Source organism: Procambarus clarkii, chromosome 26, assembly GCF_040958095.1.
Source record: "Procambarus clarkii isolate CNS0578487 chromosome 26, FALCON_Pclarkii_2.0, whole genome shotgun sequence".
Taxonomy (NCBI): domain Eukaryota; kingdom Metazoa; phylum Arthropoda; class Malacostraca; order Decapoda; family Cambaridae; genus Procambarus; species Procambarus clarkii.
The window spans coordinates 10,836,139-10,908,227 of NC_091175.1; the positions used below are offsets into that span (position 1 = coordinate 10,836,139).

The 72,089-nt window shown below is 38.4% G+C and overlaps 2 protein-coding genes across 4 annotated transcripts in view; both read right to left on the bottom strand.

The window, feature by feature from the left end:
* Positions 1-15,043, bottom strand: part of LOC138349553 (putative uncharacterized protein ENSP00000383309) — a 15,487-nt gene extending 444 nt beyond the window's left edge. The window contains exons 1-2 of the mRNA XM_069331870.1: positions 14,553-15,043; positions 1-3,993 (exon numbers count right to left, since the gene is read on the bottom strand). The exon at positions 1-3,993 is cut by the window's left edge and continues 444 nt beyond it. Coding sequence (XP_069187971.1) covers positions 2,350-3,993; positions 14,553-14,825 — 1,917 coding nt within the window. The 5' untranslated portion in view covers positions 14,826-15,043 and the 3' untranslated portion in view covers positions 1-2,349. The remainder of the gene's footprint in view (positions 3,994-14,552) is intronic.
* A 5,242-nt stretch (positions 15,044-20,285) lies between these two features.
* On the bottom strand, positions 20,286-50,792 carry LOC138369022 (protein scribble homolog). 3 transcript variants are annotated; one of them, XM_069331871.1, is made up of 9 exons: positions 50,240-50,773; positions 45,691-45,793; positions 44,168-44,227; positions 42,992-43,178; positions 40,195-40,363; positions 39,162-39,222; positions 33,430-33,494; positions 26,912-27,094; positions 20,286-21,878 (listed from the first exon to the last, which is right to left on the bottom strand). In XM_069331871.1, exons 2-9 carry the CDS (start codon positions 45,740-45,742, stop codon positions 21,513-21,515), a joined length of 1,143 nt encoding a protein of 380 aa, XP_069187972.1. In that variant the 5' UTR covers positions 45,743-45,793; positions 50,240-50,773; the 3' UTR covers positions 20,286-21,512. The 3 variants fall into 3 exon arrangements, with proteins under 3 accessions (XP_069187972.1, XP_069187973.1, XP_069187974.1); XM_069331872.1 differs by lacking the exon at positions 44,168-44,227 and having other exon boundaries at positions 50,240-50,792; XM_069331873.1 differs by lacking the exon at positions 26,912-27,094 and having other exon boundaries at positions 50,240-50,760.
* Positions 50,793-72,089: the final 21,297 nt, after the last annotated feature.

Here is a 72,089-nt window from a genome sequence, read left to right on the forward strand (position 1 = left end):
CTGATATAATATCTTCAGACTGTATGTGACAAGTGACTTGGGCCTACATCATTGGCGGAACAAAAATACTAAATTTAAATTATTAGACATACTTTCATACACACATCCGAATGTACACAAAATAGAATATCTGTAAAATATTTAAAAAGTAATAACAATGATTTACATTGATTAATAATGTGTATATAAACAAAAAAAGAATATATAAACCTCATTATACTGCTGAATCTGATATTTACAATTATACATTTGATTTAATTTTTGGCTGTGGTGTACCTACGGCCGGTTTCAAGTTATTATATATGTAAAGGCTGTCCTGGCTACGTGGTCACCACAACCCAGCTGATCCTGCACACTCTACTAACCGGAAGACTTTACTCTTTGTTCCTGCAATATTTATTGCTTGCAGACTGGTGAGTAGTGGTGGGTCTCTGATAAGTATGTGTGTTCACCTCGCTGAGTCCAGTGTACTCTTCTTACCGTATCACTGGCTCCAATTTTTTTATTATTTTATTGTACAGATTAGAAACCTGACGACCTTAGTATCAGTCATGTGTATACTGTCGATATATTTCTTTGTCTCCATTGCAGAGAGGACATTCTGAGTGTTTAAGAGAATTTAGGTATTTTACTGAATCTGTGCACACAGTATAGGATATTTGTATACGTTGTGTATAAGAATTATCCTGTTTTAAACTGGAAGGCGATTACAGATATTCAATACGAGTTTACACCAGTTGTTTGAAAGTAAGCTCACTGGGGTGACATCCCTTGTTTTGAAGGTGGTAATATCCACGCTGTCATCTTTATTTACTAGATGTTAGATCGTCAGACATCATTATACCTAATTTTTTGCGTGTTCTTTCCGTTCTGGTTGACAAGCTGCGTCTTGTATCCTGAACTCGGTTTGAGTTCTAACATTTTCCTTTCCAATGTAGCGGGAATTTATCACTGTTGAACAGATTGTTTTGCGTTGGCCATTAGAAGTCCTTGATATTTGTGGTTTTTCTTTTCTTTTACAGAAGCATTTTTTATGATTGGTTTTAGTATGACACGAAGCTGTGGTTTGTGTTTTTGTTTAAGTTTGATACGATGGTAAGAATAAGTAGCAGTGTGAAAACAGTGTCTTGAGGTATTAAGTTAATTTTTTTGTTTTTTACCGTGCTCGGACTAGATTTTGTTTGATTTGCTGTAGCTCACTGTGACCTGTTCGTCAGGTAATTTATTATCCAACTCCCCTTTTTCCCTTCTATTCACTGGGAACCTTATTTTATGGGTTATCACTCCATGGTCACATTTATGAAATGCCATTGTAAAGTTCATGTACACGGCTAAAGAACAGGGGACTACATTGTAACGTTTCCACTACTACTGGCAGGGGTTCCCCAGAGTCCTAATTTCGTGGTTACATCTTCACATTATATATACCCAACAGTGTGCATGATTACCTCGTGTATGGTTTCATTACACACACGATAGTGATCGTGTCATGGGATACGGTTACAAAAGCTTCGATTGTTGCTTCGTAAATGAAACAAAATTAACCATCTCTGAAGTCTATGACCTTCCTCCAGGCAAATGATGACAGTAATGGCTACAGACATAAAAGTATTGTGTGTGAGATAATGGTGACTTTGCGATCTCTCAGTTGGTTCTCCTTTTATAGCCACCTCTTCATAATGCCTGGTTAAACTACGGCATAAAGTTATTCATTTCTATAGATGTGTGTAGTATGACAATTGAGCCGCTCTGTTCGTCACGAGTACCAGAGCGCAAGGTCAAAGGGCTCACACACTAGTATTATAATAGTCGTGGCATATGGACTCTTATGACGGCGTCTTATGACTGGAAGCATAAGACCATCACTAGAAGGCTGTGCGGAAGACGCCAGCTAGGTGCCCGGCCTGAGCGAGCTGTCCCGCCTTCCGTCTGGCTGTGACGTCGCGTAGCAACGCCCGGCGAACGTTCGCCAGCATTTGTTTACTTCTACTTCTGTTCCTGCGGTAGCGACCAGTGTGTTGCCAGCGTGCGACATTGCTATGGTGTTCGTCATGTTGGTGTCAGATTAGTGTTCACTCTATAGCGGAACACTCCACACGATTCTCGAATCAAGCGTTTGGTGTAAATTTATTGCCTGTAATATAAACTTATTTAGTAGCAGTATCTACACAGTATAGATATCTGAATGTCACAAACTCTAGCAATAATTTCAGCCCAATCTGTTTTAATTAAGCACATCATGTTAACAAAGTTATATCATTGTTTTGAGAAAACATGAAATTCGTCGTATAGCGCAACCGCCGCACTTGGGCTTCTTCATTTTGCTTCTGTACCAATGTTGATTAGTAGTTAGAATTGCATGTTGTACCAAAACACGTGTGGTTCCATGAAGTTGCCGGTCATGTTTGTAGGTGTGGAGTCACTGCGGCCTTGAGGCAAGCTGAGACCCGCCGGGTTGAGCACAACACCTGTGTTCTGCTCCCTTGTTCGCCCCTCCCTTTCAGAGCCTTCGCCGCGATGGGCTCTCTGGCGAAGCGCTCTGCTGTCATTACTGACGGCCGAGGAGCTGCTGGACGATCTGCTCATAGGGGGTCTACCAGACGACGTGCTGATACAGGGGCTACCAGGCGACCTGTTGATACAGGGGCTATCAGGCAAATTACTAACAGGGGGATTACTTAGCGACCTGTTAAAGGATCTAGGTGATGCTCTACTGACACAAGAGCTGACAGGAGACTTACTGGCACAGGGATTGCTAAGCACTCTGCTGACAGTGGGTCTGCCTGGCGATCTGCTGATGTGCGGACTGCCAGGCGATCTGCTCAATGAGGGACTGTAAGAGGAGCTACTAACAGATAGATTACTATGAGTCCTTTTGACAAAGGATTTTGAAGGCGACCTAGTGACACAGGGCCTGACCGGAGAGCTGCTGGGAGAGAGGTTGTTGTGCGACTTTATGACAGGTCTGCCAGGCGATCTGCTGAAATATGGGCTGCCAAGTGACGCCATAGTGAAGACAGGACCAGAAGAACTGTTGGAGGAGGGGCTTCCCGGAGGCCTGTTGGAGGGATTGCCCGGTGACCTGCTGATCAAGGGGCTGTCAGATGGCATGCTAACAGCTGAGCTGCTAATCGACCTACCGAAGACGGGTCTTCCGTGTGGCGCAAAGACCATTGTTCTACCAGGAGACCTGCTGACAGAAGGACTGCTGGGTGACATGTTGACAGAAGAGCTGTCAGATGCCTTTTGAACATGTGGGTAGCCAAAGGACACGTTGACAGTTGGGTTTGTAGGTGATTTGGCCAACAGCTTACTAAGTGCCGGAGTGCTCGGAGATTTCCTGAGGTACAAGGTAGTAGGCATCTTGTAGACACACTGGCCACTGGTCCCCGGTGAATTGTCGAGTAACTTGTTAAGTGCTGGGTTACTTGGCGACCTGGTGGAGAGGCCACTCGCATGTACCGTCAGGGAAGAGCCAGTAAATAATTTATTGAGTGCGGGGCTGCTAGGAGACTTGGAGAGAGAGGGACCACCAGCACATACATTCAGTGCGGGACTGCTTGGCGACCTGTTGATTGACGAATTCACTAGTGGGCTGACGGTGATGCGGCCACCCATCGACCTCACAACAGCGGGGCTGTCAAACGACCTGATTAAAACAGGGTTACCGGAGGATCTAATGACGATGGGGCTACCGGTGGACCTAATTATCATGGGGCTACCGGCGCCAGGTCTGACGAGGGCGGGACTAGCGGATGCCCCGACGAGCCACCTACTGATTCGTGGGGTATCACTGGAAGATGGGAAGCCTGCAGCCTTGCGCTTGGAGAGCGGAGTTTCTGGTAAGTAGAAGCCGGCGCCGATGGGGGTGAAGGAGGTGGAGGGATTGTACAAGTCGTCGGTGACAACCATGTAGTAGGATGGAGGAGGTATCTCCATCTTGATGGCGTCCGCGTAGGCTGGAGGGTCGTCGCTCGCTTCCACCTCTGTCTCCTAAAGGCAAGAAAAAATGTAATTCACCAAGAGAACGTGGACGTTTATAGAGAAAATAAGGAAGGTGCAATATGCTAAAACTAGAAAGGGAAAGCTGTTTTATTATACCATTTCAATACTGAGACCCCTAAACCGGTGCTGGAACTGGCAAGATCAATTCATTGCTACATCAAAGTTGATTGAATGTGTAGGTGTTGTAATTACAACTGTCGTAAAATGGTTATATTTTTTACAAATTACACTTAGTTGTCAGTGTCTACTTTGTTGCTTAATAAATCTTTTGAGGAGATATCCTGGAAGCCCAGTTTCCTTCTCATCGGTGTGTCACAAGCAATATGTTCAACCCGTCCTAATAAACGTTGCATTTTGACGTATGTTACCAAAGACTCAAAATTGTGGTAGCGGCTAGCGAAATTGACATACTGGCCCGTTTTCTGTTTGGGTCCTCTGGTAGGTTAGAATAAAGGCACTTTAGTAAGACAATTTCTTGACGTTGGGACACCTTAGGAGGACGGGCTGATATGTTAATTGTTGTGTGGTCCAAGTTACTGACCCGCTCTTGTGCCAGGTAAGTCCATTACGGGCTCACCATAGCCCGTGCTACTTGGAACTTTGTTCCGCGTAGCCGAATCTAAAACAATAAAGGTGGTGGTGGTGTCGGAGGTGCAGCGCGCTTCACACATTTTGAGAACGATAAACGTATGCTGCACGAAATGGCAAATAATTTGCCACTTCGCAAAAAATGATAAAATACCCTAAATTTTACCACTGCATTTTGCTTCTTGTAGACAAAGGAAATATGTTTATACATGTTGAAAGTATGAACCGGGTAGACTAAAATAATAAACAACTCTGTTATCCTGTAATATTTAAATACTGAACACTGTTTCTTACTAGCCGTCACATTGTCCATAAAGAGAGGAGATAATGTTAATGGTAATGTGAAATATTTGTTGAGGTCTGATTCAGACATTTCGTGCCTTCTGTAATCCTTTTGGTTTACCAGTCCCAGGATGAGTATGGGGTGAACAAGCATCGGAAAGCAATATCGGTAATTTGAGGAGAGCGTTGTTGAACGGGGTTAACTGTCACGGCCAAATGTGTACAGTGATCACCCGCGTGAGTATAGCAGTCCTGCAGGTAATTTACTGAAGGAAGTGCTCAGAGAACGTACTCAAATGGCGTGCACCATTTGTTTCGATACAGAATTTTATATTTTAATATATACAAAAATAGAACAGACCCTGTCATATTAAACTCTCTTAAGACAAAGCAAGTTGGCTTCAAAAGTTATGCAAGGTGATATGGGCCGATGTTATACCCGAGTTTACCAGAGAGCCACCATCTCTACTGACCTTGACTGGGACACGAAGCTGGTGGCTTGTAACCTTCCCTTATGATTCCTGGAGATTTTTTTCCATCGGAATTCTAAACAGGAATAATGTCTTGTAATTTACGACTAAGCCAGGTAGGCGATGCCATGGTTTATTACCCGTATGGATGAGAAAGCTTCTGTTTTTCTCTCTCCAACTTTGTGGTTTGTTGAGCTTGAAGCTGTTGGTTCTTGTAAGCGTTGAATTTTCAAAGAAGTGTTCTGAGTTAAAGGGTTAGAGATAAGCAAAGAAGGCTAGTAGCTTTACGTGTGATAGTCAACCAGATGCGCACCACAAGGCAGTTCAGGAAAGAAATTCATCATAACGCACGCATTATCATACTACCACGCAGTAGTAGTACGATAATGCAATGCGTCCAACTTGAAACTTGAAGCAGGTCTGGCTGAGCACCAATTAGCCAATTACCTGAGCACTGGGAGGGTCTGCATAATAATCAAGTCACTGAGGGTTGCATAAGCAGTGGGGAGATGGTAACAGCTGGTGGTACACATACTCTACAAGGTCACGCCGCGCTCTTCTGCTTCCTCCTCCTCCTCCTCTTCCTCTCACTCTTACATAACAAAATTCTCCCACTGATAGCCACATCACGAAATTATCTCACTGATAGCTACATATAGAAATTCTCATCAGCCCATTCTGTCGAATTCCCCTTTGTAAACAATAGAAATTAGCCTAACTAAACGCCTCAAAACCTAGGCCATCCACCGAGCCAACCGTAGCCGGTACTCAATAGCCTCTAAAAGCGTCAATACCAACAAAATTTTCATTTCCCTAAGCCACAACAGTTTTTACGCCGGGGTCGATTGCGTAAAAAATGTAGTGCTTTCAGTAAGAGTGACGGGCTGTTCACTGACAGCTGCAGCAGGAAATTGTCTCGCTGACAATTTATAATTTGTTTATTAACAAAAGACTTGCCTTCATTGTATAGTAATAATCTTGATGGGGTACCTGATAGTGCCCGGGTTGACCCCTGTGCTCAGGTCTTCCCCACACACCCTTACATGTTCCCTTAATACACATACACACATCCTCCCCGTCTCCCCGAAATGCACCATTCGAGTCTCGACCACAATTACCCTCCCAATCTGCTCCTTTCTTCCTCTCACTCTTACATAACAAAATTCTCCCACCCTCCCAATCTGTTTCTCTCTCCTTTCTCCCTCTCTCCCGTTCTCTCTCAACATTCCTTATACGCACACAGCAAACACAAAACGTAAACAGTGGCAATGTTGTGTGTACTCGCTTAGTTGTACTCACCTAGTTGTGCTTGCAGGGTTGAGCTTTGGCTCTTTGGTCCCGCCTCTCAACCGTTACTCTACTAGTGTACAGATTCATGAAATTCTCGAGCTCTATCATGTCTACATTTGAAACTGTATGGAGTCAGCCTCCACCACATCACTTACTAGTGCATTCCATTTACTACTCTGACACTGAAAAAAGTTATTTGTGTGTATGTGTATTATGAACAGCTGAAATATTTGTTGAAAATACATTATGGGCAATCAAATCCACCTTTCAGACTTCATAGGAATAGTTGGTTGTCGCAATAGGCCTACTTTCATTGCTCGCAAAAATTGACTTGATGTCCTGTTTTCAATTTGTAGGTTCTCGATTAGGCTGGGTACAGTACATCAGTTTAGTGACTTGATGAACGCTCGAGAGGAAAGGCTGCGTCCTTATCCAGCGGATGGGCTGTGTCCCCGATCCAGTGGGCGATGGTGGAAATACTAAGAGACAGTCTCCTGGTATCATGGACTAGCTGTGAGATCATACACTCCGTCACAGAGTCAACGCTCCACAAATGGCAAACATCGTGTCATGCGATTTTCGTAATACTTGAGGAGTAGAATAAATATTAAATATACAAAAACAAATATTCTTTCAAATTCAAAGCGAATTTTTCTTGAATGTTTAGAAGTATTGTTGTAATACTAACTTAGTTAAATGTACAGCAGGATTGTGTTTCTGGACCAGTTATGTTAACATAACCACCCACAGTAGTGGTCGTGCCTTATCGGTTTGGGCAACAAATAAGGCACCCGGCCGTTAGGTTCCTTGTTATATTGTTTAGCAGTAATTTGTTTTTGTCTCATCAATTTTATTTTATTTTATTTAAATATTCTTGTAAAGCCAACAGCACACACAGCGTTTCGGGCAGATCCTTAATCATAAATTTCCTCTGGAGTACGACTTGCCAAATCATTTAACAACCTGGGTGAACACCGATTAAGGATTGCCACCTAGTCAACCTTCCTCGGCATGAACATCAATATCGAAATTACTTGCTGTTTCTTTCAGGCCTACACCTTGCTGATATATATATATATATAGGTCAGGCAGGCAGAATGTTAAGTAATAAATATAACTGAAAAATTAAGAGATGTGAACGAAGGGTCGATGGGGTCGTGGAGCAGTCACTGAGTACGCTACAACCTTCCATCCAAAATAATTTATTAATGCAGGTAACAGCGTTCTTACATGATTATCACATACGTGATTATAATCATGAAACCTCTACCTCTTCCAGTGGAAGAGACGAAGACTTAGACAAGCATAAATACAATAACTGGTCTCCGGGTAGCCTCACCCTCCACTAGAGAAGCCTCGACGAGCTTAACCATAAAATAAGAGGCTTTACTCGTAATAAGTTTTACAAATCGTTAAAATTTTGGCTACACTGAACAGGTGTGCAAGAGTGTAAATAACATTTACATTTGTAGACATAAATTTCAAAACATTACATTTGGAATGGTCACACATATTGGTAGAACACTGCGTAGATGTAATGACAACAAAGTTAGGCTTAACGACAATAGTTGTAGTTAACAGTAGCAGTAGTAAAAGCAACAGTAGTTGTAATTACAGCAGTAGTCCCAATATTAAATAGTAGAAATAAATATATAAACCTAATTCATTAATGTGTAAGTATTTATAATTATGCAAATTGAAGGAAAAGGTTGTGCATTTATAATTTGAGTGGTTTACACAAAATTCAGATTCACAGTTGACGACCGAAACGTCGTCGTCTCTTCAATTTCTAGTGTGTGTGGTTTGGTAAAAAAATTCAGATTCGTTTCTCATAAATAAAAATTACATCATTCAATCTTTTCTGCATCTTTGTCTCATTCTATTACCGCTCATATTTTAGTGTAGTTATCATAATTTTGTTTTTGTTTTGTCATCTAAATTATTTATGAACATGGTGAACAGTAAAGGTTCCACGCCACTTAAGCATGTTCACCCATTCTGAACATGCTTTATTTACTGAACACACAGGAGACTTGTGTCCTGTGTGATAAACATTCCTTCACCTAGCAGCACCTCGCTCTACCTAGCCTCCCCAGTACAACAGCATCAAAAGCCTTACCAAAGTCCAATCTCTAGATTCAGTGATCCTAAAACCTTTTCATCATAACGAATGTTCCGCAGACACCCTTGTTGAGCAACAGTGGTTGAAATACACAACATCGTAATTTGTACTTTTGTAAATACGATGAAATTCAATGTGATTTAAGGAGCGTCACGTTGCCAGGCATTTATCAATCTTATATTTTTCATACCGAGCACGGATGGCATTTCTGGTTATTGCTCGAAGTCCTTTTTCCTCACGACGGTAAACTGCCACCATCTTCTCACCAACACCTCTACCTCACTATCTCACCAACACCCCTTCCTCACTCACCACCCTCACTACTACCACCTTCACTACCACCACCCTCACTACCACTATCCTCACCACCACCATCCTCACCACAAATGCCAACCTCTCATTATCACCACCCCCGCCAATCCTCCCACCTCCTGTCGCTCTGGTGGCGACAGGTGCAGCCATCACGACCAGTTTCTAGAAGTCATTATATCAGTGGCTGCTGGTCACGCCTGAGGCTTCGCTACTCCCTCTGGAAATAGATTCCCCATTAAAAGTGACAATTACACAACTGCCATCAGTTATCTTCCTACTTGTGCATGGCGTCTTCGTGCGCATTTAAGGTTTTGGGTCTTTCTTTGGGACGAATGGCCCGTAATGGGTACGGCTGTGTGTGACAAGGTTAAATAAGTTAGGTTAATTAAGTCTGGCATTGTTTGGCTATATCGATTAGCTTAGGGTTGCCATACGTCCGCATTTTCCAAGTCATGTCTTGAATTCAGGTGTCAAAATTTGTGTCCGGGAAGCATTTTAAAAATTCTCCCAAACACTGGAATTTCAGCTTCCATCACTTTATATATAATATACGATAGTACTTAAGGAAATTTCTGTTTCAATTCTTCCTTCGTGGTCTGTCACTGTCATATATATATATATATATATATATATATATATATATATATATATATATATATATATATATATATATATATATATATATATTATATATATGTCGTACCTAGTAGCCAGAACGTACTTCTCTGCCTACTTTGCAAGGCCCGATTTGCCTAATAAGCCAAGTTTTCATGAATTAATATATTTTCTCTAATTTTTTTCTTATGAAATGATAAAGCTACCCATTTCATTATATATGAGGTCAATTCTTTTTATTGGAGTTAAAATTAACGTAGATATATGACCGAACCTAACCAACCCTACCTAACCTAACCTATCTTTATAGGTTAGGTTAGGTAGCAGAAAAAGTTAGGTTAGGTTAGGTAGGTTAGGTAGTCGAAAAACAGTTAATTCATGAAAACTTTGCTTATTAGGCAAATCGGGCCTTGCATAGTAGGCTGAGAAGTGCGTTCTGGCTACTAGGTACGACATATATATATATATATATATATATATATATATATATATATATATATATATATATATATATATATATATATATATATATATATATATATATATATATATACAGTGACTTCTTCACCTTTTTAAAGTCTAATAAGGCATTGCTGAAACAACTCAGATCTACAGAAAAAATATGCACGGGCACAGCAAGTCATAGACAGAGTGGGGGAAGATTGTGACTATAGGAGCTCAAGATGATCAGCCTGATGTAAAGGTAATTTAGTTGCATTTTTTTTTGTCTTTTTTCGAAATAATTCTGTAATATGCTTGTTTTCCATTATAATGGTAATTATATTAAAAAAACAAAACTTGTGATCCAGTGCAACAAATATATATATATATATATATTTGTTGGTAGATTTAGATTTTTTGTTTGCGGATTTGGATTTTTTTTTGGGGTAGATTATGATTTTTTTGGCGAGGGGGGGGGGTGGAATGTTTTGTTAGCGGATTCTGTTTTTTTTGGCGGATTTGGAATTTCTTTGTTGGCGGATTTGGATATGTTTTCCTAATCCATTACTTGCGTAAACAAACGATGTTTTAAGTTACAGGCACAGGAGAGGGCGAGGTTGTCCCATTGACTTTAGTAGTAACGCGGTGTGGCTGAAAGTGTGGTGGGTTGTTCTAGGCAGCAATGTTAGCAAGAGCCTGGTAGCTTGGTGGTGGTAGTTAGGATGAGTTCTGGTAGTTCTTAGCGATTGTTCGTGGCAGTAATTATGCTAAGGTTGTTTGTACTGCTGTTAAGCAGTAAAAGTGCGTTGTTAATAGTCAGTGGGGAGGGGGGGGGACTGTTAGAAATATGGGGAACTGTTTGTAATATGGATGACTGTTAATAGTAGAGAAGGGGGAAACAGCAAACAACCTGCAACACCTTCAGGTGTTTCAGGTGTTGTGAAGGGCTCAGTATTTTTGGAGCAACATTTCCTGTAATGTATTCACCGACCCGGTGAAGTAGTGACGTCACAGACTGGTTCCTGCTCGAGTGAGCCGAGAATATAGCACAACACATGATTTTCTCCGAATGACGTCATCTGTTGTTGTTGTTTAAGATTCAGCTACTGAGAACAAAAAGTTCTAAGTAGCACGGGCTATGGAGAGCCCGTAGTGGACTCACCTGGCACAGGAGCGGGGCTGATGTGTGTGTGGACGTCATCTGATTGGGCGGTAAACATGTATGGGCGGAACGTGTTGGCTTCTGTTAAAAATTGCCCGATATCGTGCAGCAATTACGATTTTTTTAGTTATTAAAATATATAATAATGTTTTTCCTGTATCTTCTACGATAATATAAGCAGTTATTTTAATTGATTATATTATCAATGGAACTTTCGTTCTTAGTGGGTAGTTCTGATCACTGACTCAAAAAAAAAAAAAAGAGGCAGAATATTCGAAGAAATTGCAGGGGTTTGTCGTAACATTTAATAACAAGTATATGGAAGAAGAAGTTGGCAAGTGCTTATAGTGTCACCTTTCTGCTACCAAATTAAAAAAAATGTCAGAAACGTTTTATTTGCCGAGTGGGTCTCTCTAGTGTAGTTGGTTTCGTTCTCGGCTTTCACTCGAGAATTCAGTTTTCGGTTCCCGGGCAGGACAGAAATGATTGGTCATGTTTCCTTTCACCTAATAACTCTGTTCATCTAGGAATAAATAGGAACCCGGGAGTTCGTCAACTGTTCTGTGGTTGCATCTTTGGGAAGGTAGGACACACACACGCTGTTGTGGGGGCTGGTGGCTGAGCGGACAGCACGCTGGACGCGTGATCCTGTGGTCCCGGGTTCGATTCCGGGCGCGGGCGAGAAACAATGGGCAGAGTTTCTTTCACCCTAATGCTCCTGTTACCCAGCAGTAAAAATAGGTACCTGGGAGTTAGTCAGCTGTCACGGGCTGCTTCCTGGGGTGTGTGGTATGGGGGGAAAAAAGTAGATAGTAACAGTTGATTGACAGTTGACAGGCGGGCCGAAAGAGCAGAGCTCAACCCCCACAAGCACAACTAGGTGAATACACACACACACACACACGCGCGCGCGCGCACACACGCACACACCCAAACACTTTACGCCTGTATCGAGGTCCGATCAAGGATGCAACCCCCCTCAAGAGTTTCCTAACACTCGAGTACCTATATTTACTACAAAGTGAACAGATCCATTAGGTGAAAAGAAACATGCCTAACCATTGCCGTCACACCCGGGAATCTGACCCGGGTGTGAAGTCGAAGACGAAACCAACTATACCACTAGTACCTACAAGTCCCAAGCAAACTACTCGCAGTGTAGGTAACTTTTGTTAAGACACCGGAGCGTCGTTACTCAGCCAGTCAGCATTCCGAGAAATTGTTGGCGTGTTAATTATTCCAGACTGAAGGCCCAGCATGTATGTATTATTATTACGTATTTCTGTCCAGTGCCGAGGTCCTTTTCTTGTATTTTTTTGTATATTTGTATTTGTATCTTGTAGTGCTTGAATGTACTCAAGCTTAAATGTAAAGTCGGGGGGGGGGGGTAGAAATAGCTTAAGCTACTCTATCCCTTTGAGATGTATTTTATGTCTCAATAAACGTACTTGAATTTGAATGTAAAGTCATTTTGACTTACAGGATTGTTTCTATTATAGTTGGATGCTTAAGTTCTTCCCTCATTTTGATGATTCGTGTGCATCGTCCCAGTGGGCAGAAAGCCAAGAGTAACGTTAATTCAACCTTGATTGAACGTTGTACATTCTACAATAATATAGATTCAACATTGAATTTACGTTAGTCTTTGATACAGGCCACTGGGTCAGGCACCCAGAATCACCACCACCACCACCTCTTGCTTTCATTTTACACTACTTTCAGTTTTCTTCAGTGCTTGAGAGGGGTGGGGGGAGGGAAGGGAACTATCAAGAGAAAGCGACAAGCCATTACGACTATTATAGCACTGGGAAGGGGTCAGGATAAGGATTTGGGATGGGACGGGGGGGTTAGGAATGGTGCCCAACCACTTGGACGGTCGGGGATTGAACGCCGACCTGCATGAAGGGAGACCGTCGCTCTACCGTCCAGCCCAAGTGGTTGGGCTGGAGGTTAATTAAGTGCAAAGTGTGATAAATATAACGTTGATAAAAATATTTCTATCAATGAGTGTTTTGGGGGGTTACAATAATTGTTTGAGCCTATTATGTAGGTGGCTTACAATGTTACTGTTGATAACTACTCGCAGGTATTTGTGGGACCCGAGGCTTTGGCTCCCATAACTGTACGAGTGGTGGTACTCCCTTCTACACGTGTGTATTATTGATTACAGTAATATTATTATAAATTATTATTATAGCGCGTCATTATGCATATATATTATATGTATTTAATTGTGTATATATATGTATATAATTGTATATATGTATATAATTGTGAATATATATGTATGTAATTGTGCATATATATATTATAGGATATTAAAGGTAAATTAGGATGGAATTTTTTTATTTAGACATCGTAAAGGGGATGAACATATGGTTAAAGGGATGAAGGGAAAGTGGTGAAGAGTAAAGATAGTGAAAGATAGAACAGTTGATGAATGGTAGGGAGCTTGGTGAATAGTAGGGAAGATGGTGACGGGAGGGAAAGAAAGAGATGAGAGGGAATGTTTGGTAGAGATGGGATTGTGGAAGGTGAGAGGGGGGGGGAGACCCCGGGCACTGCCTGGTATAACCTCATAGTGATGCAGTATTGCTGTAATGAAACAAGAACTTAAGTTTGTCCACTGAAGACAAACTTCTGAAGACATAGTTGACGAACATAGTTTGTCCACTATGTTCGTCAGAAAACATAATGGTATGCCATATATTGTCGGGAGGGGGGAGGGGGGGGAGGAAGCCACCCCTTCCCACCAGACCGAGGGTGAGGCGGTCACCTGTCTGGTATCTTGTGAGACCCATCAGTGCTTAACCAGACTTCTAGAGTGACGCTCACAGAATCCAGAAGATACTATCATCTTGCAAAAAAAATGTATTGGCTAAATATACTATATAGGCCTACACGTTAATGGTAACGTTGTCCATTGCATTTTTTGCAAATAAACCATAATTATTAATATATAGTTTAACCTCGTTTGCTTAGTTATATACCTTAATTAAAAGTAAGATTACATGATTAAATTACATACACGGAGGTGAAAGGTGTACCCTACTGGCTGCTTGATGGTGTTTACAGTGAAAGTTTACATCAGTTCTGGACTGTGTTCAGAACTAGGAGTACTATATACTTGCTGGTTGGACAGTGTTAAGGTACTGTGGTGGCCTTAATAACCCTCCAGAGGTTGATAGGCCAAGAGCCCAACAACACACCAAAGACTATACATTTTATGCTGACGGTACGCGAAATAAATGAATGCAAAAATTACCTGTCTTAAACAGGAAGCGTTTAATGGTTTGAAGTAGCAGAGGAGGACAAGGGCTGCAGCAGTGACGGCGACGACCGTCAGTATGAGAATACGGTTGGCTTGTGTGGTGTAGATGCCCACTATAATCACTGCACCAATCACCATCATCACACTTAGAGCTCCAATCAACCCCCCTATCACAAGCCGCAACACATCTGTTCTTGATAGCAGTGTCTGCTGCGGGTCTGCTTCTGTCGGCATATTGTTAGCAATGGGAATTCTCACGGAAAACATGTATTGTGATCTTAAGAGTGGCACTTGAGCAGAGGTACTGGGGGTCACCTGCTTGGATCCTGCATCACCACTGTCAAAGCAAGTTGTGAGGCTCGCGAAGGAGCGCAGGCCACGGGACCTTCCCGAACTGACTTCTTAATGCTCAACACGTACTCTTGCTGCAGAATATCTTATTTTCTCTCTCTCTCTTACAGTGAGAATCTCTCTCTCTCTCTTCCTCCCCCTCCCCCCCCCCCTTGTGATCCCACCAACTCTTGCAGCACTGCATGAGTAAGCTACTATTACAGCTTTTATAAAGTCATCCGGCACATTAATTCCCCGCGTTCCAAGAATGAATATATTTTCTGCAATTATTCTAGACTAAAGGCAGCTGTTTTACTTCCCGTTATCTGCAATTAACAATATGTACCACATACCCATCTTGTGAGTGGTAGGTTATAGTGCACTCCATTCCCCATTCTATGAGTGGAAGTTTATTGTACGTCTCATACCCATCTTTTGAGCAGCAGTTTAGTGTGCACTCTTTTTACCAGTATTAAATTTAAAATTGCACCATTTTCAAATGAAATATTTTAACTACAGCATTATATTGATCTGATTGACTACCGTCAATATAACTGCAGCTTGTTCAGTGTGCACCTAGTATTCATTCTGAGCCGTAGTACAGTACCCCCATACTAATTCTGTATACTTGTAGTATACCTGTAGTCGATTTCAAGATTTCAACTGTCAGAGCCAGGCTTCTCTGATGACTGGATTAGAGCGGATGTTGCTTGCAACGGCCAGCAAGCCCTCATTTCCAGTATACGACACTTCCTGCAGAAACTTGCCCAGTTGCCTCCTAACTTACATTCTTTCGAACTGCCAATGTTTATTTGATGGAAGGAGGTTGAAGAGCTTTAAGTGGGCCTCTTATGTTCATTCATTGTTGTCCGATTGTCTCTGACATCTCTACTCGTAGCTGCATCTTCATTCATAACTGGATCTACACACACACACAGCTGGGTCTACTCACATAATGGGTCTTCACTCATAACTAGGTCTACTCATAATGGGTCTTCACTCATGATGGGTCTCCACTCATGATGGGTCTCCACTCATAACTGGGTCTGCACTCATAACTGGGTCTATACTTATAACTGGGTTTTCACTCATAAATGGGTCTACTCATAATGAGTCTGCACTCATAACTGGGTCTACACTGATAACTGGGTTGAATCTGCATTTCCTACTATATTTTATTGTGCATATTTGGGACCAAAATGTTCTAATATCTTCCATGAATATATTATTTGCTTTATCTCTCACGAGTTTTCCCACCCCCTCCCCTCAAGAGTACCAGCACATTCTGAGTGTTTTTGACCGGTCTTAATACTACACAGTCTTCCCAGCTTGGGTGCCTTCTTTTGATAAGTACTTTAAACGGGCTCGGTGACTTGTGTGTTTTACGATTCTTTACGGTGTTTTATCTAGCCAAGTCTAAGATGCACCAGGCATCTGAGACCCACTCAGCAAGCTTAAGAAATACTGCTGGAACAAGTGGATGTTTTAGTATTTTTTTTAATGTTCCTGCAAGAAGCGCTAGACCAACTGGGTTGTAATGGATATGAGGGCCTCCAGGCCACTCCAAGCATAAAGTCTGTTGGACCATGTTATTGCAAATCAAGCCTGGCCTGGAGGTAGAACTACCACCAGAACCCATTCCAGGTATGCTGTCGAGATCACCCAGGGGTCCCAATCAGTCTGCCTTCTCCCTCACTCACCTGGTCTCACCCTCAGGACACTGTACCTCTAACGAAGTTCATCTTCAGATTAATGCTTAAGTAGAGTGGTATTGGTTATTCTTGGACCATTAGTGGTATTGCATGTCCTGGCTTAATTATTTTGCTGCAACAATGGGACAGGGTTCTTGTCTAGTAGTTGGCTTATGTTATCCCTGACCCACAAAAGATGATCTGCTCCAAAGGATTTGGGTTCTTCCACTATGAGCAGTCTTCACACTGCTAAGTAGCAGGCAGGACTTGATCTCTATTGCAAGGCCTGTCATGAGTGTAGTAATCAGCTATTTTAACGTAATGCTATCATACCTAGTCTTGCCTTTGGAGAATGTTGGGACTTTGCACTTTTGCCGAGGGTGCATTTGGGTTCTGTGATTCTTGTTCATGGCTGCCTAAACCATTATGCACCAGGTACTTATGGCTGGAATATGGGGGTTTATCCAGTAAAGTAAGTAATTATGAAAGGAAGGCATCAAACTGGGAAGGCTATGTAGCACCACCAAATGTGCAGAGTAATCATTGGGCACTAAATATCACCAAGGATGCCAATACGAGAACAGAAACGCATGAGGCGAAATATATCAAAAGTATCCGATTCACCAAGAATTCTATCGAGGAACAATTGAGCGCAAGGGATGGTCGGAAAGCAAGACACACGCTCGTCCTGGAAGTCAGGACATTCAACAAGAATGTGCACGACCGTAAGAGGAACAATGCAATTTGGACAAAAAGGACCAGGGCGGTGCTCCATTAAGTGACCGTGAGTTAAGCGTGTATGGCCAACATGTAACCTAGCCAGAGACGTTTCCCACCGCCGGTTACGGTAGTAGGAGGAAGGCCACAGGAACACACGACTCTTAATAGTACGCAGTTTGCTACCAGTAACAGAAGACCAACAACCCTGCCAATGGGCAAGGATGGAGGAATGAATAAATGGGTAAAAGTCAGAATAAGGAATACCTTTACGGGAGATGGGACAAGTGTGGATAGCTTCCTTAGCGGCAACATCCGCACACTCATTTAAAGACACCAACATGGCTGGGAACCCAGCAAAACTCTGCCGACTGAAATTTACTGGAGATAAGAAACAGCCAATGTTGAATCTCGATGACCACCGGGTGGATCAGATTAAAGGACCCCAAAGCCATGAGGGCACTAAGAGTCAACTACCACCACAAAGGAGGATTGACAACGAGAAAGCAGGAGATAAAGAGCATAGAGAATAACATAAAGTTCTGCTATGAAGATGCTAACCTCCGGAAGAAGGCGACACACATAAGTGTGGTCAGGAAAAACAACAGAGTAGCCCACACCATCAGCAGACTTAGACCCATCGGTGAAGATGGAAACAGAGTGGGAGTGTGAAGAAAAATGCTCAAGGAAAAGGCGTTTCAGAACTGTAGGAGGGGTAAAAGCTTTAGTGGTGCGGGTCAGGGAAATACAAAATTTGGGAAGGGGGACCCTCCACGGGGGGCAAGGACAGAACAATACGAGGAGAAACATTAGTAATACAAACCGAAAAAGAATCTTGTGAGACAAACGTACAGAAAGAGGAAGGTGGTGAAGGGGAACAGGAACTACAGGAGGGGTTATCTTGAGGTTATCTTGAGATGATTTCGGGGCTTTTTAGTGTCCCCGCGGCCCGGTCCTCAACCAGGCCTCCACCCCCAGGAAGCAGCCTGTGACAGCTGACTAACACCCAGGTACCTAACTTACTGCTAGGTAACACGGGCATAGGGTGAAAGAAACTCTGCCCATTGTTTCTCGCCGGCGCCTGGGATCGAACCCAGGACCACAGGATCACAAGTCCCGCGTGCTGTCCGCTCGGCTGACCGGCTCCAAAAGTAACCGGGTAAAAGTCAAAGTGCGACAGAGGCGAGAGTGAGGATGCTGTAAGAACCATGCAAGATAGGGAAGACAGTAGTGATCACGACGGTCCTGGAGAGATAGGAAGCCAGTGTCAGCATACAAGACGAGGGTAGGAGTTGAACGAAAGGCACCGGAGCCGAGGCGCAACCCATTATGGTGCAAAGGATCGAGACAGCGAAAAGTAGAAGAAGCAGAAGAGTATGCAGGGCAACCATAATCGAGTTTAGACAGGACCAGAGAGGAGTGCAAATAGAGAAGCGTGTGCTTATCCGCTCCCCAAGAAGTGTGGGACAAAATCTTAAGTAGGTTAAGGGCCTTAGAGCATTCAACTCGGAGGCAAGAGATATGCGGCGACTAAGACAAACGAGTGTCTATGATTAACCCCAAAAACTCCACGGAATCTTTGTACACAAGGGATGACCATAAAGTGACAAAGAAGGAAGAAGGACGACGTGCTTTAAAGTAAAAGTCATAACACAAGTCTTAGTTGCAGAGAACTTGAAGCCATGATTGGTGGCCCAAGACGACACAGCATCAATCGCAGGTTGAAGCTGCCATTGAAGGAGAGGCGAATCATCACCTCGACAGCAAAGAGTAAGATCGCCGACATAAAGAGAGGAGAAGATGCCAGAAGGAAAGGAGGAAAGAAGACCATTGAGGGCAACCAGAAAAATAGTAGTGCTCAGAACACTATCTTGGGGTACACCTTTGTATTGCCGAAAAGAGGCAGACAGAGAGTGGTACCAAGCCTAACTCGAAAGGAACAACGAGAGAGGAAGCTTTGGAGGAAGAGAGAGAGATTACCACAAAGGCCAAAAAAACGAAGTTGGGACAGAATATGGTATCTCCGGGTTGTCATAAGCCTTTTCCAGGTCAAAAAGGACAGCAACAACGGAGGTCTTCACAGCAAAAGCAGTACGAATATAGACCTCCAAGTTCAACAGGACATCAGTTGTGCTGCGGCACTTGCAAAAACCAAATTGAGAAAGGGAGAGATGGTGATGGTGTTCCAAGAACCACATCAGATGAACATTTACCATATGCTCAAAAAGTTTGCAGACACATCTTGTTAGGGCAATAGGGCAGAAGTCCTTGGGGGATGTCCCGAGAGACCCCGGTTTCCGAATGGGAAGTACAACGGCATCGAGCCAGTCCTCAAGGACTGACGACGACTCCCAGACCTGGTTATACAGACTTGGTAAATACCGAAACGTGCAAGGAGGAAGATGGCGAAGCATCTCATAATGAATGTCATCCGAGCCCGCTGCCGTAGAACTGCAGAAGGCCAGGGCAAACTGAAGTTCAGAGAGAGAGAAGGGATCATTATAGGGAAGGTGGAGATGAGTGAGGAAATCTAAGGGATGAGATTCAAGAACGGGCTTACGAAGAAGGAAGGATTGAGGAAGATGAGAACCAGAGCTAACCAAAGAAAAGTGGAAACCCAGTTCAGTCGCGACCTGCACTGGGTCTGCTACAAGATTACCATGGAGGTGAAGAACCGGCGAGATATCTGGAGGTCAAGCAAGGTTTTTTTTTTTTTTTTTTTTTTTAAAGACCTGGTGCATTTCCTCCTAAAACTTGACTGAATCAGTGCTTAGCTTGGGAAGCTACTGTGGAAGCCTTCCCAGAAAGAATGCAAGTATCGAGTAGCTGAGATGATAAGCCACTACAATAGGCAACTTGCATCAGTAATTCTGCCCTTTCCAAAAGTTAAAGGCCTATTTAATGTCATATGATATTTTCCCTGATTTGAACTATTTTGTACTTCAGCCTCAGTTATAATGTTACCACCATGGATTAAGGATGAAGTGTGTAAAAGTATGCATAACACTTTATTTACAAAAAAGGTTATGATCATTTGTATGAACATGGCCCATTCACAGTTCCAGGTAAGCTGCACAGGTGGGAACTTTTGATAAATCACAGAGAAGAACACTGTCAACTCTGAAATTAGTCAATGGTTCAAATCTTGACAAACTAGGTTCTGTTATCTAATTAACCTAAAGCACTGATACTGTGACGTCCAAAAATTAAAAAAAATCTACATTTCAGTAAACACTTTCTTCACAGGACAGTGACATAAAAAACTCTTTACTTAAAATTATAAAATAACTACAGTCATTAAACTGATAAAAATTTACTCATTCATAATTTCACATACAAACTACACAACTTTGGATGTTCACATGATAATGATCAATATAAAATCCTTACAAAACATATTTAAGAGGTCCCTAACACTATATTATAACTATATCTCATGAAATATTTACATCTCTATATGTATGTATGTACGAATTTGGACAGTTAAATATAAACTATAGATTGTATATCCACAATATGGGAACACACTTTGTAGCTTGCATTTACATTCACAGAACAATAAAATGTGCTTGACAATGCTTTAGAGCTACAGGCTAAAGCTTTGCAAACTTTTATTCACTATTTAAAAATAGATGGTATTAACAATATGCCTGCTCAATCATTACCAATTATAAATGCATCTACAGTCCATCTGCCGAAATGCTGTAAAACGACATTTTCAAAGCAGGATTATAGGTAACTGATTTAAGGCCTGTATGTTTAAATTAAACAAGGAAATTTGCAATAACAAGATAAATGCTTGGTCATTATAGTTAAAGCTAAAGTTAGAACTTCACTTATGCCACACAACAATTTAAAAGATAACAATAGTAATAATAAATACTTCATAATGTACTCTTGACTCTCAGATTAGACTGGTAAATTTCATTTACAATGCAATTCCATCAGTAAATACTGACAATCGAGATCTGCATCTATGATACTTGGTATGATACTCTTTAAGTAATATGCTTTGATATGTATTTTACCACAACTTTGATTTTGCTTTCCAAATTCCATTTACATCTATGATAACTCCACACATACAACAGCTGAAAGCTATATAGTATAAATCTCTGAAGCTTAGATTGTGACAACTGGCAGAATCATTTACATTATTTACTCAAGGGTATAAAGTAAAAAAACAAAAACAAAAATGATAAATACATCTGTGAATTTAACACCTATTGGCATTTTCATCTGAAGAGGCTGCTGTTTGAGGTAGAGAGGTGCAAACTGGTCGATTAGAGTCGGCTGTAGACAGATTAATGCTTTCGCCCATTATTTGGTCATCTGTTGAGTTTGTAGTAATGTCTACAGTATAATCAGCTGGTGCATACTCTTTAACACTCCCTCTGCTGTCATCCACTTTATCCCCACTAGTAAACTGTTCATCAATAATAACGCCAGTTTCTTGTTCATCTGCCTCAGTCTCTATACTAATTCCAGTGGTCATACCGGTGATTGTTTTGTCTGGATTTAAATTAGCATTCTCTGCATCAGTCAGAGAGAGTGTCATTAAAGTCTCTCGACAAGTCTCCACCTGCGAGGAAAACAAAGTGGTTATAATAACCTGTTATTTAGAAGTGAGACAATTTTAAGTGCAGTTTTTTTTTTTTTTTTAAATTTAGAGGTTACTGTATTTTGAAAATTTTACTTTGATAACAAATTTTAGTATTGGCTAGTTATGATGTGCCACCGAAAATAAAATGCCAAGACTGAACTGCACTGAAAATTTCATATCTATATATTTATTCTGATGCATCATTGAAAAATAGGGTTCATATCAATACATGTGAGATTTTGGAAAGATGTTAGACATTGCAAGCTCTATAAATATGGAAATAAATTTTATATACAAAAAACAAGGTGCAAGATCAGACCTATTATACTAATTTACAGCCTTCACCAAAGCCATCTTATACCTCTTCCAAAAATGCAAATTTGTTTCTAAACTTAAAACTAGATAAAATATAGGCTTTGATAAACTTGCAAGAGACTACAGTACACAACTACAAGCATTAAAGGCTTTATACGTATTTTCACTTCATATATATTCGGAAATTTATGTATACCATTTAAAAAATCTTAGAACATAGCATAGACATGCACTATATAAATTATGATAATATATAGTGTTTAATAATACTGTATATATATAATCATTAATTTATCAATGACAGCTGGTGATAAAATTAATTTCTACTGAATACATATGATCAGCTGTGCACTATAGCACAAGAAAATTGTGCACAACATAGTCATAAGTAGTTCATATTTGATTGACAATTACGTTTTTGGTGTGGTGAACACATCAGAAGTAACACCAACTGAATACAGAAAGGTAACAGAATTGTAACCAAAAACATTGGCACAAGACCCTGATTACAGAATACAGTACTAGATATACAGAACCTTGCAACTGCCCTGCTGCAAAATACATGTTGTGTTAAATGTGCTTTAAAATGTGTTTGCCTCTGTAAATGCAAATGTTTATAGTAAATTCTGAAATATTAAAATACAGCATTTTAAATGTTAATGGAAAAAATCACAAATTTGTTGTACTGTTATTCATCAGACATAAATGAGCGATCACAAAACACTGATCATATGTATGTGGAAAATCCACAGACAAATAGGAAAGGAAGATGAACGTTTCGGCTGTTTAAAGCCGTTGTGAACACCAGACTGACGTTCTGGTGTTGACAACAGCTTTAAACAGCTGAAACGTTCATCTTCCTTTCCTATTTCTTTCTGGATTTTCCGCTTACAAATGATCAGCGTTTCGTGATCGTGTATTGAATTATTTATATATTATATATATAATATTGTTTACCTGTCAATTTCAACATTTATAATGATTATTAATTATTCTTTTTTATTGAGGATGGGAGAGGGGGGACATGTAGCCAGTATATATACATGTTATTTTTATATATCTCCCCCCCATCCCCAGGTTGAATTATTGACCCTCCTCAGGATGCAACCCCACAAGAAGCTAACTCCTGGGTACCGATTTACTGCTAGTAAGTGGGAAAGGGGCACTAGGTGATAGGAAACGTGCTCAACCATTGGTGTCCTGTTTGGGATTTGAACCCAAAATTCCCAATTAGGTCAAGAATGAACCCGACTGTATTACTGGGATGCTTTATATTTATATAAATTTATTTTATTACGGTATATTACAAAAATACTGTACTCTATTTGGAACTAAATACTGTTTACCATACAGTATTCCCTTCCCATAAAATAGTGGAGTAACAACATATACTGTACATTATCTGTTAATTTTTGTTAAATACAGTAAGTTTAGATATATGTGCAAAACTTTAGGCTTAAGGTAAATGTTACAAATTTGTTCTGTTTAATAACAACTGTTCTATCTGCATATATTCTATTTGTATCTCCTGTATAAGAAAATGAGGCAAACGAAGTGTCATGCATTGCTTTCACATTCAAATTGTACTGACACAATAAATTTAGTAACAAAAAAAGAATTCTGCACTTTGGGCATATTTATTACAGCATCCACAATGTACACTTATCTAATTCATCAACTGGACATTTTTTTTTATTTTTTTGTTTTTTTTTTGTTTTTACAGTTTGTGAAAAAAAAGACATCATGGGTATGTCAGGGTTATCAACACAGGTATCAATTGATGAAAATCAACTGGTGGGTATATCAAAGGGCAGGAACAAGGCAAAAGGATTTTAAAAGGAGGAAGAAAAGTACAGTAAGAGTGATGAGTGAGAGGTTACTACAGGAGAACAGTGGGCAAGAATAAGGATGCAGGTGACCATGTCAGATCAGGTGCAAGCATGGCAAAAGTGGAACTTAGATTATATACTAATTTATTTACTTTTGTCACTTCAGTATCTAAACAAAATTTGTTATGGAGCATAATATGGCTACTACTGAGGTTATGAAAATTAATAATTAAATATACATTACTGTGCACACACACGCACAACTGACAATCAACATATTGGGAGGCCTACAAAGCAATAATGGAGGACATTCGGACTGGCAGATTTGTGAACCTCCTGGAGACCTTCATGTATCAGCATGTTAAACAGGCCATGATAATGAAGGGGATGCTCCTGCAATGCTGGATTTGGCATTTATCAGGAAAGACAAAGAAGAGGAGACTTCGACATTATGAACCTTCATCCATTTAGTAACAGTGACTATGTCCTTTTAGAAATTAAATATGCAGTATGTTATAATCTAGAAGAAAATGAGGAAAGTGAAACAGCCCAAAAAAAACTTGATTAGTTCTTATAAGTGTCCTCTCATAGCAAGGTTCCTTAATAGATTTGATTGGAACAATTTGTTGTCAGGCAAGTAAACGAGATGCACAATAAAGGCACAAAACATTTATATCAGATGTAAACTAGAAAACAGGTTTGGTTCAATAAAAATTGTGAAGGGGCCAGAGAAGAAAAGACAAAATAGAATTGATACAGGAAAAGGTCCAACCCCATCAAACACAGTAATACGAACAAGCATGAAAACTACACTGCAGCAAGAAGAGGCAGAATGAAACTTTCAGAAAGGTATTATGGACAAATGAAAACAAAACCCAGCCTATTCTATGAACTTGTAAAAAGTTAGTTTCATGTAAAGAATAAAGTTCAGAGGTTAGAAATGTAAACCAAATTCAGAGACTGAAAAAGGAATGTTAAGTTCCAAAGTTGTGACATGATCACTACATACAAAATAGTAATGTGAATCGACAAAATTTGATGGGAATTCTTGCAACCTGCAACTTCAGGAACAAAAATAAATGATAGTTTTCTTTAGCAAACAGAATGGTAGATAGTTGGAACAAGTTAAGTGAGAAGTCGATGGATACCAAAACCATCAGCAGTTTCAATGTCACAAGACAGAGTGCAGGACAGATAAGACACCACGAGTTTAGTTCTCATCCTGTAACTAACCTCCCCCCCCCCCTACACACACACACACACACTAATGTATATTTATAGCCTTCCAACTGTAACTGTATAAACTAATTAATAACTTTAATGACCAAATTTGATTCTGAAGTAACAAAAACAGATTTTATATTGTAATTCATATTGTAATTAAAATGCAGATTCCCATTAAGCATGCCCTTCAATATTGACAACTTCAGCATAGTGGTGACATTGAAATGTCAGAGTCGCTGAAGGTGCTGGCGAAGGCCTTATAAGCTGATGAGGCAGAGTCTCCAGCTGTTTTGGTTTACAACTTGGTTGAGTGCGTAACTAGTGTACCACAGATTACATCACATCTCTGTGATTTGATGCACCAAGATGGTCCATGAGAGTACTTCCATAACAACTTTAATTTTCAAGCAGTGCAATGAAGAAAATGAGGCTCACTAGTACTGATTTTAGGATCCTAGGTCCTGTTAAGTGTCAATTGAAGTGTGCCAAGAAGCAGCTACTGAGGGTGATGGGGTGCCCAGCCATCATCACGGTCTACACAACAGGTGAGAAAGAAACACCTGCTTCTACTCCTGCTACCAGTAAGGAAAAGCCAACATGGGCATTGATGGGCACAGGCTCAAGAGAATATACAAGATGTGTTGGCAGCACTTTACCAGTGGTATAAATCATTCCTAAGCAATGGTTTTCACCTCTAAAGGTAAGGGGAGGATATTTTTCCTGTGGTTTCATTTTTAATAAGTAGTCATTTTTAAATAAGACAAAACAAATTGTGTAATTACTAACAGCAGTATATAAAAAGTGAGCCACACTCGTGATGTTCCATCATCATCATCCTAATGTATGGTGTTCTTTCGTGGTTTGTGCATGTACAGTAGGTCTATATTGTGTTTGTGGTTTGTAGATATATTTATAGTGTATGTGCAGGCGATGAGTCACAATAACGTGGCTAAAGTAAGTTGACCAGACCACACACTAGAGGGTGAAGGGACAACGACGTTTTGGTCCGTCCTGGACCATTCTCAAGTCGATTGAGAATGGTCCAGGATGGACCGAAACGCTTTCGTCCCTTCACCTTCTAGTGTGTGGTCTGGTCAACTTATAGTGTATGTGCTTGTGGTTAGTTCATGTATATGTGCATACATGCATGTACAGTTTTTCTTTCAACTTTCAATGATGCACTTTTTTTAATATTCTGTCCAATAATGTAAATGCAAATTTTTAGTAATTATTTTTTACTCAAATGTATACTAATAACTTATATAAAAAATGTATACTGAAATACTTTATTAATAAAAATAACTTGGTTATATGATCGAGTAACATTATTTTTTATTATACTGTAATTACTTTACTGCTAATGCTCACAATGCAAAATGAACCAAACACAAATGCAGTTTGACAGTTATATATTAATCACAATTAAGTATGTGGTATATATAACTACAATACTGTATCTACAATTCCATAAATACCAACATTTATGGAATTATTAGTAAACAAATTCCAAATATCTAGAATTTCCATTAGTATTTAATTTGCAACGAATAAAAGGCAGTTTAGTGACGAAAAGCTTAGCCCACAGATAAATCTCCTCCCCTAACCCTCGAGTAAGATTATCATCAGTCTGTGGGGGGGGGTCACCTCTCGCTCAATGATGCGCTCAATTGTCTCCGTGGTTTGTACAGTCACATCTCCTGTATCAGGATCCAAAACAGGCACAGTTCTGCGCATCACTTTCTCAAACAGGACACGATCCCTCTCTGCAACGATCTTCTCACTTGGCTCGGTGACCACAATCAGTTTGGACCACTTGCGTTTCAAGCTCTGACCCAAAGTAACAAAGCTGAACAACGTACCTCACAATCTTTAAGCTAATTATCACTTGCTAAGATTGATTACCAAATAAATATTTTAAGATAATATTTACATTTACTTCTGTATTAAAATGTTTAACTAGATCGAAATCTAAACAGTCATCACCACCATAAAATGTACAGTGCAATATTAAAATGCATTATTAATTAATCCAACTAGTAACAAACATCTTTATAATTTACAATGATATTAAAACACAGACATGTACACACATTTTACACGTAATCACATTTATAAAGACAAAGATATTGATACACATCTTCCTCACTCTAATACTGTTATTTTATTTATATATAATTCTGATAAGCATCAAGATAAAAAAATATTAAAAAACATGAATGCACATGCACACACACGCACAACACAGACACATGCAAAACACATTTTTATTCTACTGACAAGAAGGAAAATTCACTAATTATATTTAACTTTGATATTTAATTTCTGTAAATATGCAATTGCACTACCCCAATAAAGAAGGATGTAACTATATTACAAATTAGAAATAAAAGGCCATATGGCTGGATTGAACCATCATACAGAGGACCTGGAAAGGCAAGCCTTTGAACAAGGATTTGGAGAAATGAGCAACAAATAGAATCCCAGCCCCAATAGAACAAAGATGCAACATGGCCATAGTACAGTGCATAACACCTCTGGAGTTGAAAAACACCCATAACAGTGAAAGAGGGTTTAAATTGACAGAAGACGATAGTGTAGGTAGCAACGAGAAAAGTAAAAGGTGTCAAGCTAGAAAAAATACCAACTACAAAAATCATAAAGAACTGATGTTAAAGAAAAAAAAGTGGAAGGCCTGACCAGCAACCACACAGAGCAGCTGCAAAGAAATCTGCTTAACTTGGCAACAAAAAAAAACATCACCTGACTGTAAATAGGAGGTAGGAGACAATGCCCAGAAACCACATACATAAAGACAGGTAAAAAGATGTAAACCATTGAGGTCAGGCAAGCCAATGAACTTTGAGAAAAGGTGGAGGCTCAGGAGGAGGAGGAGTTGAGAAAACAAGTGAGAAGGGCCATGAACTAAGACTAATCCAGCTAGCCAAACAGGAGTCAGCATACAAGTGTTGCCCACAAAGGGCTGCTAATTAGTCAACATAGGTAGAAGCAGCTGAACCAGAGAAAGGGGAAACAATCCCATCACCTGCAGACCAAGGAAAATGCAATCTATTCAAATGCAGCATGAACCAGAACTGGTAACCAATAGATTGGAAGCTGACACAAACTGGAACTTTGAATCACACCTGCAGGGGAAGATAAGGTAAGGTGATGTTCAGCAGCTCTTACCAAGATGGGAGATAGAGAAAACCACCATATGGAGTAACAAATGCCAGGGATCCTCCTCTGACAACCTCAATATTGTACTTTTGTGACCTTTCTACCCCTCCCCTCAGAGAAAACAAGGACCCAAGAGGAAGCCAACAACTCCTGCAGAGCTCAGGGGATTACTAGAGAACAGACAAAAAAAAGCAGGTATAGTAGCCTAGCCCCCCCCCCAACATTTCTAGAGGGAGGCAGCCCCTGATGCCAACCCTGCAGCAGACAGAACAGCAACCTCAATTTCAGGTCAAGCTCGGCAAAGCTGCCATCCTCAAAGACACATTCACCTGGTTGTGCATTACATTATTTGAAGTGAAAGGCAATTGCAGTTTGTAGTGAAACAGAAAGATGAGTGACAAACAAAAACAGCTGTAAGATGCACAGAAAGTGGATAATCAACAGAAACAGTGGGATGGCTGATGGTTAAAGAAGCAAATGACCAGTGTGGACTAGGATAAATTGACACCAACAGACCCGTAGTCTGAAACAGTCATGAAATTGAAGCTGGTCAAGGTTGAAATGGCAGAGGAAATCTATTAACATGTAGCATATGAGTTGAAGAAGAAATACACCTAAACTCAAACAGTTGAGGAAGAGATTGGTATCTGCATCACCAGTCACAGTCGGGAGGGAGGTACGAAAGCCTGTATCATAAAGACCGGTTACACAGTGACCACAGCCCGAGAGGTGGCTGCGTGAGAAAGCAGCTCAGCAAAATTCAAAGCCCAGCATAGACAAACGGTACACAGTTGATAGGTGGAAGGACCCCAGAACCCAGAAGGCTGCATGATGGAGGAAATATGAAAAGTCATCTGGATCTAAACACACCTGAGCTCACCTGGAGAATGCAAACCACAGTCAATTATGAAACCAGATGGGGAAGCCATAATAATCCAGCCAAAGATAGATACAAGACATTAACCCTACAGGGATGAGGGACTCTGACCACCTGAATCATCAGAGGTGCAGGTGGACTGAGTGAAGGGAAAGCTGCTTGGCAAAGCACACACTAACTGCACACACTCCGCAAATAAGGGTATAAGCAATACTGAATCATGACAAAACATGCGCATATTTCAAGTGCAGCCTTGGCTAAAGTGAAAGGCCTGTAACACGTACAAGAGTATGGTCAACATGGCAGGCCAGGTTCTTACTGTGCACAAACCCCCACAGTATTTTGTGGAAAATAATATCTTCTCCCCATCAGAAGGCTAGCAGAGAAGAACAAATTTCAAGCACTGCCTGGTGAAGTAACTCAAAAGAAGTCCCTTGTAGAAGAGGCTGCCATCTACCCCCTTCAAAGCAGGTGTGTCTGGTGGGGTCTAAGGCAGTGCAAGCCAATCCTAGGAAAAGTAAACCTGACCATGGCCAGAACAAAACAGGATGCTTGGCCAGACACACACACACTGTGGGTGGCATAAACACACATGAAGCTTAAATTAGGACAAAGCAATGGTTCATAGCAGAACTAATGTTTCAGGGCAAAGCCAGCACCACTTAGCTAGCTGAGAACAAAAAGTAAATATCAAATGAAGGTACCAAGCCCAGAAGAATATACATTACAGCACCGTGTCACACAATATTAAAATATTCTCTGATATCATTCAGGATGCTAATGTGAGTCATGTCAGAGGATTCAAATTCACCAAGGACTTTTACCGAGGGACTAAAAGAAACAAAAGGGGAGCAAAGTTTGATTGTGAAATGAGGACATTCTACAAAGATTTATGTATGTGAGAAGGGCCTAGCAGAGGCTACAGATATTAGACAAGGTACACCAGACTTGAGAGTGAGGGTGCAGCATGGCTGGGACCACAAGTGACATGGGCTACCATCTGGTTACAGTTAGGGTATTTGTCCCATGGCAACGACAACCACCAGAATTGCAGCAAAAGAATACATTTCACGATACTTCTTTAAGGCTGTGCCAGTAACAGAATTATATGTAACAGAACAAAGACAGTGTTACGTGTGCAAGCACACAAAGTTGCCAACAAAAATTTAAAAATTTGGGGTTCATGATACAAGAAGTGTGAGGTGTGTGATTCAGAGAGTACCACATATTGAAAAAATTCTAAAATATAAAACAGAACTGAAACATTGTAAATAGTGTTCATACTATATTGTAGGCCTATATGGTATGTGTTTATCAGTAGTAAAGAACTCACTGTTTTCGTCTATTATGTGTACATGAATTAAGTTATTCAACACAAAACACACTACAATACTGTGTAAACTAATAAGTGACTCAACAAAAACACATAAGGGAACATCTGATTCAACTTGTCCACTCTGTTGTGGCAGCAAACCTAGTTTCTGGCCTCAGAAGGTACCACCTCACCCCACCATCCAGCTACCTTCTACACCTTACAAACCCAGAAAAAAAAAGAGGGAAATATTTACTTCTTTCCTCCCTACTCTTTGCATGAAAATGTATCATTTTATAATACAAAATTTACTTGGGAGGGGCGGGGGGATGAAAATTTGATAATAGCCCATTTTAAGGATTAACTAATACTTCTGATGCCACATTACCTTTAATAAACTTGTTATACTTTATTTTATACAATGCACATAAATGTAAACACGTTAAGAAATATTATCATAACCACATTTTGTAAGTAGCACTAATACCACATTACAAAGTTGATTTTCCAACATTTTCTGCTAATAAATTTGGCAAAATTTGGTTGCATAAATAACAAGTTGTTCCTTACCAATACTCTTAAAATTTGCTTAGTACCCAACCAGAGATCTTGACTTACCTACCAGAAAATATTTATGGGTCAACAGTAGTCAAACCGAATTAAGAGTCCCATAAGAGGCAAAATGAGATGGGATGAGTTTAGGGTATTTACTATTTCTTATCTGGATATTCATCACTCACTTTAGTCAAGCTAGTGAGAATGTAAAATACTACTGAAGCTAGTTTCAACTTGTTACAAATTTGATCCTGCTGCCTCAGTAAAATAAATATATAAATATATATATGTAAAGACTACTGAACTGTCAGCTTAGTGCTATAACCACTATACAGTGCACAAAAGGCAAATAAAGTGAATATAAAAACTTGAGCAAGCAATGCAAAAAAAAAAAAAACATTAAGTGAAACTCAACCACTTCAATTGTTATTCAAGCAATTTGAAACATGCTGTATGTCAACTCTTGCTCAAACAGAACCAAATCCATCAAATGCAAATCTGGATGCAACAATAGAATTACATTCCACTTGTAATGCTTCAGTAGATCATATGCAAAGAAAAACAATGGTTTCAGTTCCAGTTGAACACACTTGATATTCACTGGACCAAAATCCATTGCTAAATTTTTTGCTTTTGTTTTTAAATAAGAATTTTGTATTTCAAAATTATTTTGACCTGGTTTTGCATACATTTTTATCATTTACACTAATAAAATCAATAATTTGGGCCAATAAATACTATAGCAAAGAATATTTTTGATTGGATACAACAGAAGACTGGATATCATGAAAGGGGGTCCAGAATGAATTGTTTCATTCGATTGGGGGTTTCATTCGATTAGATGATCATAAAATGTGGATCAGTATCTACATTCACTTACTGTATTTAAACACGACAAAAACATCTGTACACAGTACACTCTATATACAAAATATTTCCATTTGAAATGGTATACAGTATATTCAGGGGTTTAAATTTATTAACTTCTGTATGTTAGTAACTTACGATATTGCAGTACTTGCTCATTTTCTCTTTTTCCCCTTTATACCTAAAACTGTGTTGAACCATCTATGCTTACTAATAATTTCTTGGTCTGCCTAAATCTTCACTTTACATTATTATTCCTTCAATATCAGCATTAAGTTACTTGAATACCCAGACAGACTAAAGGCTACGGGACTAATAACTTTCCAAACAAAGCCCCTAAAGGCAGATTTCATCAACACATCCAAGAGTAAACTAAATAGAAAAGCTAAACCCTCTTAAGGTATCTAATACTTCGTAAACAAGAGAGAGAGAGAATTACAATTTCAAGCTTGCCAAATCATCAAGCAGAACTGTAATAGAACTATTATTAATACTGCCAGAGAGAGTAGTTAAACTGTGGAACAATCTACTCACTGAAACCATTAAAGAAAAGCAATTGTTTAAATTTTAAAATATTGCTGGAAAATGAAGTAAGCCTTCATAAGCTCTGGGCTACCTTCTCCCAGCAAGACAACTAGATATGATGGATGTCAGTAAATTCAGATAAAGGCAGTACTTTTGTCCCTGTAATTGCCTGATTTTTTCCTTATCCTCTCTACATTTCCTTTACTGTGTGACAAGGAATGCACATGCAAACATGCACGAGTACATACATACATACACACACACACACAACAACAAAGGAATAGATTACTAAAGCATTTTCATGTACATTTATCTACATACCAAAAGCTGTGTAGATTAAAATATATTAAAGTGCTCAAGTAATCTCATATTTAATTTTCCCTTTGCAGTTATTTAATATCACAACAAAACTGTGTTTCTTTATGATTAATGCACACAAATCTTAATGTATATACAGTATAGCTATGTGTAATATATGCATAATTTAATGCATTTCAAGTTACTGTCAAGTCTATCGATAACCAAAAAAAAATTTGTAATTAAATTAATTTAAATAAATATTTTTGTATACGTATAGCCTTCCAATCAATGGCTCAAAAGTGAAAAAGAATCTCATGCAAATAAATGTTAAGAAACACTGGCCAATGTATTATGATAAAACCAATCATAAAGCACAAGATACTGTATACAGTACTTATGAGTCACAAGCTCTATTCTCTTCCCTAAAATTAAAGAATGAGATATTTGTTTCAATATTTGGCAAAATAAAAAAGCAACTACAGACTATATGCTTATTCTATAAGGGGTGTTAAAAAGTGATTGAGCGTGAGCTAAGAACGCGCTACTTACGGACAAGTTATTCTCTTCATCCACGATGTTGAAGTTATTAATTGAGTTGTCATTATTAGTGTTATCTGGAATGGGGCAGACACACATACATTCAGAAAGCAAAGAGACGACACAAGAAATGAACACGTACATAAAAGAAGGTGTACTTGTATAAGATGTGAATTTCAAATATAGATACTCTTAATACCTGTAATTTAATTATCCCAAATGAGGAAGACAATATTTGTAAATACTAATAACCCTTTTAATCACATTCATGATCATCTAGCTTGTCATCTAGTTCCATAATGGTATCATGCATGTCAGAGGGCAATGTTGTGTCTTCATGCATGGATCACTTTTCTAAGGACATTCCTAATGCATACAAAATTTTATCTTTCATTTTGATCATGAGATACCAACTGTGTATCTTGCATGCAATTCAACCTGAATTGGAGCCTGAAAGTGGCAAGTACTCAGCATGAGTCCACTGCCCATAATAAAGTCAAGGCTTCCTAAGAATGATGTAACTTTTTAAGTTGCTTAAATAAATCTGATTTTGAGCCTATGCAAATATTATGGGGATGAGTCAGGAAAATTGACAGGACTTGAGGCTGGAGATCTGGTGTTGGCTTAGATACTGCCATCTAATAGTGGTCAGTAGAGGTGGCCAGTTGGAATATCAGCATTTGGGACCAGGTGCTACTTGGTGATGCCTTGTGAGGCCTGGACTGACCTATGCAGTGCCTTTCTAGGGTTGGAGCAACCCAGAAGGAATACTTTTGTCTTGATAGCCAGTGATATTGCCTTCAGTATGGCATGGCTCCTCTTGAATTAAGCCACTACTTTAAGTTTATGTGCTTGGTTTTCTGTTTACGAAACATTGAGACCATTTATTGTTTTCACTGAGCATATGCCTTTTGCATATACATAGACTCACTTTGGGAGTATTTCCTGTTTCCCGAGTGTCTCATGAGGGGGGTGGGGGATTTCGTGGTTTCCCAGGAGATTGCTCTGGCTCCCCATACATATACACTAGTACTTTGGGTGTCCCTCCTGTAAGTTAAGGGTGTGCCTCAGGTATGTTTTCTGGTTACATGGGGGAGGAAAGGGGGTTCTTTAGGCTCTCTGGTTTTAGGTCCTGAATTTTGCAGAACTTATCATGTTGGCTAGGTAGGTACCTCAGATTTCTGCATGTGTGTGCCTTGGATTTCCAGGTGTGTTCATTGGTACCTTGCGTGCAAACCCTTTGTATCTAGTTGACTTCCCAGATTATGGCCCCACGCACTGGTTGTGAACCCTGGTTTCTTGGGTGTCTTCCCTCTTTTTTCCAAATGCATGTTTTCCATTTTTCTGGATAGAACCTTGGTCCACCAGGTGTGTTCCATGGGTCCTGTTTCCTCACCAATATGCTCATACACACTGTCTGGAAACCTCAAGATGATTGGGGATGTGCACCCATCCTCATCATACGAGTATCATTGCCTAGAAAACCTAGCGTGGGTTCTGATGGTTCTACTCCAAGCTCAGTCTGGGACTAGGCTTGTGATAATTTGGTCCAATAGGCTGTTGCTTGGAGGTGCCCACAAGCTCACATATCCACTATAACCCAGTTGGTCCAGCACGTCTTGCAGGAACGTCTTAAATTTTATCTTGAACACGTCCACTTTTGTACCAGCAATATTTATTATGTTTGTTGTGATGATACTGAAGAGCTATGGACCCCTGACGTTCAGTGTTCTCTGATTGTACCTATGGCACCTCTACTCTTCACTGGGTCTATTCTACACTTCCTACCATATCTTTTGCTCCAGTATGTTGTTATTTTACTGTGCAAATTTGGAACCTAGCCTTCCAGTTCACATTATGTGATACCCCACTCGTCTCCTTTCTAAAAAGTTCATTGAGAGCTTTGAGATGGTCCCTTTAGTTTGGGTGCTTTAGCGTGCCTATGTGTGCCATGTATGTTCTCGGTATTCCCAGTATTTCAAAATTCTTTCTTCTGAAGAACAGGAAAGTAAGTACCAAGCAGTATATTCAAGGCAAGAAAGCCCATGTGATTTGAACAGTAGAGCATTGTGGTGAGATTCATGGATTTGAAGGGTCTTATAATCTATCCTATCACTTTCATGTCTCGCTTACAAGATTCTTTTTCGTTTCATATTACTAATGTTTCTCCTCGTATTGTTCCGTCCTTGCCCCCGTGGAGGGTCCCCCTTCCCAAATTTTGTACTTACCTGACCTGCATCACTAAAGCTTTTACCCCTCCTACAGTTCTGAAACGCCTTTTCCTTGAGCACTTTTCTTCACAATCCCACTCCGTTTTCATCTTCACTGATGGGTCTAAGTCTGCGGACGGTGTGGGCTACTCTGTTGTTTTTCCTGACCACACATATATGTGTCGCCTTCCTCCAGAGGTTAGCATCTTCACAGCAGAACTTTATGCTATTCTCTATGCTCTTCGTCTCCTGCTTTCTTGTTGTCACCCCTCCTTTGTGGTGGTAGTTGACTCTCTTAGTACCCTCAGGCTTTGGGGTTCTTTAATCCGATCCACCCGGTGGTCATCGAGATTCAACATTGGCTGTTTCTTATCTCCAGTAAATTTAAGTCGGTAGAGTTTTGCTGGGTTCCCAGCCATGTTGGTGTCAATTTAAATGAGTGTGCGGATGCTGCCGCTAAGGAAGCTATCCACACTTGTCCCATCTCCCGTAAAGGTATTCCTTATTCCGACTTTTATCCAGTTATTCATTCCTCCATCCTTGCCCGTTGGCAGGGTTGTTAGTCTTCTGTTACTGGTAAGAACCTGCGTACTATTAAGAATCGTGTGTCCCTGTGGCCTTCTGTCTACCACCGTAACCGGCAGTGGGAGACAGTTCTGGCTAAGTTATGCATTGGCCATACACGTTTAACTCAAGGTCATTTAATGGAGCGCCACCCTGCTCCTTATTGTCCAAATTGCATTGTTCCCCTTATGGTCAAGCACATTGTTGAATATCCTGACTTCCAGGATGAGCGTGTGTCTTGCTTTCCAACCGTCCCTCACGGTCATTTGTCCCTTGATAGAATTCTTGTTGAATCGGATACTTTTGATATCATTTGCCTTATACGTTTCTATTCTTGTATTGGCATTCTTGGTGATATTTAGCGCCCTCTGATTACTCCGCACATTTGGTGGTGCTACATAGCCTTCCCGGTGTGAGGCCTTCCTTTGATAATTACTTACTTTCCTGGCTGATGTTATATATATTTTGTTAAGCTCACTAAATGTTAGGTCATCTGACATTATTCCCAGATCCTATACATCTTGAGGTTATCTTGAGATGACTTTGGGGGCTTAGCGTCCCCACGGCCCGGTCCTCGACCAGGCCTTTTTTTTTGTTACACACACCCCCAAGAAGCAGCCCGTAGCAGCTGTCTAACTCCCAGGTACCTATTTACTGCTAGGTAACAGGGGCATCAGGGTGAAAGAAAAATTTTGCCCATTTGTCTCCACCTCCACCGGGGATCGAACCCGGAACCTCAGGACTACGAATCCGAAGCGCTGTCCACCCAGCTGTCAGGCGCCATGCTTTACTTCTATGAGATCTGATTGTATCTTGTGCTCTGTATTTCATTTAAGTTCTTAATTTTACCATATCTAAGTACTGTAACTGGAATCTATCACTATTAACGATTAAGTTATTTTATTATAAATTTCAAGACTTTACTGTAATCTGTTTGAAATCTCCAGCCACTAAATATATGACTAGCCATAATGATTAGGATGATGATATAAAAATGATGAAAAATGTAAAATTATTTGGGTATGTTAATACAGCATTCAGGTGCACAGCTAATACCAAGTCAAAATGCCATCACTTAATGAGACATTTACAACAAATTTGTTTCCAGTCAACGTACAGAATTCTGCCTATCCTAAACCAAACTTAATTTGAGTCATCACATTGTTTTTGTTTGTAGTTAGTATGTTGCTAAACAAGTTATCTGTAGGATATGGTGATTTGGATGTTAAGGATTCAAATCTGGCCTGTCATTGGATGTTTAGCCAGAAAGATCAAAGTTGATCTACAACTTACTGTTAAGAAGAGAAACTTGTGGTTGCTGTAAAGAAGGAAGAAGGTAAACAACCTTGCAATACTTTAACACAATGTTAGAAATATTGATGTAAATTGCATTAACTCAAACTTCAATATTCAAATTTTAAATTAAAATTTTGTAAGAGTCTAAGCACATGATTTTGTAAAACAAATAATTTTGCCTTCTATACTATAATAAACACAAATGCATGTAAGACAAATAAAGTGAGGGTTCTCTGTTCTTTGGTAGTGGAGGCTTATGACAATAATGGGTGGTGACAAGTTGTGGAAAAAAAGGTTACGCAAGAAGGGTAAATGATCGAAGGAGGAGGAAGAGGAGGATCAGAACACAATACCAGAACATTGGAGTATGTGATGGTTAACAGTTTTCAGTGGAGAAAAGAATAGTTTGGTAAAAAAAAAAAAAAAATGGTTGGTATTGCATTTGCCCACACTGCAATATTGTATTAAATATGAATATATAAATAAATGGTTCAGGATTTACAAGCTAAAGTGTGTTTTGTGTTTTTTCTAGTAGATAATTTCTGAGGTCCTAAATGGCCATAGAAAATATACTTTAATGAACATCTTAAAATTATTCTGTGTATGCCATCCTACTTTAGTTCTAGGTTCAACAAATATACTAAATGTTTTTAGCACTGATAAACTTTAAAGGTATACTTCAGCAACTGTATTTTCAAGTTCTTCAACTTTGTAAAACATTACCCAGTGTTACTAAACATATTAATTAAAGTAACCAGTGTGACTAAACACATTAAAAGGAATATGCATAAGCCCATAAGAAAGGGATGCTCCAGTTGGCCATATAGGAAGATGGGGAGAAATTAGTGTAGAGAGAGGCAGACAACACTATAAACCCTTACTGGAGATATCCCAGTTATAACAATTAATATCGGGCAGCATCACAGAGGATAAAGTTACACCACATTAGACCTGAGTGTGAAAATAAACAATTTATACACCACTAAGATCATGCACAAAAATACACAATTAAAGTCAAGCATACTGCCTAGATCCTGGCTTGTGTTCTACCTTAACAATATGAATTACTAATACTGTACTTCCCATTTGTTAATGAACAAACTATTAGGGACCGATGTTATACAAACCTTCATTTAGCAACTACTCTGGAGAGGAGTGAAAAGATACATACACTAAAAATAAGCAACTCTAATACACACTTCACAATTTAACATATAAAATAAGCATAATTAACTATTTATGATTTACCAGCTTTTAGTAAGAGCCTTCACTGAAAAATTTGATGATGTTTTTGTAATGCAAGTATTATTTGTAATCCATATTAAAAACACAAATTCTGATAATTTTTATTCCTTTAAACATCACAAGTGTTGTATTTAATTAGTTTTGAAAGAATGGCAAATGACAAACAACTAACACACACCTTTGTGTAACTTTTCCTAATAAGTTGCACTGGGCTTCCTGCCTCAAGTACTGTACACATTATTTTTTTAGATAATATAGATATTAGAAGTAAAAAAATAATTTACCCATTTTCTCAAAAGAACATTTATTATACAAGCTTATATTATAAATAAAATTACTGTACATCAAATTCTGAGGATCTGAAATTAATGATAAATAAGAAATTATTATTTATAACCTGTTGGAAAATAACTCTTCATGTTTTCTCACCGTTTGTTGTGTCAGACAGCTCGCTGTATTTTTCTATGACATACTGGGCTTGCAAAGCATCCTGTTGATAACAAAATTACATTAATATTTTGAAGTGTACAATGACAGAGCAAGATACAATCCTGTACTCTTGGTGTGCCAAATGTATTATGTTGAAAAGCAGGTAGTACATCAGATGAGGAGAGGAAGTAGAAATAAATTTGAGAGTACTGTACTTAAAATGTAGTGTCAAACATGGAATAAAATCTACTTAATAAAAAAATTTTGTGGAAATAATTAAATCAAAATATTTACAGCCTAATTTATTGGAAGACAAGAATTATTTATAGGCCATTAAATGTCATCACTGGAAGGAAGGCATATATGGGCAGAAATGTTTAGTGTGTCTAGGTCTAATAATGATTGAATTGCACCTGACTTAAATTTATGTAGAATAAACTGCACTCATAAAACAGGAAATGCAGCAGCAAAAGAATTTTTTAAATGGTGAATGATCTCTCAAACAATACATAATGAAACTAACACAGGAAAACAATGTACAATATTAGACTTAAGGCTAGCCAACAGGGAGAAACCAGCAAACACCATCAAAATAGGGAGAAAATTAAGTAACAATGATCATAAGGAAATTAGGGTTAATATACTGTATCATGAAAAGGTTGTGTAAAACAATAATACTATTAGAGTACTCAATTTGTTGAAAACAGAGTATGAAGGATTAAAGAGCTACACAGGGAAACCAGGAAGTGGATTACCAACCAGATAGTGGCATTTCATCACTTTCAATGCTTATTTTTCCCCCTTGGTGTGTGGTACATCATGACACCTAACTTCCCAACCTCTATGGGGTGGTAGAATTCTGATCTATGCTCCCAGTAGGCTACGAGACAGTCTTAGATCACTGGTGAGATGGTATTTGCTCTGGGATACTAGTGTATAAGCTCTAGGAAACCAAGAAATAATTAACATGGTTACTGGCATAGCTGTCTTGAATAAATACTCCAATAAACTTCTATTACTTCAAAATCCTTACATTCTCAAGACTTTTAAGTCTTGCTTGTCTCCAGGCAGCTCTCTTCTCAGCTTCAACTCTTCGTTTGTCTGCAGGGGACAATTGCTCCTCCTCTTTCACTTGACCTTCCCTTGACTGTGCTCTTCTTTCTGCCTTTGCTGTTCGAATTATGCCTGGTTCATTGTTTGATCTGTAATAGAGCAATCACATTAACTTAAATTATAAATAAGATACAAGTATGATACTGATTGAAGAAAGTGAAACTAAGATGAATACTGTATATTCATGCTGCTTGAAATTGAAATACTGTTATTAAAAATAAATTTTAGAGTAACCTTGCTTGACTGTAACAAAGTAGACAGGACCTCTTGCAGGGCTTAAAAGAATTGGGTAATAGATAAAATCTTGTATTCAGCTTCACCGAGGTATAACAGGGGTTATACTTGATTTAACTGCTAGACTAAACATTAGCATACCTATATGTCATATTTCTGGACATGCAACTGATCATTATAGGACAAACAGTCTTATATCACTCAACACCCTTATCAGGAAATAACTGCAATCACCAGGAAAGTTAATACCCCCCCCCCCCCCAAAACAAAATAATGGTTACTTAATTACTCGCTACACTGACCGACATCAAATAGCAACAGTAGTACAGCAAACGTTCAGAAGAGTCAGCAATTGTTGCTTGATATCTACCCACTTCTCAGCCAGCTCTGCAGGCTGGATTCAGTTAAGCTAACTGGTATTTTCTGAGACTAGTCTCTGCTGTGAAAGGTCCATTGCTTTTATGTTCACTCCACAGAATGGTTCCCAGTCATTTACATTTTTTTTTTTTTTTACTATAGCTGTCTGGTTCATCTTTGTTTCAGGTTTACCTTTCCTACCACTCATTGCTTGACTTTTACACACACATTGATCATGCCCGTACTCTCAAGCCTATCAATAGGGGTGTAGAAGTTATTTTTTTCTTTCTCTTGATTACATTGCTACACTAACCCTTTTCCATTTTTGGTAGTATGGTTTCAGTAGATGTATGCTGAATACACATCTACTGTGGGCAAGCTTCCACATCGAGCTTTGCTCTGAGGATGGTCGGTTTAGCCCGATAGTTCAGAAATGTTTGTAGTGCAACTTCTCCACATTTTAGGCCCTATTGTGCTCCCAGCTGGCTTTGAGCCTGACTCAGTTGTGTGTATCTCTCCAGCATGTGATTTTGTGTTTTTAACCATGGTGTCCAGTCCTGTTATTTCCGGTATGCTCTTGTTGGTTATGGGATAATTTTCACCTGTGTGTGTGTGACCTGTGTCAGAGGTGGATTTTGATCTTGCTAAGACCTCTTTCAAGCTTGATTGTTTATGATGTTGCTGCCCATTTGTTAGTGCATATCTGCTCGCCTCTTGGCACAAATTACTGTATTTTTCAGTTAATTTGTGGCATAGCAAATCATCAGATTTATTGTAGGGCTCATGATCACTGGAAATTTTTGACACTGAAGATGTTGTTAAGAACAAAGAAATATGACAAAGGACCGCAGAAGGCCTATTGGCCCTTACGAGACAGCTCCTACTTATATCCTACAGTATTTATATCCACCCAACGTCATTCATATACATGCATAACCTATACTTCAAACATTGTATCGATCCAACATTTATATGTTACCTGGTAATTTGTTTCATAAATCGACAATCTTATTTCCAAACCAGTATTTACCAGGGTCTTTCCCGAATCTAAACTTCTTCAATATATTTATCCATTGTTTTGTATCCTAATTTGTGTTCGTATATTTAAAATCTTATTTATATTTTCTTAGTTATATCCTTTTATCTATTTATATACAGTACAGTACTTCAATTATGTCACCTCCCACTTTTTGTCTTCCTAGAGAATTTAAATTAAGCCTTATTAATCTGTGTTCAAAAGTGTCATATTTAATTCTTGAGATTAATTTTATTACCCTTCTCTGTACATGTTCAAGTGAATTTATGTCCATTACATGTCTTATGTTGAATTAGAACTTCAGTTTTGTTATATCTATATATATGATTGCCATGATTGCCTCTTAATTCATCCCTCAAGTTCCTCATCTGCACTTCCAGTGTGTAACCTTGGACAGGATTTTATAATAATGAGCATTTTCTCTGATAAGGTTAGGTGCTTGGTAATGCTGTTGCTGCTATCACTCCAGCCACTTCTCCTGCAGGTTCTGTTCACACCACTCTGCATCCCAGATGAGCCTTACTATTGCTCTGTAATAATGATGTCTGTCATTGCTTACCTTAGGGAGCAACATGTGGGATAGCTCACAAATTAGATTTTGAGTACATATAAAAATGAATTTTCTGAACAGAACACCTGGTTGCTCCATTTTCTCTCTTACTTTTCTGTTCTTGGTAGTGGGGTTTTCTTAGCCTGAGGACAAACCACCTGATTGTCACTTGGTGGGGGATGTGATCTTCTTGTCCATTCGGTAGTTTTTGCTAGGCAGCTGCTTGACAGCCCATGTGAAGCAAAGTCTCTTGGAAAGACTGAATTTTATAGAAAAGAACTCTCTGGGTTGGATTAGACCGAGTATTTTCCAGTGTCTTTCCTATCACCAGGATAACCAGGTGGAGAGAGTTTGACAAGTTCTGCTGTGTGATAATGCAGATAGTATAAAATTTTAACAAAAAGTCATTAGAAGTGTGCAGTTTATAGACAAATTTTTTAACTACCAGTATTCATTATATACTCTCTGAAACTTGCCCAAATCTTTCAAGTGATATTTTGTGCACAAGTACACAACAATAATTTAAAAACTCTGATTTACCTTTTTGAGTTGTCATCTTCAATTATTTCTCTAAGCCCTTCTTTAAGGTCATAGTCATTGTACTTTCGATGATCATATTCGCTATTCACACCAAACTGATGTGCCAAGTCGTCTGCCATTTCCTCCACGTCATCTAAACGGGAGAGGTTAGCCAGTTCTTCTGCAGTCATGCCTGCTACTCGACGATCTAATTATAGCAATAAGAACAATGTTTAAATACAAATAGCGCAGGGCCAATGAGCTTTCTCATTTTTATTATACATGTAAATACATAAAAGTAATTAGAAAAAACAAAAATTCTCGTCAAACAAATATCCAGGATACAATATCTCCCATTCTAATTTACTCCTGGCAAAACCCCACTTCCAACAAGTCCTCTGCATTTACTTCCTGCTCTAGTATTCGAATTCTAAACATATCTTTCCTACTGTCTCGAAGCTTCTTCATACTATCATTCAGATGATTCCATAACACCTGTATCTTTTCATTTCCTTTTGATATTCTCCTTACACACTGGAACATATGTGCTGACATATACATCTCTATGCCTGTCTTACACTCATTTCCAATCTCTGATATGAAAAGCTACTCCCTCATTCTTTTTACCAAAATACATTTAATCTATTCTTAACACTTACCCCCTCAAATCCTTTCACAACTGTACTGTCATTTCCCACCATTCTTTCATTCAGTCTTTCCATTAAGATCCATCACTAACACACTGAATATATTCACCTCTCCCTTTACTTTAAACACACACACACACACACAATTCCATATATATTTCACCCAAACGTAACCTGACAGACACTGACAGGAAAGAAGGTAACTTTGCCTTCTTCCCTGTTTATGTCTTAGTCTTTTCTCATCTCTGATGAAGGGAATTACTACCAAAAGCATGCTCAGATGAAAATATCTTTTCCATTCAAGGGGTTGATTTGAATTTTTTGAAGATCGGTGTTGTGATCTTTTGGTATATGTATGCTGTATGTATATATATATATATATGTATGTATGTATGTATGTATGTATGTATGTATGTATGTATGTATGTGTGTGTGTGTGTGTGTGTGTGTGTGTGTGTGTGTGTGTGTGTGTGAGAGATAGATAGATACAGAATATACACACACACACATATAAACTATGATTTACTTATTTTTACACTAGAACACCAACCTTCATCTTCCTTCATATTGGCGACTTCGTCTTGGCTCAGGAAAGAGAACTTCTTGTTCTCTGTAACAAAGTCATGCAAAATCAACAATGTACAATCATGCAGGAACTTAAAAAAAAATACACAATACAAAAATTTAGATGGGTGAAGTGCACTTGTAATGGGTTAATATGACATTTGTAAGCAAATAATATACAAGGTTACAATTATATCACATAAGCAGTTATTACTCTTCGATTAATAATGACTATATGGCTGATATGTGCAAATATTTAAATGATCACAATATTAGGGGTGGTAATGATAAACACCGCATCCGCATGTTGCAAAATGTTATAAGGTAGTGATGTTTCACCACTACCAAATTTGACTTGATAATGGTCAAGAATGGATCGCATCACCACCACCTTTCAACATCTTTGATGTGTGGGTTTACTGTGTGTGCGCGTGCTCAAATACATATACAATACATGAATACACATACAATACATGAATACATATATACTGTACACATATACAATACATGAATACCTATATACTGTACACATATACAATACATGAATACATATATACTGTACACATATACAATACATAAACACATATATACATACAAAATACATGAATACATATATACACACATGCAGGATTGATATATACACACACACAAACATTCATATGTGCATACACGTGGGATTAGGAGCTCGACTTCACTAGCGCATCTAGATTAGTACACCTAGATGAGAATGCCCAAATGGATTAAAAGACTGGCAGTGCCAACAGTCCAAGGGCTATATGAGTGAAGTCCCACCAAACTGCACATCAATGATTAGAGGCAACAAAAGTGACAACAGAAATGATGACCTATGTGACACGTTTCATTGTGTTCATCACATGTGATGGAGACAACACTAGAAGCATCAAGTTAGATAAAAGAGGGGGGGGGGGGGATTTCTGATAATAATGAGTTCTGGACTACGATCAATATTAAAGCATTCTTGTTAGTTGGTCAGTACCCACTTGTGGTTGCCTTAATAACTCTTCAGAGGTTGATAGGCACTAAGCCCAACACCAAACCAATTTTTCAAAATTTACCCATCTTTTTGATCTTTAAATAATTTAGCAGCAGTTTCATAACTTAGTGAAATTCTGATACTCTTGATGCTTCTAATACCCCTTGTTGCTGTCTTGTAATTTTTAGGTCCTTATTTTGACACTTTTCATCCAAATTTATATTTTTCTTTAACACAACCAAAGATTGATTTATAAATTCACCAATGCACCAATTTTAGGACTGACTTGTCACACTCTGCTGAGAAGCATTCATCCTCATGGAGCCATACAAAGCAACTTGCACACCATGTTTCCAGTTCACACGTTATGACCACAGTATACATTACTGTCAATCTAAAATGCAACAACAATAGTATCAAGGCTGCTTGAAGCATCTAAAATACATGTAACATTTAACTAAGCAATGAACTACTTAAATGTGCTTTGATATTTAAAATATAATATCTAGACTTACCTTTAGGGGGTCCAATCTTATCCCTCTTCATTTCATCTTCAAAGAACTTCATTCGATCTTTTAATGATATCTTTTTAGGGCCTTCATTTGTGGTTTCTTCAATCTGCATAAAGAGAATGTTTAAAGTAATTTTCTGAATTGATCAAGTAATCATAGACCATCTATACACTTTAATGCACTTGTTTTTTCCACATTTAATTTACAATACTTTAAATCAATCAACAATCTTTAAATCCAATGTACACGTATATATAATTTTAAAAAGAGGCATAAGAAAACACAGTATTCATGAGTTTACAGTGAAACCTTTAAAAATTGTCTTTACTGCCTTTAATCATCACTGAGACTGGGCTCTTCAGTACAGTGTAAGCCGGAGAGTAAATGTAACATTTATATAATACTACAGTATTAATTACCATGTACACTATGAAGGAACTTAATATTTGGAAATTTAAATTTGTTCTTAAATGTTTGCATATCTCAAATTCTTTATAAGTTGGAGTACAAGTTTTTCATAGGCATGTGTGTCTTATATATGAAGTAATTTGGCTCATGTTTTATTAAGATATTGGCCAAAAATTAATGCACAACAAAAATCTAATATACAATTAGTTTCGAAATATATCACCAGACAGATGCCCAATCCACAAATTTGAAGATAAAAGAACTGACTACATTTCCGTCTGTCCTAGACTATTCTTATATTTTCAGGTTTGTGGGTTGGGTGTAAAATTTTTAGCCATTTTATTTAAGTCACAATATTGTGGCTTAATATCTATATATCACGAGGTTAAATTTGTTTAAAGTACTGCAATAATCATGATCACGTATGAAAGGGAGCCACAAGAAAATAAGATACCATTGAATGTTGCACCTAATGGGCTCAATGCAAAACATTTATCTAGTATGCAATGTGACCCCAATGTAAAAATGTAAAAAATGTGAAGAAATTTGTTTAACTACTTACAATAAATATATAGTGTCTGCAATTTCATATGATTATCTAGCAATTTATTTGGTACTAGAGAACATGTGTGCTACATTTAGTAAATATAAGCTAATTCAAGTATTTCTCAAAATGGCTGTCAGTTATAATGTCCAGTTTCAATGAAAAGCTCTGTATTATAAAAATTCAGTAAGTGGAGACACAAAATCAAACACAAGTCATATCCCAGAAGGTGGGGTCTCGAAAACTACACAGAGGCAGAGGTATAAATGAGATCAAAATTAAATACCAGCAACAATAACAGTTCAATATCCGTATAGTAGATGTATGACTGGCATGTGGTTATAAGGTACCAAGCAAAGAAGAACTTTATAAACTCAGTGATATATATTCAGTATATACAATTAACTAGAAATTATCTACAACTGAATTACAGTAAATGGACCCCCTGGATTTATTGGATGAAATATGCTTGTTGTTGCTCATTACTGGATTATAATAGATCAGGTGTCCTAATAAAAGAGGGACTCTCAATAATCCAGATTTGAAGTACTAATACACATTAAAAAATTAAACCAATTATTTTTATTAAACACATTGCATATACAGTAGTATAATAATACAGTATATGTTTTCTAATGTGATTTTTTATAAAAATACAATACTCAAAAATACATATTGTATTATTTGCATTACAATTTTTTTCTGTACAAAAATTACACTGAATTATATGAATCTCTGCATAGAGCAGACAAGGTCCAGGCTAAATAAACAGGATTTCACTATATTTCAGTTACTTAAAAATAGGGCATGCTCCTCTGCACAAACACCTGAAGCATTAAGAGAAACTACTGAGGCAATGTGATGGGTACATAGAGTAAGTAATTATCAAAAGAAGGCACCAAACCGGGAAGGCTATGTAGCACCATCAAATGTGCAGGATAATCAGAAGGCGCTAAATATCACCAAGGATGCCAGTATGAGAACAGAAAATCATAAGGCGAACGATATCAAAAGTATCTGAGTCACCAAGAATATTATCGAGGGGACAAGTGACCGCGGGGGACAGTTGGAAAACAAGACACACGCTCGTCCCAGAAGTTAGGACATTCAACAAGGATATGCACAACTGTAAGAGGGACAATGCAATTTGGACAATAAGGAGCAGGGCGGCGCTCTGTCAAGTGACCATGAGTTAAGCGAGTATGGCCAATACGCAACCTCACCAGAACCGTTTCCCATCGCCAGTTACGGTGGTAGGAGGACGGCCATGAGGACACACAACTCTTAAGAGTACGCAGTTTGTTTCCAGTAACAGAAGACCAACAAGCCTGCCAATGGGTAAGGATGAAGGAATGGATAACCGGGTAAAAATCAGAATAAGGAATACCTTTACGAGAGATGGGATAAGAGTGCACAGCTTCCCTGGCGGCAGCATCTGCACGCTCATTTAAAGAGACACCAATATGGCTGGGAACCCAACAAAACTCAACCGATTTAAATTTACTGTGAATAAGAAACAGCCAATGCTGGATCTCGACAACCACTGGATGAACCGGATTAAAGGACCCGAGAGCCATGAGGGCACTACAACAGTCAACAACAACTACAAAGGAAGATCAACAATGAGAAAGCAGGAGACGAAGAGCATAGAGAATAGCATAAAGTTCCGCTGTGAAGATGCTAGTCTCCGGAGGTAAGCGACACATATAAGTGCAATCAGGAAAAACAACAGAGTAGCCTACACCGTTCGCAGACTTAGACCCATCGGTGAAGACGGAAACGGAGCGGGAGTGAGAAGAAAAGTGCTCAGGGAAAAGGCATTTTAGAACTGTGGGAGGGGTAAAAGCTTTAGTGATGCGGGTTAAGGATGGGTACATAGAACATTCCTGAACTCCCCCAGTGTCACATCACCTACACCACTAGTTTTCTTCTGAAAAGCAATATGGCAATTGATACATTTTCTAACCATGCAACCAGGGTATAAATGAATAGAAGGTATTGTATATGCAAATTTTCCCCTAATTACTATATGCATATGAAAATGTGAATATTTTATATTAAAAATACCTGTAGATAATTTGGAATGTCAAAAAGCAGGAAATGGAAGACATTTAGCAAATTGAATTTAGCATGAATAAATGCCACATTATGGAATGTGAAATATGAGAAAATAGGTCACACACAACCTATAAATTATGAGAAAAACTTTAAAGAATTGTGATAATGAAAGAGCTAGCGGCGGTTCTGGATAGAAAACTCACCTGAGGACCGTATAAAAAGCATTGTGTGAGGACCCTATGCTATGCTTTCCAACTTTAGAATCGCTTTTAGGTACATAGATGGCAAAATATTAAAGAAATTGTTCACAACCCTTGTGAGACCTAAGATGAAATATGCAGCAGTCTAAATCATACCAAGAGGGCCCAGGAGAAGAACCTGCTAGAGGCACAAAACCCCAAGACAACTTCTGAAGAGGTGGAGATGAAATGGCCACACCAAAAGACAACGAGAGGGGTCTACCCAAGCAGAGGAAGAGGTGACAGCAGCTGTCGATCAACCCAAAATCAGGATGTAAAAGACAAAGACTGCCAAAACTGATGATAGATGAAGTTGTGACAGAAAAGTGGAAAATAAGCCAAGCCACCCAACACTGTGTCCAAGAAAACTGTGGTAGACAAGGAAGCAGAAGATTTGCTAGAATTAAGCAACAAAGGCGACTACAGTCATGGAGTGCGGCACCTGCACTGCAAGGCAGTGAACCCCTTCCAAGAGAACCACCTGGTAGAGGGTCCACACTTAAAGGAATCAGCCAAAGGGTGTGAGAGAACAGACTCCCGAATACCTGATCATGAAAGACCACAAGGGAAGATTGTTGAAAAAGCCTGAACCACCAGTGAATGGCACCCGACTGAACTCTGGAAGGAGACGGAACTACAGAGAACATGCATAAATGGACATTTAAGATCCAAGGCCCAAAAAGCAAGGTTGAACTGGCCATCAAGGAGGAATACCCTGCTGGAAAAACTCAGGTAGGAAGAATGGGGGAAAACACCAACCTGGAGGAAAGAGATACAAATCAAACCAACTCCGGATTAGACAAAAACAGCTACTGCACACGCTTGCAACTGGAAATGAGGTGACAAAAACAGAATACATGTGATCACACCAAAACAAAGCCAAACACTTGCAGGAAGACTGATTATCAGGCACCCAATCCAAGAATGGGGAAAAGACAGGAAAGGAGTCAGAGGAAAGGGGGAGTGTACTAATCACTCATATGTCATTAACCCTTACACATGTACTGCTTCCAAGATATGGACTTGGATGTCATAAAAATGCATACAATAATATAAAATTACATTACAGTACTTGTAAAGCATAAGCTAAGAAAAAAGTGAGTCAAAAAGATTACAAGTATATAATGAAAATGCATAAATAAATTATAAAGAATGCTGCATGCTTTTAATATAATTTAATTTACAGATATTTTCAAGAATAATTTAAAGAAACTAAAGGCATGCAAATAGTATTTCTTAGTTGTGCATAAATGTGAAAACAATGCAGCATCCAGCATGCTCACTCCACATCTTAACAACATACCTTGACCCTGTTGAGTCTTTTGTTAGTATGATGCAATCCATACACTTGTAAATCCACCAAATCTTCCGTTGAGCCTTCAAGAGCGTAGATAGGGAGGAGTGTGGGGGTGTGAGGTGAGAAGGAAGGGGGGACAGGTGATGCTGAGTTGCTCAGATCACCATTGGTACTGGAGCGTGCAGAGGCGATGGGCTATGCATAGGGGGTGGTGGTGGTGTTAGTCAATGTAGGAATGATGGATGCCTCTTATCGATTAGTGAGCTACAACAAAAACGGCCAACCTAACCACACAAATACAGTAGTACAATGGTGTAATGAAATACTTCAGTTTAATTTTACCATTAAGTTTTGTACTGCATATTCAGTGGTTTTTGTGCATTACAGTACATCACAAGCCACAACCCAAATAAAAATATTTGTCTTTACTTTTCCTTTTCTGGCACATACACCCTGCTCCACACAAACTAAAATGTTGCTTAAAAATTAAAAGAAACACAGATTTCACTGAAGACTATAATTATTTTTGTACAATGTAAAACAAATTAGATACAGTGTAGTAAATTATATGCAGGGCAGTATTTATACCATATATCACAGTTACCATGCCTCAAGTTGAAAGAGTGCAATATGGTAATCTAGCTTTGATATCAATGGAAGAGTATGCCATGACTGTGTGGTATGTTCCAATTGTTGTTCAATTTTGACATGATTAGGAGTCAATAGGAAATTCAAGAATACTGTACTAGATATATAAACTGCTGTGAAATAAATTATTCACTATCTTTATATAAAAGATGTCAAAATTCTTCAAGAAAATTATGATGGGTACAAATGTGGATCCATTGAAAGTTGTTTTAATGTACTTATATGAACAAAAAACTTCTAAATGGGAATGCAGACAAAAATAAAGTACAATAATTATGGAATAAGGAGAAAGCTTGGTGTGCAAATGGATTTCCACAACTAATTTAGTTGTGCAAATTGGGGCTCCATGATGGTAAGGAAATCAGATTGAGAGTGCAAGTGTGCACTTTATCATAGTGCACTGACCTAAAATCTTTAATTATGGAATGAGGTCTACCTTGTTGGGTCATGCTGGAAATTCCAGCCCATATTGCCAGCAGGCCAATACCACCACAAAGGTCATTGTTCAGTCTCTGATTAATTAGAACAAATTAAACATTATTATCTTATAAGCTAAGGCCAAGAGTCAACCACCTCAAGAGAGCTGTAAGGTCATAGTTCCCAGCCAGCAGTAAGAAAGAGGGGAGATAAAAGGACCAGTCTCTGGTTTTCCAACACTTGCGGATGTAAAGCACAATGTATTCATGACATCATGGGTCTAGTCGACATGTATAAGCCTACGGGATTGGGTCAGGCACTGGTGCCTGCGTTTTATTAGTCCACTCATAGACCTGACTGCTTGTTGGGTCTGAAGGAAGCCTGCCACAGCCATTATGTACCAGGAGTCTGCCTTTGCCTGATGTGCATGATCCAGCTAGTACGATCAACTAGTAGTGACCAGCTCGCAACATTCTCCAATGTCAAGTTAAATGTCAAGTTACACCACCACATCTATATTCAAGATGATCTAGTTATCACTTCAGAATTGTGACATTATTCTAATTAGCCATTTGTGCAAGTGACAAACTAATCAAGAGAGAAACCACATGCCCACCTTAGAAGCAACAGACTAACAATGTAAATGTGTTTCTTCTGTCATCAGTGTACTAATCAATGGGAAAGATTACCAGCAAACTGTGCATTGTGAAAGGAATGTTGTCGTATAATTTTCAGTGTGTATATTTCCTTTAGACTGAGAAAGCCTGAATGGTCCCCTAGCCAATAAATCAACTAAGAACTCCAAGAACCTCCATTAATGACCTGACCAGGATTTGAACCTGCATTACAAGGACTCACCTCGCTGGCATACACAGTACAGTACTGATACTACTCTGCCAGCAATAGGCAATCACTAGTATTGTGTACACCAGTGGGGTGAGCCCTGGTAATGCAGGTTTGAATCCTGGTCGGGTCATAGTTCTTAGCGATTTACTGGCTAGGGGACCATTCAAGCTTTCTCACTCATTATATTATACAGTACTGTATATATATATTATATATACAGTACATTTGATAGCAGTCTTTCTTGAAGACATGTTACTGAATATGATAAAGGGTGAGATCATTGACTCCAGCCCGAATCGTCTATTTTTCTTATCGTTTCTTCGAATGAAAAGGAAGTTGAAAAATTAACTCTCCAAAGTTCATTTTTCAATTTTTATTTGGCCTGATGCCAAGAGATGCATTTTGTTAACCCTTGTTACATTATCAAAGGCAGAATTCAAATGATCACAAGTTCCTGTGGTGCACCTCACGTAAGGGCCATCAATTTCCTATAAGAAAATCCACAGGAGCAGTGATGAGGATTTGAACCTATGCACTGGGTATTCCTAGATGCACACTCTAGATGACTATGCCATGACATGGTCAAAAGAATTGCAACCCGAGGTACTACTGCACCCCTCAAGGATTCCCGAGGCTTCACTGAAGCCAAACGAGAGTGTCACACAAGGAACATAAGAGGTAGAATTACTGGATGACAGAGCCAGAGTGACTGGGGGAATTGTGTGAAACCGTCGTTTGGCTTCAGTGATGCCTTGGGAACCCACGAGGGTGCAGTAGTACTCCAGGTTGCAATTCTTTTGACCATGTCATGGTGAAGTAGTTTAGAGCGTGCATCTGGGAATATCCAGCGCACAGGTTCAAATCCTCATCACGGCTCCTGTGGTCTCCTTGATATATCATGATAATGTGATTTCTCTGTGTAATCTCCTATGTTATCACGATGGCTGGGGCATGACGAAACAGACAATATACTGCCCTAGCCATTATGCAAACATAGGAGATTGGTAAATTGTTAAAATCAACGGGTAGGTCAATTGAACTAAGCTTCGCAATAATTCAAGAATACTGTACTCAAAACACTATGTAAAGTCTTTATCTATTAACATCTTTACTTTTATAAAATTATAAAATTTATTACTTATTACAGTATATAACGTGTAAATTTTAGAAGAATTTAAATAACTTAATTACTGAAAGTTATTTGAGAGTAATATGCAAATATTTCTTGCATATTACTCCAAATTAAAAATCATTTGACTGGGTTCTCCTTTTGATAAATAATATGTTTTCTTCACCTCCTAGATGAAAACATCATTGTTCCTTAATTTATAAATTAATGCCCTACTATAAAATGACAAAGCTGATCCTCTAAACATTATGTTAATGTTAGGAGCAAAATTACTGTATTAACATTTATTGAAATCCTGTTTGCCTTTCCTTTTAAGGCAAAAATAAAAACAAAATTTTAAATTACTGCATTTCCCACAGGTGTTAATCTTCAATCAGATTCCATGAGTTAAATTTGACAGACTATATTCATGTAACTCTTGAGCAATGCAGAATACCACTTTTAAATATAGAATATAAAATATGATTATATATATATATATATTAAAACTCACGTTACAAACACACATTCATGGACATACATCAATCACTCAAAACAAAGCTGCAACTATATGCTACTGCATCCATACATAAATCCAGCCTATTTATACAGGATATGGATATGTATATTATAAAATAAAAATACATGCATTTATGGCTAAATATGTGTGTTTGTATAATTTATGTATGTGTGTGTTTATACATACACACACAGTATATTTGTATAGTATGTCTAAATGATCATAACAGCATTACCTTAAAAACCAGCATTGAATGTAATGAAATGCCAATTTCATCTTGTTGAGATGGCTCCCAACTACTAGATTGCACCAGCTGTGGAGTTTAATTCAGCTCACTAGGTACCAGAGCCAGAACCTGGCTGCCCCTCATAGAGGCGTAGGGAGCAGGTGACATACTGCCACCTCACCAGAAAAGGCACCCAGAAATTCAGTGAACCAATACAGACAACTACTGGGTTCAAAGAGACCTAAGCCTCACAACCAGTGGAATGAACTCCCCAACAATCGATTTTCTCGCAAAACAAGCATGCACTCATTTGTGGGTTGAGTTAGCTCTCACTGTCAACTGGCTAAAGTAAATCTGGTTTGTTCACTGAGGCAGCATGTTAACACATCTGACGTAGGGCTGTCTGATCGTCAGCCAATCATTGCTGGCCCCAGTGCTTTTCAGCTAAGTGCTGGCCTTTCTTGGACTTTGTCCTTTGTGGCCTTGTGTTATGCATTGTTTTGAAGTTGTGTGGGCCTGGCTTTTAGAGTGCTTGTAGCTGCTCAGTGATACCTTCCCAGAGGGTTCTCTAGCATTGACCGAGTTTTCTTCTTTGGTGTTTTCAGGAGTTTGCTCTTAAGGGCTCATTCTGTATGGGGTGGGTCTAACCTTGGGTGAGTCAGGGGTCTTTTGGCCCCCTCGATCTTGTCCCAAGTTGAGAGCAAGCATTGGCTAGTGGGGCGCACAGACAGTTTGGGTGCTTGTACATATGGTGCACCAAGGTTGCCCTTCACAGCCATGTAACCCAGGGTGTTACCAGGCTGTGACCTTACTTTTTAGGTCTAGCATAGCATCCTACTGGGTGTCCTGCATGGTTTACCCTTTAGGCTCTAGTTAATATTCTAAAAAATGTAAAATGCATTATAAAAATATAAAATTGACTAGATATTTTTGGTAAAGCATGGAACTGAGGAAAGTATCACCAAGGTGCCCAATGCTAAAATATTTTACAATACAAATAATTTGTATTGTGAAAATCTGATTTATTTATGGGCTGCAATTTCCTGGAAAATACTGTGTAAATCTAATTCAGTAAAGTCTACTCTCACAGCTTCATGTTCCTCGACATAATATTAAAGGAATACATGTGTAGAGAAACACAAAGATGAGAGTTGACTTTATATGAAGACAACGTAACTTGTAAGGAATTTATAAAATCTAGTGGAATAACAGTTGTATTTCAGACCTCCAAAACTCCACTTATTTTTCACTCCTCTTTCAATTAAAACACCTACCTGAAAATTACTAAACATTTCTCCCACTATCTAGCAACAAATATATAGTACTGTACTGTACATAATGAAGTGCAGAATGCTCTGGAGCTGCAATAATGCAAAAATAAATATATAAGCACTCTGTAAAACAATGGAAGGCTTATGGAGGCAGTCCAACTTATTATTATTTGTGGCTTTGAATTACTGTATTGTGAATTAGTGTGACTGAATTATAAGTGCGTTTCAAAAGCTAGAATAAAAATGCATACCATTTGTCGAAAGTTGTTTCATCAAAAAGTTGTTTTATCATCATATAGTGTGGGCTAACCTAAATTTTTAAATAATTAACAAAGGAAAATCATTTTTCAGAAAATCAGGGTATAAATAACAATGTCCAGATTGCCTAAAGATTTCTCAGATATTCAAAAACTTTTCATATACAGTACAATGGAACCTTGGTTTACGAATGCTCTTGTTTTCGAATTTTTCAATTCTCATGCTCAATTTCTTCTAAAAATTTGACTCGATACTTGAAGTTTGTCGATACACGTATGGGCCAACTGAGCACATGGCGCACTTCAGTTTACCAGTGTCTCCCACGTAGTGACGACCGCGCTTGAATTTTTGGTGAAGAATTTCATTGTTTTTGTGCTTTTTTAGTTTCTGAACATAAAGTTATTATATATCACACCATGGGCTCCAAGAAAGTCAGTGGTAAAGTTCAACCTAAGAAAATAGTTGTAAGGATGATAATAGAGGAAAAACAAGAGATCATTCATAGTGAGACAATGTGATGTCTCGCTACAGACAATGTTAAAACGAAGGGAAAGAAGTGTCTATAGACAGATTCTTAGTAAGACAAGCAAGCAGTGAGCCACAACCAGGTCCTAGTGGTATGCCTACAAAACATAAGAGAGAGTACACTCCAGAAATGTCATTACTGCTGTTGTAATGGAAGGGGACTCCCCTTCCAAACACTAACTCCTCTCCTCTCCTACCCCCTTTCTCACTGTCTTCCATACCCCCAACAAGAGTCATCAATAAGGGTAAGGTACCAAAGAGTATTATTCTGCATAAAATGTATTTTTTAGTTAATATTTTTGGAGGTGTGAAACGGATTAATTAAATTTACATTATTTCTTATGGGAAAATTCATTTCAGTTTTTGAATCTTCTCTGGGAACAGATTAAATAAAAAAACGAGGTACCACTCTACTGTATTTGAGATTCAAAAAGTAATTTGTTGAGATAAAAAAAATACATTCAAAGTACAGTGGTACCTTCGTTTACAATCGTAATTCGTTCCCAGAGATGCGTCTTCAACCAAAAAATTGTTAACCAAAATTAATTTCCCCACAAGAAATAATGTAAATTGAATTAAACCATTCCACACCCCCAAAAATATTACCTAAAATAATACATTTTATACCGAATAACACTCATTTTGTACTAGCTACAATAAAGTACTGTATGTATATCTTACCTTGAATGAGAACTCTTGTTGGCATATGGAAGACAGTGAGGAGGAGGGGAGGAGGAGAGGTGTTAGTGTTTGGAAGGGTCTTACAACCCCTTCCATTACAGCAGTAGTGATGACATTTCTGGGGTACTCACTCTCTTTCACCAACTATAAATTTATTTATTTATTTATTTATTATACCCATCAGCATTGGTGTACCAAACCTTAACTCTTTTCTTAGAAACTCTGATAACAGAGTTCATAGAATTCTACTGCCTGTCTCCCTCGGTGTGTGCTGCTGGTGAGAGATGTATGCAGTTCTATCTTCAATAAGTGGTTGTGAGGTTGGAAGTGCCCAGGAATAGGGAGGGGGGGGGGATGAGAGGCTGAGGGGAACTGGGAGCCAGTGGGCTGGGGGTGCAAATGGGGTCTGGACAGCTAGGGTTGTCTGAAGGGCATAGTGGGTCAGAGAGGTAGGGATGGTCTGAGAGGCATAGAAAGACTGAGGGGTAGAGTGAGGGTTGGGAGTCAGAAAGAGGGTGTGCTAGGCGCAGAGGCAGGTATGAGTTTTTGGGCAGAATAGACTACGTGGGAGGCAGTGACTCAGGATGGGAGTGGGGCAAGAGAATGGGTGTTTGAAGGTAGTACCAGCAAGATAGATGCCTGACAGTTGAGTGGACAGTGCTTCGGATTCGTAGTCCTGAGGTTCTGAGTTCGATATAGGCGGAAACAAATGGGCAGAGTTTCTTTCACCCTGATGCTCCCATTACCTAGCAGTAAATAGTTACCTGCTTCCTGGGGGTGTGTAACAAAATGGAGGTCTGGCCGAAGACTGGGCCACGGGGACTCTAGCCCCGAAATCCTCTAAAGGTAACTTTAGAGAGGAGATAAAGGAGAGGCGAGGGAGAGAGAGAGAGAGGGGCTGGGGGGAAGGGGGTCACAAGATGAAGGGGTCATACTGGAGATGAGGAGCAGAAGGGAGGGTCGGTCAGTCGGTCTTGGTCTCGGTCTCGGTCTCTCTCTCTCTCTCTCTCAAGAGAGAGAGAGACCAAGACATTATATGAATATATATATATATGAATATATATATATATGAATATATATATATATATATATATATATATATATATATATATATATATATATATATATATATATATATCTATATCATCTCGCTCTCTCTCTCCTGGTAATGAACCTGGTAATGTCTGGGAAGATACCAGTCAAAAAAATTTCAAGATTCATGAAAATGCATTTTTGCATTTTTTTCTTTTACAAGAATTTTAAGTTTAAGACTGAAACAGTAAGGTCTTGCCAATATTTCACATAAATTTTGCTGTAAATATAACTACTGTAAATAAAATAAATGTGACAAAACCCAATGGCACCCACGGGATGGGTATGGGGTACATAATAAAGAATAAAATTGAAGATATCCTCATTGAAGATATCGCATAAAATGCTTAACACCAGAAATCTTATTAATAGACTAACATTGGTAGCGTAGAATTGACAATCATATGGAAAGCATTTAGAAACCTAATGAAGGATTCATTTTGAATATTATATACAGCTTATACCAGGCCAGTATCAGAATAGGCAATGCAAGCAAGAAATCTTCAACTTGTCAAGCACAAGACAAAAAAGTGACAAAAGTCAAAGCTATGAGACTAGTGTCAAAAATAAAGTGTGTTGAGCAATAAGGACAAACTAAGTGAACTCACTCTAATGACACTAAAAGAAAAAAAAGCTAGAGGTGATATGATCATTGATTATCAGATACATACCAAAGAGAATAGATTAACAAGGCAAGTCTTTTCCAGTTAAAGCATTGACAGCAAGAAACAGAAAACAACAAATTAACAAAAGGGATGTTAGAAAATACTCGTAATGAAATATAATGTACTTAAAGCAGATGTCATGTTAGCCACCTCAATTCCCAACTCTGAGAGCAAGTATGACAGTCATTAAACTTTGGGCAGAATAAATGCACCAGGTACAATAGCTATGAGGCTCTAACTCACCATACATGCAGTTACGTAGGCACACATTTATGCCATTATTGCCACGCTGTGATACAGGCAGTAGTTGTATTACCCATTTTTTAAGTATTTTTATTAGTATAAAAATTTATACAAAGCTTATAATATTCAATATTTATTCGCTTTTCATACATTTCTGAAATGTCTAAAAACAGTAATTTTATTCAACAAATATTAAAGAAGATGCTTCACAACGCTGGATCCCATCCTGGTCAACAATATATTTTGTACTCATACCACTACCCGGCAGTACAGGTATAAGCATAAGTTAAAGAAATTTCTGATTAAAATCAGAGTTTTTACAATGCTAATAAATTTTTAAACAAATTGCAATGATGATTCCTCATCAGCTCAATCACATAGAATCCAAATTTTATCATGCAAAATATTTAATGGTCTCGATTACTTTATAGTACAGAATTGGAGCGTGTACAGTATAATAATATAAAGGGCATAATCAGGTTTCTACTGTACTATACAATCCAATAAGATAAGAATGTAAAGAACAAGTTAATCTTTATTCTTTTTTAAAAGCTTGCTAACTGCTTTAAAATTATAACTGCAGTTTCTAGAAGTGTCAACAAGTCACTCGACTGACTTCTTTATGGCACTTCCATATCATATTGAAATACTATTGAGGCCCCTGTACCTGCATCTAAGAAATGTTGCAATGCAACAATAAAGTAATGATAGCCAAAGAATTATATGAGAACAGTAATGACAGTTCTGTACAAGTATCTTATAAGAGAGATAAATTCATGAACAATTTAGTCTAAATAGAATTTTGCTGTAAAGTGAAGTAGAGAAGAGCCACATTACAAAACTGCAACCACCACTAACTTACCTCTCTCTCTCTCTCTCTCTCCTACAAATTCATAGCTGACATAACTGGGTAAAGGCTTCATTACAGTACATCTTTTGGTGAAGGGATTTACAATGAGCATTTCAAACTTAGTTCAAATAAGGATAGTAAAGCACAGAATAAATGAATGGTAAATTACTTAAGTGTGTAATTACACACACTTCACTCTCCCTACAAATGATAACAAACTAAACCATTTCCTGGTGCTTATTTTGAAGCCAAAACATTTGCATTTTATAATTCTACTTAATCACATGGCATAATAATTTGCTATTAGGTAATTCATTTTTACAGACAAAATAAATAAACTGCTATTATAGGCATTATAAAGTTATAAAAATAGTCTGTGAAATTATGTCTTCACAGATTTGAAGATAAAAAGAGGCTGGACATTTCAAGATTCTGCTTTCAGAAGCATAAATTAGCAATAGCTTATTATCTATTAGTCATGATTTGCTTGCATCACATTTATATGAATACAGTAGAAAACTCATTGACTCCATTCTTTTAAAGTTTCACTCAAATTAATTTATGGTACAAAATTTCAATAGTTAAGAGTGGTACATGATTCAAGTACTAAATACTGGATAATAATTAAATACATTTACAGGTATCTACAAAGCATTCACACAAGGTTTTGAAGAGCAGGCTCCTGCACTAGAACCCTAATCCACACTTTTACTCTATCTACAGTGCTTCTTGGAAACAGAATTCCCTATTGGACCCTCTATGTCATTAGCAATTCTGTAAGTTCCTAATAAAAGGCAAGAGGCTTATTATGAAAGTTCCTTACAAAAATTATACAACTCAAGCTTAAAAAAACAATAGTTTCATCGTGTATTAAAAATACAGCCCGTTCTGTGTGAGACAAATATACAGTGTGTACTTTGGCTTCACCAATACATACAAAGCCTACTCCAGCCCGCCTAACCAAACACCAGAGACTTTCAATAAATACATGTACAGTACTGCATTAGTATATGTACAGACAAGTGTACATATGCAATGTTATTATATTTATTAAAAGCACTTAATCTGAATATATGTATCACTAGCATATAAATATGATGAATTTATATATGAAGCAGCATGAAAGGCAAAAGATATTTAATAACTAAAATATTATATTCCAGCACATCAGACTAATAGAAACAGTCTCAAAAGAGGTACAATAGTCAAATAAATTATATAATTATTTACTAATCTTTCCCTATAAATTGACACTTTAACTCGTTTAGTAACTGCTGTTTTCCAGAACTTTGTACTGTACTATCCTTCAGATGTATTGCCATTTTATTTATCACTTTCATTTTACTTTACCATATTTTCTATTCTTCCATTATGACAATTTTTATGATTGCAATCTTGCCTTGGCAGATTTTATGTTTAAAAATAGAAGATATAAAAACTTATGCATTTCAAATGAGGTATTTGAAGAATGTGTTATGTGGATGCTGGATAATAGAATATCAAAGAAAATAAAAAATTATGAGGATATTAAAGTGACAGGAAGACGAGCAGCATCCTACAATGGGCAAGTGGATGAGCACGTACAAGAAATGTCCTGCAAGAATGTTAGCATTTGCAATGGACAGTCTGAAGACCATTTTGAGGTGTGATCCCATCACAGGGAAGTTAATTTTTGGGAAAAGCAGCAGTATTATATATAAATAACTACCATTACTTTTTTAACTTTGTGGTAAATGAATCATGAAGAGAATTTTCAAGTTTTCACTCCAGCACATGCAGAATATGGTATAATTTAGTCACTACGTTAAGTGATTATGTCAAGCTAACAATTTACAGCATTTGAAATCTGGAGAAAAATTCTTCATGACCCACCATATATAATTAGGCAGAATTCCCAAAGGGAACAAGGCACATTAAATGTTACAGATATAAATAGAGATAGTAGATCCAACTATAAATTTAATAACTTGTACATTTAACACAGATAAATGCAAGTCTTATATAAATATAACTATAATGTCTAATTATAACAACTGCTCTTTGACAAGTAACCCATTTACTCATACAGTATAATAAAGTGGTCACAAAGTGTTCAAAGAAATCTAATTAGAAAGATACATCAGACCTCTGAAACTCACTCTTGCCTACCAGAAGCCAAAAACAGAATCTGGCTCTCCTTACAAGGCAAGGGGAACTTGGGGATCAGAGATCAACTCAAAACCCAGAAAAAAATAGCATGTACACAACAAAACTGCTTAAAGAAAATTTGTACTTGAAAATAACCAGTCATGGCCATGATGTAAAGACCCCTAACTGTGTTGTATCTTTCAGACAGCAGCTGAAGGAACCCCAAGTCTTTGCCTGGTCACAGGTTCAGATTTAGGAGCATGGAACCATTGACATGATCACTCCTCAGCTCTTCACTTTAGCAAAATGGTGTACTCTCCTAGGAATGGAAATTCTCCAGGAAGCTATTGCTTTGTTATTGTTTTCTGTTTCAGTCGCAATTGTGTTTTATGTTGCCCACATTGCATGTCCTCTAGTTTTGTATTTTGTTGCAAAGTCTGCAGCACCTACTTTCCTTTCCTTCATACCCTTGAACTGAGGGATATGTCTGTGAGCTCGTGTTTCCATGTTTGAGAGTTTTCCTGGTTGATGCTCTGTTTATTCCTTCTTCCAGATACAAAGGCTCTGGAGAAATTGTAGGCTTTGCCTCAGGTTCATTTTCTTTGGCAGCATAAGAAGTTTTCAAGAATTTGGGGTAGTCAGAGGACATCCTTGCCTGCTTTTATCCCTCTTTGAAGTTTGTTTTTTGGTCCTGATATTTGGTTTCTGGTACTGGGGGTTAGTTGCAAAGAACAGCTGAATTTTCCCGTCTTGGTATTAGCTAGATTACTCTGCTACTCCACTGCTGCATTTCCAAGGGTTGGTAATTTGCCTGGCACAGGTATTACCGTTGTCTTCTCTGAATTTTGCACAGAAACATTGCTTTGGTATTTATTATAAAACCTGGATTGTGTGTTTGAACTAGATCATAAGTCTACTGAGTTTGGATCCTTTTTCACTTCCTGGCTGTGGTATGAAATCCTAGCTTTATCCCGACTGACAGGCATCCCTTGCTGTTCTTGGGTAAGTGGCATTATTTTTTCCATATGCAGGCACTTAAGTGGAAGGAGACTGAGCTTGTGTTGGACTTTTTTTTAAGGGGGTATTCCTTCGAGACAGTCAACAGTGCCCTATTTACTTCTGCCCTTCCTTGCAATGTCGGGCAGTGGCAGCTCCTCATCCTGGTACTTAAGTTGCCTTTGGTATTGACTGCAGATAACTATTGGGGTATTTGCATCACTACATTTGGGTACCTAACTTTCTTCAAGCAGTTACTTCCTTCATTGCACTTATGCTTTCTGGTGGGGTTTTCGTAGTTTTGGATTGATCTCTGATCCTCAACCTACCCTCATCATATAGAGCTAGATTCTAGTCCTGGCTGCCAGTAGATATGAGTGGGTCTTATATTGGGCACATCTCCCAAAGACATGACTGGACCCGCACTTCGCTCAGAAACTTACCGAGAGGGCCACCAGGAAAAACGGTCTCATTACCTTCAATATTAAATTTTTCTTTCCACAAATACATGGTAACTCCTTTCTAAATACAATGTCTATATTACAGTGCAGAATTCTACAGCAGAGTATTAAAAACAATCTGATGCACCTTTACCTATGACTGAGGAAATAATTTTTAAGTACTGTACCATAAATGTTTCCTTCAAATGTTGCAATTTACGTGTAAAGACACTATCATCATTAGTACTAATTTAAAATGCAAGTAACACAATAATTAAAATAAGCAAAAACAATCTCTAAGTGAAATTACAATTGACATAAAATGTGGTAATGTATGTAGGATATACTGAATTTTAAAACCATAGGATGTAATATAAATAATTCACATGGAAAATATGACAACAATTAAAAGACTGGAGAAAGCCGAGGAAAACTTAAATAATACCAAGATGTGTATTAAGTGTATTACAAAATTACAGAACTAAAGAATAAATTGGCATGTAGACCACAAACTACAGGAAAATGCAGGAGGAATGAGAACCAACGTAACATCTCTGATTCAATTGCTTGTCCAGCTTCCACTGATGTTTCCTTAATTAACCTACCTCCTTTAAATTTAAATACATTTTTGTTGTCAACTTCCTGTACACCTCATCTTCTTGCAGATTCTAAGAGACTAGGGTCTTGTCTTGCACAGGCACTTGCTGGGGGTGTGGGTTAGAGGCACAGTGTTTGGTTCCTCCTCTTTCTACAGGAAGCTTGGAAGATTCAAGCCTCAGTTGAAACATTATCCTTCTGAAGGAAAGATGAGGATATTTTATGTATGTCTTCCATCGCCAGAACCTGCTTGGTGTTAGGGGTCTTCTTTCTGACTACAACAGAGTCCCAGGCCATCATCTACCCTGGTAAATGAGGTCATTCAGCCTGGGGCTGTTGTAGAAAATCCATCTTGTTACCTTTTTATTCCTCTTTGGCTCTGATTCCCAGGCTGGATGGTGTGTTCAGGTTGCTGAGTTTCTGTACACTTGAGCTCAGTTTGTCAACAATGCATTTTCTTTCCTGTCATTAATGGTTCATCATGCCCCTATCTGGGGGACAGTGCTCCAGTATTTTACAAGTTCTTTCAATCTCAACCATTACTGCTGTGAAGGTCAAGTGGACCTGATATTGTTCTTGCTGTATCACCATTCTCTTGCTAAATAATGGGCAATCCTTTTCACACTGCAGAAGTGGCAGCAGGTCTACCATAATTAAACACTTCATTGTAAGGTCTACTCTCTTTTCAGTGTGTTGTGGGCAGCGGAGAACCTAAACTTCTTGAATATGGCCCTGTAGTCTGCCTGTTTCATGATGTGACAGTTCCACATCCAGGTTTCCATTTTAACATGGCAACTAATTATGGATTTCAAGGTGTGTACTTGCATGGTGGACCCCATTGATTCTACTTGGGTCAGGAGCTTTTCTCTAAGCTTCTGTGCTAGTAAGATAAATCTCCCAAACCCCTTCACACCGATTGTTTTGTCATAAGGGACACTTGCATTTCATGAAATTTATTGCCTGAATTTATTATGAGGGACTGCTATCATCTGCCATCACTGCACCTGGTTGGTTAAACTCTCTCTCATTTTCAGACCAAAAATCATCATACTCTAAGGGAATATATATTATCTTTAAACTTTATGACTCCAAGGCATTTGGGTTCCTAATTACTCAACTGATATACTGAAAAAACTGGCTCTTACAAATGTAGTAGTTACATTTATTAAATATCACAAACACACACACGTTAGGTACAGTACTGTACTGTGATTACCTCTGAAAAAAACTGTCAAGTCTCATTTCAAGTAAATATGAAGTATTTTTTAAACATAACATGAAGATTGTGAATTATTGAGTTTTACTTGCAGAAAATTAGCTGCTCTTGATACTTTTTAAGCAGAATCAAAAACATGTTTAAAATGTTTTGAAAAAAAATCAATAGTATAAATGGTAAGATTTTTTTTAATCCAGCTAAACAGATCGGCCAAATCAGCACCAAAAGTTGGAAAGAAAGCTATACCACTTTTATTTAAAGGCGTTTCACTAGTATAAACATACATACAGTATGTTATATTTATAGTATACCCAATTTCTTTGTACAGGGGTACCTCGGTTTAAGAGTTTAATCTGTTCCTGAAGACGGCTCGTAACCCGAAGCTAATTTCCGCATAAGAAATAATGGGAAATGAATTAATCTGTTCCTGACTAGCAAAAAACCTCACTTCAAACTAAATTTTATACCTAATTCATCGAAATCTATACTACAAAAGTATGTTCAAGTTATTACTTACCCTTGCTGATGACTGCTGTTGGTGTATGGAAGATGGTGAGGAGGAGGAAGGAAGAGAGGTGTTACTGTTTTGGAAGGGGAGTCTACCTTCCATTATAACATCAGCCGGGAGCCGGTCGGCCGAGCGGACAGCACGCTGGATTTGTGATCCTGTAGTCCTGGGTTCGATCCCAGGCGCCGGCGAGAAACAATGGGCAGAGTTTCTTTCACCCTATGCCCCTGTTACCTAGCAGTAAAATAGGTACCTGGGTGCTAGTCAGCTGTCACGGGCTGCTTCCTGGGGGTGGAGGCCTGGTCGAGGACCGGGCCGCGGGAACACTAAATAGCCCCGAAATCATCTCAAGATAACCTCAAGATAGATCAGGCACTGAGGACTTCACTGGTGTGCACACACTGGCACATTTTGCCTGCATACCACTAGGACTTGCTTGTCTTAAGAATCTGTCTAAAGACACTTGATTTTCCCTACATTTTAATACTTGTCTGTAGTAAGACATCACATTGTCATTTAAAAGGTCAATGCAACGGCCTGCTACAGCTTTATCTGGGTAAGTTTTTTCTACAAAACTTTGCAGTTCTTCCCATACTTCACACATTTTCTTAATGAGGAAGGGACATCCTCTACTGCCTCTACTCACAACTATTTTCTTAGGTTGAACCTTACCACTGGCTTTCTTGGGACCCATGGCAAGATATATAATAAAAAAATTTATGCTCAAATAGCAAAAAATCTGAAAAGAAACTGTAAATCCTCGTGAAAAATTCAGGTGGGATAGTCACTGGGCGCGAGGCACTGGTAAACTGAGCGGCGATCGCCGTGCCACCACGCACTAGGTCGGCTCGTACGCATATCAACACCCTCATATCCTGAGGCAATGCTCGTATCCCGATACAAATTTTCCGAGCAAATCCTGCTCGTAACCCAAAAAATTCGTAACCAGGGGCGCTCGTAAGCCAAGGTACCTCTGTATTTTCTTTTAAATGTGAAACATTATTCATCTACATTATAATCCTGTGTCAGGTCACCTGGTGACACTGGATTATTGTATAAACAAAACATTAAAATCATGCTATTCAACTTAAAACCTTAGGAATCAATATTGTATTCAGTATAAATTACTAAGGTCAAAGAATAAAGGCTGGAAATTAATTATCTTCTGTTTTCAAGGTTGCCCAATCTACAATTATTAGATACTGTCTTAATCCCTCACAATCAGCCCCTTAGAAATTTGTGACAGTTTTCTTTGAGGCGACAAAAATTTAAATGTAAGCCCATTATTTATCTTAGACATTTGCACATGCAATCCAAATGATTTTCAAGTCCTACTGACATTATGTTTGGTTAATTTTATGCAATGTTTAAGGTAATAAAAGTTTGTTTTGTCTAGTAGCCAACAACCACTGCTTACTGATGACGTTGCCGTAGCTGAAAACTTCCTAGGTTTGGAATTCAATATAAGCTATCTAGCACATTCTTTTGTATCAGGAAATGAGTTTTGAAAGTTTAATACAGTTATGCTTATTCATTGTTGCTAACACCCATCTCAATTAAAATTTTACAAAAATTTCAATTTTAAAAAGAAACTATTTTATAAATAATATATAATATATTGCAAGTTTCAAGCCAATATGAAGAGGTGTTCTGAAGACATCCAAAAGAAACCATAAAAAAATAAGTACAGTAAATATATACAAGTAGTGTACAACACAATGAAGCCACATAAGGGATCCCATCTACCAATTAATTGATAAGCATACACAAAAAAAGAACTACAATTTAAATACATAATTTCCTTTGCTTAATAATTGCTTACCTACTATGGTTTGGCATGCCAGTGCTCAGGTAACACATGCTGGTACTGTTTAACATATGAAGAGCTGATGTTTTGAACACCAGCAGTGTTAACAATGCTGCTTGTCTGACTGGTTCAACAACACAACCCATGGAATGATGACTTTGAGCTAACATTTAACACTAACCGTAGAAATATAGATTACAATTTCACAAATTTAAATCCTTTTGATAGGTTTATTCGAGACATAGTAATGCATCACACTTGTCCCATTTGTATCATGTGCCCCTCTTTTTCCTTACCAATCTTTCATACAGAAGTATCAAAAGCCTAATTAAAGTCTGGGAATATAATATCATAAACTTTGTCTAACCATCATCTAGTACTTCAAATTTGCTTTAAAAGATTGAGAGTATATTTGTCAAACATTGTTGTACTGGAGTATGAATTATGCTTTTAAAATAAATTTGGTTGTATATAAAGTATAAGCCTTAATAAAAAAGTTTGAAAAATATGAGTTCTCTCTTTTAATATAAGGGAAGGATTGAAAGTGGTAGAAGTAGGCAAGTGTCAACAGAGTAACACTTTACCTGTCAAGAATTTCATAGCACCAAGACTAGTATATATTTTAATAAATATACTGTACTGTGAAAAAAAAGTAATAATAATCATTGCCACACTTAAACTATGATGATTAATTTCTACAAGTGCATAACAGAATATCAAAAAATAAATAGTTAAGATCACAATTTTGACATTACTGCTAAAGTTCTTTAACTACATTTTGCAAATACAGTATCTGTACAGTAAGATCAATTCTTGTATCAAGCCAAGCCAAGCCAAGCTTAATACCTCCCAATTGTTAATTTCTATTGATGTTACAGGTTTTAAAAATTACTCTCTACAAATTTTGTACATTGTTTCTGTTGTGATTTTCTATGTTGTGCTTATATTTTTCTTTTCCCTTCTATCTGCTAGGTTTGGCATTTTGAGAGATTCAAGTCTCTCCTCATAACTTGTTGTTTCAAGTCTAGAAGCCTTGAGTCTTCAAGGTAACATATCTTCACATCTCTTTCAATTTTGTGTTTGTACTTTTTAGATATGGACACCATACAACTGCCGCACTCCAATTTTGATCTCGCAAATGTTGTGTATAATTTATAATTTCTTAAGTATCTCTCCCTCTATGTATTTAAAAATGTGAGTGATGGTTTGTTATTATTGGGATTTAAGTTGTTTTGGAAATAGAAATACATATACTGTAGTAGGCAAGTGTGAGAATGGGAATGTTGTGGCCGGGAGATGCGGTACATAGGTGGTCATGTGATATTTGGGATTTTAGTTGTGTGGATGCAGGTGCTTACCTCTCAATGTCAACAAAAATTGAACTCTAGCTAACAGCCACTTTTTACCTGGTGATTATGCTCATGTAGCCATGTATGGTGGTAGCTTCCATAACTTACATCACTGCATTTTACTTCTGAACACCCACAAAGCATTCATGAATTTTCTCACATGTCTCTCACTTGTTTGAATTTCTATCTTCCACCCCAGGTTCTCTTGTTTTACTTTCCTGCATTGGAATGGGTGTCCACCTTGTCTATTCCCCTCTTCTCTAGGGTGGTTAGGTTGACTTCCCTCAGACATATGGGTGGTGTTGGTGAATGGTGAGTAAAGATGGTAGTGGATGTATAACTGGAAGTTGATCACCATAGCAGAAATTTTTCAAGGAGGGTCGAGTCAAAATGGAAGGGCAGTGAGGATTGGGGAGAGGTAATGTGGGAAAAGATGAAGGAGTTAAAACACGCTAGGTAAAGATGTTGGGTAGTAGTGGGGTGTGGAGCTGATAGGGGAAGGGGAGTGTGACGAGGGTAGAGTTGCAGCATGATAAGGGTGAAGTTCAAGTGCAGAATTTGGGGTGAAATGCGAGATGGTTGTGTGTAAAGGTGGTCTCACTTTAAGGGGCTCACCCTCGCACATTCAAAAAATTCTCTCTCCGAACCCAAAAAATAATTACAGTACAAAACAGTAATTGCCTTGGGCTACATTGACCAAAAACAAAAATATGCACAGTTGAATTATAATACAAAAGTATTTTAGCTATAAAGTAAATATAATAGCACATTATCATATACAGTATATAAATACAAAAACAAATGTTACACACATGTTGCCATTGAGATAACCTGTACAATAACAAAAAGTACCTTAGTTTTACAATTATAGACAAGTGATATTGGTTTCAAATAGTTATGAGGTTCTTTCAAAATCCACCCCCCCATCCCCGTGCCACCAAGGAAAAAAAAATCTGCTGTTGAATGTTATGCAACACCTTTTCCTGATGTGTACCCTCTGCATCTCCTTGAGCTACTAAACTGAAGTCCTTAAATGCAGATACCGCACCTAGCTAAAATTATTTGTGACTACTGGAGACCAGGACAAAAACCTGTTTTCCTCAATAGAGGCAAAGGGAGTAGAAACACAAGGTCAACCCCAGTACCAGAGAGCGAGAACCATTACAAAGATAATGTGCACCAAAACAAGCAACTGATTGGACAACACTTGCAACCCTGATTCAAATTATACGCACACACATTGTCTAGGTTCTACTGTTAGAACTGCTACTGTTAGTTACCTCATACCTTTGGCATCAGATGGCAGCCCTAATGACTAAGGGCTACCAGCAGCTACCCTTGTCATTCACACATTGCCCATGCTAGACTTCCTGAACACCAAAGACAAAAAAAAAAAGGAAAAGGTGGGAATGGGAATGGAGCATACCTGGAGAAGGTTGTTGGAGTTCTTCTACTCCCCAAATCTGGCCCTACCGATAACGTAGTCAAACAGACTGTTGCTTGGAGCAGCATGCTGGCCCACTTATCCATTACAATTCGGTTGGTCTGGTACCTCTTGTAGGAACCTATCTAATAGCTTTTGGAAGTACCACCCCTCTGTTCTTGCAGTATTTTCAATGCCTGCTGAGAAATTATTGAACAGCCATGGCCCTCTGATGTTCAGACAGGGCTGAGTACATAAATGCCTATCCTGCAACAGAGGAACCATCCATGATAACAGTTGACAGCCATGCAAGCAAGCATGAAGAGCCAAACCACGAGAGCCAGAAGCCTAGTAATGACCAAGGGCATCATCCCCAAACTGGAAGAAACTGGACCAGCCCACACCAGGGAAAGCAAGAACCCCCAGAGCACAAGTAGGGGAAACCAGAAAAAGTGCAGTGGAGTACCCCAAAACTGCCGTCAACTCATGAACCAAGATTGACTCCCACCAGGAGAGATGCCTCCCAGACTAGGAGTACCAACCATGAACCCCCAGTCGAGAGATGACGTGAATGGAACGTGGTGCATAATGAAGGAAGAAATGCTTTAGAACAAAATTCAGATGCTGAAGATGACAGCTGGGACAGACAAGTCACAATGCAGAGAAGCATCCAAAACTGCCATCTGGCAGTGGTGGTCTGGAGCGAACTAGTGGTTGGATTCAAGCCAGTATGTACAAAAGTTCAAATCAGGGTTGCATATGTTGTCCAAGAAGTTGCTTGTTTTTGTTCACTCGGCCTTTCTGGTTGTTTTCCCCTCACTAGTGTCGTTGATCTTGCATCCACACTCCCTCTGCCTTTATTGGGGGGGGGGGGGGGCTGAATTTTGCCCTAGACTCTAATAGGTGCTATCGATTTGTTAGGAATTAAATGTGGTACCTATGTTTAGAGTAGGGCAGGAGGACAGCTCAGGAAAGCCCTTCCAGAAGAGATAGTTGCAAAGAATTTACATTGATAAAACTCATACATTATTCTTTGCACTTTTGAGTTTTACAAATTGAGTCAATATGAATAGGCATTTAAGGTAATGAATGGAAACCTGCCAAAGAAAAAAGAACATGATAAAAACCATAAGGTATCCCAGTCAAAGAAACTTAACAAAAAAGTTGTTTAGGTAACCACGCACTCAATAATTTCGATATTGTGAGTCCTTTCATTTTGGAAAGGTAATTGCCTAATAACCTAAATAACAATATATAAATGGAACTTACAAGAAGCCTATTGCCAATTATCTTTGGTTAAACAACAGCAGTAACAGTACCATATATCCTAAGCTAATTATGAAAAATAGACCATACTGAACTGCTTAAGGGTCAGATTTGCTTAACATGTAACAATCCCAAAGATGCACACAACTATAACATCACACATCCATTCAATCACTAAAATACAAACTAAACAATACTGTACACAAGCTGCAAGTGGACAAGCTGGTAACTCGCACGCACTCTCAATATTCAAGTCCTGAGCTTGTATTTGATGTCCCGCTTTTGGGCATTTCCAGATTGGTTGAATTTGTGGGGAAGAGGGAGGGTGGGTGGGGAGGATGATAGGATGAGCTGACAACCAAGACAATGTGTGGTGGAGATGGTTGTTGTGGTGGAGATGGTGGTGAAAGCAGGCGGTTAAGGACCAAAGTGCTCTTGTCATTGTAATCTTGATGGTTCAACAAAATTCTGCAAACAAGTTAAAGGTGTCTTGTCAAACTGCTGACTTATAAACTAGATGATTGCCATTCACAGTATATGAAAAATCTTTAGGATTATATTTCAAATTTCTTTTGGGACTTCATATAAGTTCAATGTAAAATTTATTATAAAGTCCATATTAATTAAAGCCATATTTTCTTAAAAATGTATTGCATCATTAACAGTGAACAAAATATATGATGATCACATATTTGCAAAAAAAAAAAAAAAAAAAACAATATATATATATAGTATAACATTTAATCAAGCTTAAAATTATATTACAAAATATATTCA

Bases quoted from the DNA above. Each gene is read 5' to 3' on its own strand.
- LOC138369022 (XM_069331871.1), bottom strand. From the start codon at position 45,742: ATGAAGTTCTTTGAAGATGAAATGAAGAGGGATAAGATTGGACCCCCT. The intron at 44,228-45,690 runs GTAAGTCTAGAT...ACTTTGTTACAG, and splicing joins TAAGATTGGACCCCCTAAAG to AGAACAAGAAGTTCTCTTTC. The intron at 33,495-39,161 runs GTGAGAAAACAT...GCCCCATTCCAG, and splicing joins GCTGTCTGACACAACAAACG to ATAACACTAATAATGACAAC.